Source organism: Bombina bombina, chromosome 6 (assembly GCF_027579735.1).
Source record: "Bombina bombina isolate aBomBom1 chromosome 6, aBomBom1.pri, whole genome shotgun sequence".
Lineage (NCBI taxonomy): Eukaryota > Metazoa > Chordata > Amphibia > Anura > Bombinatoridae > Bombina > Bombina bombina.
Genome location: NC_069504.1, coordinates 201,355,816 through 201,427,904, shown reverse-complemented (window position 1 = coordinate 201,427,904; position 72,089 = coordinate 201,355,816).

Genomic DNA, 72,089 nt, shown 5'->3' with positions numbered 1-72,089 from the left:
CTCAATATTTCAAATGAGGTTTTCTAGTTTTTATTTTTCTTTCATTTTTCATTAACTGTTTTAAAATGTTCTTTTGCTCATAAGCTAGAATATGCTGTTTTGTATTGGTATTTATTTTTTATTTTGTTTTAACACATTAGTTTATTAATGGATTGATATTAGTTTCAGGAAATATTTTTTATTTTTTTTTAAATCCAGGCCAGTATTCATAATAAATGATAACTGAGACACAAACGTCAACAAGTTTCTTGCAAGTATTTGGAATTCATTCATGGGTTTTTAGAACATCTCAAGTAGCTTTCACATGCACAAGGTTTATAGTGGTCTAGGGGAGGTTGGTTAGCTGTTAACTTAGGTTGTTCTTGTGGTCAGTAGCAGTTTTGGTAGAAATAAATTCAATGAAGACCATCTGCCACCCCTACACTGTAGACTTCATGTACGAAGCAGTGAGAGCTGCTCCGGAGCCCTTGCAGGAAAGGTTCACAAAAGCAAACCTGCTTCCCGCAATGTAAGAAGCAGAGGTCATTAGAATGCTGCTTCATACACTCTCAACCACCTCTGAGGTGGCGGAGAGAAGTCACAGAGAGCTCGGTCACTTTTTCAGTGATAGACAGTCCCTTCACTCACGTGATTGGTCGTGCAAATGAAGGGTTGTGCATTACACACTCATTGGAGTGTGTAATTATACATACGGGCTAGATCCACTGCCAACATGCAGTGAAGTTGGGTGGGGTTAAGAAGCTGTCCTCCTGCCTTTTAATACATGGGCCCCTATATGTTGATGACCCTTTTCAATAAGAGTCTCAGTGTAAAACTAGACTGTGTGCTTTTCTTTTATTCAAATGTAGTTCACTGCAGTTCTTGACACTGTATGAAAAGATCTCAATGCATTTTCATTTTTTTTTTTAACAATTATGCAAAATCAGATAACAGCTACATACAATGAACATTCTAATCATTACAACTTCATTTTATACAAAACAAGATTAAAGAAAGATAGATAGATAGATAGATAGATAGATATCACTTCAGTAGCACATTGCCCTGCAACAATATCTCTCAGTAAATCTTACTCTGGTTTTGAACATTTTTAGCTTTAGAATAATTTCTTTATTTGAAATACTTTTAACAATATATTTAATATATATATATATATATATATATATATATATATATATATATATATATATTTTAGGTCATTCATTAAAAAGGATTTTGTAGCTTAGAGCTTTACCTTAGAGGGTCTTTAAAAAATTCTTCATAAGCATTTCCAGCTGATTAACATGTACAATATGTAAGCTAATTACTAGCCTTAGTGTTAATTCACACCCACTCAGCAATTATTGTAATGACCTTCAATGAGCATCAGCTTAAATCAGAAATGAGAACATTCAATCACTGAATGGTCACTTTTTGCCAATAATAATATCGTACATTTAAAACTTTGATTTATCAAAGATGCTCCAGGGAAACCTTTTGTATATAAATTATGTTTCTTTCAAAGGGCTTAATGTAAGATTAGGTAAGGTAATTTAATTAAACCATTAAATGAAAGATTTAAAAATGAACCTTTCACTCATAAGAATTAATAGGGTGCAGCAGTGAATGCCAAAATAATTCTCAGTAGGTGGGAACTTGTCTATTGATCTCTTACTATAAATTATTTTAAGCAACATACTGTACCTCCTTTCAAGTTACATGTGAAACATACTATTTTATTAGATTTATGAAGCACACACAAAGCTGAGATTTCAAAATGCTTCCAGAATGAATAATTTGTAAAATGAATAAATAACAAACATTGGGCAAAATTAATTCAATTTGAATTAAGTGGCACTAAGCATATTAAATTCAGTAGGCCTGAGATGTACATGTCTGCCATTTGGGTACCTGATCATGATTTCCAATTCTGAATTCAAGGTTGTGCATCAAGGTGAAATTTCAAAATGGGGCATGATGCTGGCATGAATCTCTTAACGCAAAATGATATTCAAAAGCTTATTGGCTAGTTGTGGTGCTGTGTCCAGGCTCTATCTGCATAGCAGTATACTGACATTCAAGATAAAGAATATGCAGAAGCTTTGTTCATGTAATTACTGTGTGTTAAAATTACTGTGTTATATTGTGCTGAAGAACAACATTTTATAATACATTGATATATAGGTATGTGTCACTGTAGCACAGACAACTATAAAAATTATCCAGTAGCACAGCAGCACACTGTTGCAGTAATAATATGCTCAAAATAACTGAGAAAAACTGACTTGGACCAATTATTTTTGCAGATCAGAGGAACGGCCATAGACACCAGATTTGTCCCTAGTTTTTCCAATTTGTATATGGGCAAATTTGAGGACATTTATATCTATCAATCCCCCTGGTGGGCAAATCTGGTGTTATTTGGCCATTATATAGATGACCTCTTGTTCGTATGGAATGGCACTCCCAGAGTCAAAAAAGGGCTTCTTAGATTATGTTTACAGTAACCATATGGGATTATCTTTTACTTCGAACATTCAGCTACATGAGATTGAATTTATTGATCTAGTACTTTTTTGGAATTCTAATAGCACTGTAGATTAAAAAAAAAAAAAAACTTCAAAATACTAGGTAGTATCAATTTTTTTAGAATTCCAAAGCAACCACTACAAGAGCTGGAAGGTAAATATACCATTTTTTTTATTGCCAGGATTCCTGTCATCCATTACAAAGCATTTTAGCTTTCAGGAAAGATGATCTGCCTATAAATGTAACTTGAGCATATCTGCTGCCCAAGTGTAAAGGCTGGCATCAAATGATGGAATAAAACTAAATAACTAACTCAGGGTTTGTTATAAATATTGAAGGGCCAATCCATGCTTCTATCTGATGTAGTTACCATTAAAGCATGACAATGAAAAGGACCTAGTTAAATGGCATGGCCGTTCCTCTGATCTGCAAAAAGAATTGGTCCAAATATTTGAAATAATTCTGTCCCAAAATATAGGAAATGAGATCTATAATAAGTTCCTTTTGAATTTCGGTAGGTATAAATCATCACTTAAATAATGCCTCACTGCTTCAATTCCAAGATAGTGGGGAATGTTTGAATAAAGGGCACTTACATCGCAGGATAACAATATATTTTGATTCTCTTTGTTATTAATAGGGGACATATTTAATTTACTTAAAAGATCTGTGGTGTCTTGAATATATGATTCTAAACATTTGACATGTTTGTAGGTAGATATCAATATATAAAAAGCAAAACAAATACAAAATAAAGCTGCACTTCTCAGCTCTGGCTAGGCTAGTATACCTATCTAAAATTCATCAACAGTGTTGGTACACGCACATAGATGATTTTTAAATTCCTAAATACAATAGTAGTAAAATAACTCACTAATGTGTTGTAAATAGTTGTCAGTAGGCAAACAGTTAAAAAGCTGCTAGACAATCAGGATAGATCCTAAAGCCCAATTAAATATGTGCAATAGATGGCATACAACAGAAAACAGAGGGGTAAAAATACTTCCCAGCTGCGGTAGAACGTGTGGATGCTGCTCAGATGTAAGACACAGGGCTGTGCTCCTGCTCATTAGTAGAACTGTAGAACGAAAATGAACACAGAGCGCATACCACTCTAAGTGTAACACCGTTTAATACATAAAGCACACAGAGGCTAAAAATAACATGTACAATGGGTGTGTTGTCCGTCACCACACTCACAATAGCCGGTGCAACATACTAGGATTTGGTGACTGTGCATATTATCTTTTATAACATTGTACGTGTTATTTTTAGCGCTCTGTGTGCTTTATGTATTAAACAGTGTTACACTTAGAGTGGTATGCTCTCTGTGTTCTTTTTCATTCTACAGATATCAATATATTCAGACACTCTATCTGTAATACAGTTTATCCCCACTATAATCGGTTTCCCCGGTGGTTTGGTTGTGTTTTTATGAATTTTGGGAAGATGATAATAAAATGGTTTAGCGGGATGTAGAGGTGTATGGTAAAGTTTTTCTTTTTTGTCTAGAATGCCTTCTCTTTCGCTGAATTCTATAAGATTTATTAGTATTTTTTTTAAATCCTCAGTTGGATATTTTGAAAGTTTTTTATAATAATTTAATTAATATATTATACGATTTGCTTCTGTGATGTAATCATGATAGTCTTGCACAACGATCCCTTCCCCTTTGTCTGCCTGTCTAATGAAAATATCCTTGTTATTGGCAAGTTGATCTAAAGCTTTTTTTCTCATTAGGCTGGATGTTATTTTTACCAAAGATTTTTTGGAGAATTTTACTGAAATCTTCCATGACAAATTGTTGGAACAATTCTACACTAGATGCAGTTTCTTTTGATGGATTGAAAGTGGAGGGCGGGTTTAAAGAGATGTGTATATAATTCTCAAAAAGCGTATTTACAAGATCATCTGGATCACTTTATATCATTGTTTTGGGATTTCTAGATGCCATTTGGTCCAACAATATTGGGTCACCTTTAATTTTCTTCCCTTTTAAATTCTTAGAGGCTAAATATCTCTGTAGGGACAGTTTTCTGGTGAATCTATTAAGATCCACGAATAGTTCGAAAATGTTATGAGAGTTTGATGGACAGAATAAAAGTCTCCTTCCTAAGATTCTGACCTCATCATTAATACATGTATGGATTGATCAGTTATATATCCCTTCCTTTAATTGTGATAATGTTGCTTTTTGGAAGGATTTCCCCCTCCCTTTTTTTCCTGCATGTTCTTTTTTGGATGTGCGGTTGTGGATGTCTTTCAGTGGTAGTTGAAGTTCTGGGTTCTTGGAAGTGGTTATTTTCATGTGATCTATTGGGGCCCCCTTGATGGGATATGTTTTCTTGTGGTCTATTATGTTAAGGAGAATTCTGTATTACAGAATTATGATTTTCTTGTGCCGAAACTTTATATCTATTGGCTACAGGAATATTATGTCCACTGTTGGTATTTCCTGGTGTGTTTCTGTTGTTTGATATGTATGTATTGTTTTCTAAGGCCTAGATTTAGAGTTGGGCGGTAGCTGTCAAAACCAGCGTTAGAGGCTCCTAACGCTGGTTTTTACTGCCCTCTGGTATTTGGAGCCAGTCATTAAAGGGTCTAACGCTCACTTTTCAGCCGCGACTTTTCCATACCGCAGATCCCCTTACGTCAATTGCGTATCCTATCTTTTCAATGGGATCTTTCTAACGCCGGTATTTAGAGTCGTGGCTGAAGTGAGCGTTATAAATCTAACGACAAAACTCCAGCCGCAGAAAAAAGTCAGTAGTTAAGAGCTTTCTGGGCTAACGCCGGTTTATAAAGATCTTGACTACTGTGCTCTAAAGTACACTAACACCCATAAACTACCTATGTACCCCTAAACCGAGGTCCCCCCACATCGCCGCAACTCTATTAAAATGTTTTAACCCCTAATCTGCCGCTCCGTACATCGCCGCCAGCTACGTTATCCCTATGTACCCCTAATCTGCTGCCCCTAACATTGCTGACCCCTATATTATATTTATTAACCCCTAATCTGCCCCTTTCAACCTCGCCTCCACTTGCCTACACTTATTAACCCCTAATCTGCCGAGCGGACCGCACTGCTACTATAATAAAGTTATTAACCCCTAATCAGCCTCACTCCCGCCTCAATAACCCTATAATAAATAGTATTAACCCCTTATCTGCCCTCCCTAACATCGCCGACACCTAACTTCAAGTATTAACCCCTAATCTGCCGATCGGAGCTCACCGCTACTCTAATAAATTGTTTAACCCCTAAAGCTAATTCTAACCCTAACACCCCCCTAAGTTAAATATAATTTTATTCTAACGAAATAAATTAACACTTATTAAATAAATTATTCCTATTTAAAGCTAAATACTTACCTGTAAAATAAACCCTAATATAGCTACAATATAAATAATAATTATATTGTAGCTATTTTAGGATTAATATTTATTTTACAGGCAGCTTTGTATTTATTTTAACCAGGTACAATAGCTATTAAATAGTTAATAACTATTTAATAGCTAAAATAGTTAAAATAATTACAAAATTACCTGTAAAATAAATCCTAACCTAAGTTACAATTAAACCTAACACTACACTATCAATAAATTAATTAAATATACTACCTACAATTAACTACAATGAAATAAACTAACTAAAGTACAAAAAATAAAAAAGAACTAAGTTACAAAAAATAAAAAAATATTTACCAACATTAGAAAAATATTATAACAATTTTAAACTAATTACACCTACTCTAAGCCCCTAATAAAATAACAAAGCCATCCTTCTTCACCGACGGACTAACGACGAATGAAGGTTCCTTTAAGGGACGTCATCCAAGATGGCGTTCCTCGAATTCCGATTGGCTTATAGGATTCTATCAGCCAATCAGAATTAAGGTAGGAAAATTCTGATTGGCCGATGTAATCAGCCAATCAGATTCAAGTTCAATCCAATTGGCTGATCCAATCAGCCATTCAGATTGAGCTCACATTCTATTGGCTGTTCTGATCAGCCAATAGAATGCAATCTCAATCTGATTGGCTGATTGGATCAATTGGATTCCAATTGGAATTCGAGGGAAGCCATCTTGGATGACGTCCCTTAAAGGAACCTTCATTCGTCATTAGTCCGTCGGTGAAGAAGGATGGCTCCGCGTCGGCTGGAAGATGATGGCTCCGGAAGAAAGAAGATTGAAGATGCTGCTTCATAGAAGACTTCATCCCGATGATAGACTTCTTCAGCCGGCGCTTGGATCCAGACTTCAGCCCGATGATGGATTTATTCAGCCGCCGCTTGGATCCAGACTTCAGCCCGAGGATGGACGTCACTCTTCAGCCCCCCGCTTGGGCTTGGATCAACACTTCGGACCCTCTTCTGGACCGATCGGTGAACCCGGTGAGGTGAAGACAAGGTAGGGAGATCTTCAGGGGCTTAGTGTTAGGTTTATTTAAGGGGGGTTTGGGTTAGATTAGGGGTATGTGGGTGGTGGGTTGTATGTTACGGGGGTATTGTATGTGTTTTTTTTACAGGCAAAAGAGCTGAATTATTTGGGGCATGCCCCGCAAAGGGCCCTTTTCAGGGCTGGTAAGGTAAAAGAGCTTTGAACTTTTTTAATTTAGAATAGGGTAGGGCATTTTTTTATTTTGAGGGGCTTTGTTATTTTATTAGGGGGCTTAGAGTAGGTGTAATTAGTTTAAAATTGTTGTAATATTTTTCTAATGTTGGTAAATATTTTTTTATTTTTTGTAACAGTTCTTTTTTACTTTTTGTACTTTAGTTAGTTTATTTCATTGTAGTTAATTGTAGGTAGTTTATTTAATTAATTTATTGATAGTGTAGTGTTAGGTTTAATTGTAACTTAGGTTAGGATTTATTTTACAGGTAATTTTGTAATTATTTTAACTATTTTAGCTATTAAATAGTTATTAACTATTTAATAGCTATTGTACCTGGTTAAAATAATTACAAAGTTGCCTGTAAAATAAATATTAATCCTAAAATAGCTACAATATAATTATAATTTATATTGTAGCTATATCAGGGTTTATTTTACAGGTAAGTATTTAGTTTTAAATAGGAATAATTTATTTAATAAGAGTTAATTTATTTCGTTAGAATAAAATTATATTTAATTTAGGGGGGTGTTAGTGTTAGGGTTAGACTTAGCTTTAGGGGTTAATCCATTTATTACAGTAGCGGCGAGATTCGGTCGGCTGATTAGGGGTTATTAATTGAAGTTAGGTGTCGGCGATGTTAGGGAGGGCAGATTAGGGGTTAATACTATTTATTATAGGGTTATTGAGGTGGGAGTGAGGCAGATTAGGGGTTAAAAAGTGTAGGCAGGTGGAGGCGACGTTGTGGGGGGCAGATTAGGGGTTAATAAATATAATATAGGGGTCGGCGGTGTTAGGGGCAGCAGATTAGGGGTACACAGGGATAATGTAGGTAGCGGCGGTTTACGGAGTGGCAGATTAGGGGTTAAAAAAAATATGCAGGTGTCAGCAATAGCGGGGGCGGCAGAATAGGGGTTAATAAGTGTAAGGTTAGGGGTGTTTAGACTCGGGGTACATGTTAGAGTGTTACGTGAAGATGTAGGAAGTGTTTCCCCATACAAAACAATGGAGCTGCGTTAGGAGCTGAACGCTGCTTTTTTGCAGGTGTTAGGTTTTTTTTCAGCTCAAATGGCCCCATTGTTTTCTATGCCGGAATCGTGCATGAGCATTTTTTTGAAGCTGGCCGCGTCCGTAAGCACCGCTGGTATTGAGAGTTGCAGTGGCATTAACTTATGCTCTATGCTCCCTTTTTGGAGCCTAACGCACTTAAAACCCAGCCATTCTGTGAACTCTAAATACCAGCGGTATTTAAAAGGTGCGGCCAGAAAAAAGCATGCGTAGCTAACGCATCCCTTTGGCCGCAAAACTCTAAATCTAGGCCTTAGTGATTTGTAAAACTTCTATGCTGTGAAAAGGGGGGATGTCTATTGTTTCTATGGTAGTTGCCATTGTAGTAGTAGTTGTGAATACTGGAATTTCCATGTGTAGAAGGTTTGGTTATTGCTTATTATTAGTAACACCATTTATTCACCACTATACTGTTACCGTATCCCATACATACATTTTTATTTAGATTCTTCACCATACCCGCACTACTCCTACATACAGTTTATCTATGTGTTTAATTCCAGTTCTAATGTTCCACCAAAACTTAGATCCATTAATCCATTTAATATATAGGTTTCACCATACACATTATCACTATGCCATATAACCCATGGCAACAAAAAAATACAGGTTTTTTATTGCTTATTATTAGTAACACCATTTATTCACAAATATACTAGTACCATAACCCATATATACATTTTTATTTAGAATCTTCACCATACCCGTACTACTCCTACATGATATGGCCTAGATTTAGAGTTTGGCGGTAGCCGTCAAAACCAGCGTTAGAGGCTCCTAACGCTGTTTTTTACCGCCCGCTGTTATTTGGAGTCAGTCATTAAAGGGTCTAACTCTCACTTTGCAGCCGCGTCTTTTCCATACCCCAGATCCCCTTACGTCATTTGCGTATCCTATCTTTTCAATGGGATCTTTCTAACGCCGGTATTTAGAGTTGTGGCTGAAGTGAGCGTTAGAAATCTAACGACAAAACTCCAGCGGCAGAAAAAAAACAGGAGTTAAGAGCTTTCTGGGCTAACGCCGGTTCATAAAGCTCTTAACTACTGTGCTCTAAAGTACACTAACACCCATAAACTACCTATGTACCCCTAAACCGAGGCCCCCCCAAATCATCGCCACTCTATTAAAAAATTTTAACCCCTAATCTGCCGACCGCACACCGCCGCCACCTACGTTATCCCTATGTACCCCTAATCTGCTGCCCCTAACACCGCCGACCCCTACATTATATTTATTAACCCCTAATCTGCTGCCCCCAACGTCGCCTCCACCTACCTACACTTATTAACCCCTAATCTGCCGACCGGACCACACCGCTACTATGATAAATGTATTAACCTCTAATCCGCCTTACTCCCGCCTCAATAACCCTATAATAAATAGTATTAGCCCCTAATCTTCCCTACCTAACATCGCCGCCACCTAACTTCAAGCATTAACCCCTAATCTGCCGACCGTACCTCACCGCTACTCTAATAATTTTTTTAACCCCTAAAGCTAATTCTAACCTTAACCCTAACACCCCCCTAAGTTAAATATAATTTAAATCTAACTAAATAAATTAACTCTTATTAAATAAATTATTCCTATTTAAAGCTAAATACTTACCTGTACAATAAACCCTAATATATCTACAATATAAATTATAATTATATTGTAGCTATTTTAGGATTAATATTTATTTTACAGGCAACTTTGTATTTATTTTAACCAGGTACAATAGCTATTAAATAGTTAATAACTATTTAATAGTTACCTAGTTAAAATAATTACAAAATTACCTGTAAAATAAATCCTAACCTAAGTTACAATTAAACCTAACACTACACTATCAATAAATAAATTAAATAAAATACCTACAATTATCTACAATTAAACCTAACACTACACTATCAATAAATTAATTAAATACAATACCTACAAATAAATACAATAAACTAACTAAAGTACAAAAAATAAAAAAGAACTAAGTTACAAAAAATAAAAAAATATTTACAAACATTAGAAAAATATTACAACAATTTTAAACTAATTACACCTACTCTAAGCCCCCTAATAAAATAACAAAGACCAACAAAATAAAAAAATGCCCTACCCTATTCTAAAATTAAAATAGAAAAGCTCTTTTACCTTACCAGCCCTTAAAAGGGCCCTTTGCGGGGCATGCCCCAAAGAATTCAGCTCTTTTGCCTGTAAAAAGAAAACATATAATACCCCCCCAACATTAAAACCCACCACCCACATACACCTAATCTAACCCAAACCCCCCTTAAATAAACCTAACACTAAGCCCCTGAAGCTCTCCCTACCTTGTCTTCACCACGTCGGGTTCACCGATCGATCCAGAAGAGCCTCCGATGTCTTGATCCAAGCCCAAGCGGGGGGCTGAAGATGTCCATGATCCAACTGAAGTCTTCATCCAAGCGGGAGCTGAAGAGGTCCATGATCGGGCTGAAGTCTTCTATCAAGCGGCATCTTAAATCTTCTTTCTTATAGATCCATGGTCATCCCACCGACGCGGAACATCCATCTTCACGACGACTTCCCGACGAATGACGGTTCCTTTAAGGGACGTCATCCAAGATGGCGTCCCTCGAATTCCGATTGGCTGATAGGATTCTATCAGCCAATCGGAATTAAGGTAGGAAAATTCTGATTGGCTGATGGAATCAGCCAATCAGATTCAAGTTCAATCCGATTGGCTGTTCCGATCAGCCAATAGAATGCGAGCTGAATCTGATTGGCTGATCGGATCAGCCAATCGGATTGAACTTGAATCTGATTGGCTGATTCCATCAGCCAATCAGAATTTTCCTACCTTAATTCCGATTGGCTGATAGAATCCTATCAGCCAATCGGAATTCGAGGGACGCCATCTTGGTGTCCCTCGAATTCATATGCATAAGAGGTTCCAGTGAACAGAGGCACTCACCGTTAAGGTGAACAAAAGTGTTTTTATTCTATCACATCAGAATAAACGTTTTCGGGAAATAATACCCGTCATCAGACTCCTGTGAAAACAAACAGTGTAAATTTGTTATTACCTGGCCAGGGCCTAAATAGACCATGAGCTGCCCGGGACGCAAACAGCCCCTCTGCTGCCGCACCGGAAGTGACGAGTGAGCGTCTGACGTCACACGTTGGAAGCCGTAGCGCCCGGACCACTCCTGGCAGGAAACAAAAAAAAGTTACTACAAGAAGTGCATATAACATTGATTACTCAAATTAACATGGTGTATTAGTGAAAAAGTGACTTAATCCAGTGGGATAATTTTATGTAATTGGGAAATATGTGTATACTCAATAGTGTAAATTACTATAAGAAATAATGTGGAAATTAAAAGTTAAAGGTTAAAGGTTAAAAAGTCTGTAGGAGGGCTATTGGGTGACAGGTTATCTCCTCGTTATCAGCCAATGTCCCTTATATGTAGGGCTAAAATATTATATAAATGAATAATGCTCTATAATGGGAGCAACCGTATAAGTGCCCCATATGTGTTGGCAGTTTACTAAATCTGGGTGTCATCATGGTACTGGTAGTTATTACTTCACAGTAGTGAAGAGCAGTGTAGTGATAATATATACTGTCTGGTTAGTACAGTTTACAGATAACTACGCCAATCTAGATGGGTATTTAAACCCCCTGGAGTCATGGTACCCAATTCAAAAGTCCATTTTGCTTCCAACTGTAGCAGTCTTCTGCCCCTATCACCCCCACTGGGAGAGGGGGTTACATGGTCAATAAGGGTATATTTTAAGTCCTTAACTGTATGACCTGTCTGCGCAAAATGTCGGGCAACTGGTTGCTCAGATGTCCCCTTTTCTATAGCCGTCCTTATTGATGACCTGTGATTGGCCATTCTGGTACGCAGGTCATCTTCTGTTTTCCCCACGTAAAATATACCACATACACAATGTAGGAGATAAACCACATGTGTAGTGGTACATGTCATCCGATGTTTGTGTTGATATTTTTTCTTTTTATAGGGGTGTGTGAAATAGGTTCCTGTAATGAGAGCACTGCAGGTAGTACATCCCAGACACCTGAAACAGCCTGTTTTTTTATTTTTATTCAGCCAGGTTCTTTTTTCATAGTTATGTGTCGGGTCAGTATGTACAAGATAGTCCTTGAGTGACTTAGCTCTTTTGTAACCAATCCTAGGTAGTGCTAGGTTTTTGAATGGAAGAGTATTGTCCGTACTCAAGATATCCCAATTCTTGTGCAAGCTAGTTGTCAAATTGTGTTTATCTTGTGTATAAGTTGTTATAAAAGTCATTCTAGGTTGCACCTTTTCTTTTGTGGTGTCTACATCTTGTTTTCTGAGTTCTTGTTCCGTTTTTCTGAGTTGGCTCTCTGGATATCCTCGTTGGGTGAAGCGCTCCTTCATTTCTCCCAGTTGTATGTCCACGTTATTTTGTTGCGTGTTGTTTCTAATGACTCTCATAAGTTGGGATTTGGGTAGAGCCTTTTTTAGCGCTGGGGGTGACAGCTGGTATAGTGCTATAAGGAATTCCTGTCGGTATCCTTTTTATACAATGTGGACTGTATATGATTATCCTCCTTATACAAATGTAGGTCCAAGAAATCAATGGTTTTGTTGCTATAATTCATTTTGAACTTGATATCTGGAGATACTTGGTCCAACTGTTTAAACCATGTAAGTAGTTCTTCTTCGGTACCACGCCAGATTAGAATGAGATCGTCTATGTACCGTTTAAACAGCTGTATTCTAGGGTCTAGAAAATGGTCTGTATCTTCAGTTTCGAATATCTCCATAAACAAGTTTGCATAGGATGGGGCCACATTGGACCCCATCGCTGTGCCTGTTAGTTGTAAGTAAAGTTGATTTTCAAATTTAAAATAATTCGTTGTCAAACAAAACTCAAGTAATGTCAGCAGTATTTCTGCTGGGGGTCCCACATATGGATAACGTTGGAGCTGTTTGGTAATTGCTCTCATTCCTAGATGGTGAGGAATAGCCGTATACAGACTGGTAACGTCAAGCGTTACCAGTATGTCTGTGTCCAATACTGGTCCCATATTTCCAATGATGTTAAGGAGCATATTGGAATCCAATAAGAAGGTATCCATATTTCTCACAAGTGGCTGAAGAAAAGAATCTACGAATTTTGCTCGTGGTTGATGTAGGGACTGGATAGCTGACACAATTGGTCGTCCAGGTGGTTGGTTTAAACTCTTGTGGATCTTGGGAACTGTATAGAATACTGGTATTCGTGGATATTGTGTCTTCAGGAATCCCAGTTCTTGTTTTGTAATATAGCCTGCTACAGTTGGAAGCAAAATGGACTTTTGAATTGGGTACCATGACTCCAGGGGGTTTAAATACCCATCTAGATTGGCGTAGTTATCTGTAAACTGTACTAACCAGACAGTATATATTATCACTACACTGCTCTTCACTACTGTGAAGTAATAACTACCAGTACCATGATGACACCCAGATTTAGTAAACTGCCAACACATATGGGGCACTTATACGATTGCTCCCATTATAGAGCATTATTCATTTATATAATGTTTTAGCCCTACATATAAGGGACATTGTCTGATAACGAGGAGATAACCTGTCACCCAATAGCCCTCCTACAGACTTTTTAACCTTTAACCTTTAACTTTTAATTTCCACATTATTTCTTATAGTAATTTACACTATTGAGTATACACATATTTCCCAATTACATAAAATTATCCCACTGGATTAAGTCACTTTTTCACTTATACACCATGTTAATTTGAGTAATCGATGTTATATGCACTTCTTGTAATAACTTTTTTTGTTTCCTGCCAGGAGTGGTCCGGGCGCTACGGCTTCCAACGTGTGACGTCAGACGCTCACGCGTCACTTCCGGTTTTCCGGTGCGGCAGCGGAGGGGCTGGTGGCTTCCCGGGCAGCTCATGGTCTATTTAGGCCCTGGCCAGGTAATAACAAATTTACACTGTTTGTTTTCACAGGAGTCTGATGACGGGCATTATTGCCCGAAAACGTTTATTCTGATGTGATGGAATAAAAACACTTTTGTTCACCTTAACGGCGAGTGCCTCTGTTCACTGGAACCTCTTATGCATACTTTAAACTTGGGAGCATCCCGACGCTGCAATTTAATAGCGAGTGCTGGTACTATTGGATTTATATATATATATATATATATATATATATATACACAGTATAAATATATATATATATATATATATATATATATATATATATATATACACAGTATATGTATATATATATATATATATATATATATACACATTCTAGAGGAATAGTGTCATATGACACATCATTTCAAATGTCCAATGCGATGTGATGAGCTCATTTGAACAAATCAGAGTTAAGATTTACTCCATACCAGCAGTTTTCACATAAATTAGACATTTGATAAAAGTGTACTTTTTTGCCAGCAATTTAAACATTTGCTAAAAAGAACTCTTGAGTACTTTTTCACTATTTTATTATACACTTAAGATAAGTTTAGAAGTTTTGTACATTTGATACATACAAATAATCAGCTAGATTACAAGTTTTGTGTTGCAGCTTGTAACGCTGAAAATATGGTACTTTCAGCGTTAAAACCGCACCGCAGCCATTACAAGTCTTGTCGGTATAGGTATACCGCACACCTTTTAGTTTGTACCGCAACGTCAGTCCTGCACACGTAAAAATGACGTATTTTCATGGAATTCCCATAGCGCTGCTATTACAAATTTTGCGGGGAGGCTAAAAAGTGAGCGTTACAGCCTAAAACCACAAGATCCGTAAAGCCATCTAAAGTGAGAAGTTATGAGTTTTACGTTACAAAGCTGTTACATAAAACTCATAACTAAACTGCTACAAAGTACACTTACACCCATAAACTACCTATTAACCCCTAAACTGAGGCCCTCCCACATCGCAAACACTATAATAAATTTATTAACCCCTAATCTGCCGCTCTCAACATCACCGCCATTAAAAAAATGTATTAACCCCTATTCCGCCACTCCCCAGCATCGTCACCACTATACTAAAGTTATTAACCCCTAAACCACTGCCCTCCCGCATGAAAAACACTATTTAACTTTTATTAACCCCTAATCTGCCGTCCGCCCATACCTCCACTATAATAAACCTATTAACCCTTAAACCTCAAGCCCCCCACAGCGAACTATACTAAAATAAACTATTAACCACTTAACCGAAAGCCCCCCACAACAAAATTAATTAATTTAAACTAGTAACCCCTAAACCTAACAACCACCTAACTTTATATAAAAATTAAAATTTCCCTAGCTTAAATTAAATAAAAATGTACCTGTCAAATGAAAAAAATTATTTTAAACTAACTATTAAACTATTATAACTATTAAACTAAAATAAAACTAACTACCAATTAAATAAAACTAAACTAGCAATAAAAAAACACTACTCTAAAAATTACAAAACGTTTCTACCTACAAAAAATAAAAACTAACTAAATTACAAAAAAACACACTAAATTACGAAAAATAAAAAACAAATTATCAAAAATAAAAAAGAAGTACACCTAATCTAATATCCCTATCAAAATAAAAAAGCCCACCCAAAATAAAAAACTCTAGCCTGCAATAAACTACCAATGGCCCTTAAAAGGGCCTTTTGTGGGGCATTGCTCCAAAGATATCAGCCCTTTTACCTGTTTAAAAACTACAAACACCCCCCCAACAGTATAACTCACCACCCCCACAACCAACCCTCCCAAATAAAAACCCTAACTCTAAAATAACCTAAGCTAACCATTGCCCTGAAAATGTCATTTGTATGGGCATTGCCCTTAAAAGGGCATTTAGCTCTTTTACTGCCCAGACCATAAACTAAAAAAAAAACACCCAAAAAAACCTTAAAAAAACCCCAAGATGATCCACTTACAGATGTTGAAGTCCCGCTTGAAGGATCGAACAAGCCGACAAAGTCCTCATCCATGCGGCATGAAATCTTCATCCAGGCGGCCTCTTCTATCTTCATCCAGCCGGTGAAGACCTCATCCATGTGGCAAGAAGTCTTCATCCAGGTGGCCTCTTCGATCTTCATCCAGCCGGCGTGGAGCGGGTTCATCCTGAAGACATCTGGTGCAGAACATCCTCATCATACGGTCAAACTGGACTTTCAATGCAAGTGACATCATCCAAGATGGCGTCCCTTGCATTACTATTGGCTGAAAGATTTGAATCAGCCAATAGGAATTAGGGCTGCTAAAATCCTATTGGCTATTCAAATCAGCCTATAGGATTTAAGCAGCTCTTATTCTATAGTCTAATTCGAATTAGCCAATAAAATGAGAGCTGCTTAAATCCTATTGGCTGATTTGAATAGCCAATAGGATTTAGCAGCCAAAATTCCTATTGGCTGATTCAAATATTTCAGCCAACAGGAATACAAGGGACGCCATCTTGAATCGCGTCCCTTGCATTGAAGATTCAGTTTATGGCGGCGACCGTAAGAAGAGGAGCTCCGCATCGGATGTCTTCAGGATGGACCTGCTCCGCGCCAGCTGGATGAAGATCGAAGAGGCCGCCTGGATGAAGACTTCTTGCCACATGGATGAGGACTTCGCTGGCTGAATGGATCCTTCAAGCGGGACTTCAACAACTGTAAGTGGATTATCTTGGGGTTAGTGTTAGGATTTTTCAAGGGTTTTTTAGGTGGGTTTTTTTTTTTTTTTAGTTTAGGGTCTGGGCAGTAAAAGAGCTAAATGCCCATTTAAGGGCAATGCCCATACAAATGCCCTTTTCAGGGCAATGGGTAGCTTATATTGTGTAATGTATATTTTTAGGGGGTGTTTTTTTAAAAAAAAAACTAAAATAGCTATTTATCTCAGGGCAATGCCCTACAAAAGGCCCTTTCCTTTTAAGGGCCCTTGATAGTTTGGGGGGTGGGGTTTGTATAGTGTTAGGGGGTGTTTGTATTATTTTTAAAGTAAAAGAGCTGGTTATCTCAGTGCAATGCCCTACAAAAGGCCCTTTTAAGCCCCCCCCCCCCAAAAAAAAAAAAAGCCCTTTTAAGGGCCCTTGGTAGTTTATTCTAGAGTAGGGTTTTTTTTATTTTAGGTTTTTTTTTTAAGGGTATTACAATGGGATTAATGTTTTTTTTATTTTTGGTAATGTTAGGTTATAGTGTAAGGCAGGTTAGGTTTTATTTCACAGGTAAGTTTGTATTTTTTTTAAACTAGGTAGTTAGTAAATAGTTAATAACTATTTACTAACTAGTCTACCTAGTTAAAATAAATGCAAACTTACCTGTGAAATAAAAATAAAACCTAAGCTAGCTACAATGTAGCTATTAGTTATATTGTAGCTAGCTTAGGTTTTATTTCACAGGTAAGTATGTATTTAGTTTTAAATAGGAATTATTTAGTTAATATTTGTAAAGTTTATTTAGATCTAATTTAATTATGTTAAAGTTAAGGGGGGTTAGGTTTAGGGTTAGGTTTTGGGGTTAATATAGTTTAATTTAGCTTGTTGTGATGTGGGGGGCTGGCAGTTTAAGGATTAATAGGTTTATTTAGTTAATATTTGTAAATTTAATTTAGCTATATTTGTATTATGTTAAAGTTAAGGGGTGTTAGGGTTAGGGTTACGGTAGGGTTAGGTTTAGGGGTTAATATAGTTTAATTTAGCTTGTTGCAATGTGGGGGGCTGGCGGATTAGGGGTTAATAGGTTTTCATGTGTTAAATCTTATCTACTTGACCTTCTGGAAGGGAGTTGATCACAACTGTGCACTGTGCAGTGAGCTGGAGCACTGAGAGTCTCCAGAATGTGCCTATCAGCGCAACAGAGTGCTGCTGCATATTGTGAGTTCCCTGTATGCATATTACACTGCACTGTTTATTTGAAAACGTATATGCACATGAAGTGCTCTCTGCTTTGTTTGTCTAGGATTTTGATTACTTTGCTGTGAAGTAAGAGAGGCGCTGCATCTTGATTGTGCATCACAAAAGGATCCTTAAAGAAGGAAAAAAAGAAGGAAATGACTTTCCTAGTATAACAAGTATATATTACCTAACTCCTTTCTCTCCTATTTGTATACAGGACTTTTTTTTATCACACTCTTACATATTTGGTATTAGAGTGTTTGATTTTTATTAGCACTTTTTTGCATTTTGTATTAGAAATAATGTGTTAATGATATCTGTATAATATCAATTGCATTTGCTTGCTACATATATCCGTTGATCTTAGATACATATGATATAATTCAGATACATACCATATTTGTATGGTATTATCCTACAATTACATTAAACTATATTAAACTATTAAATAATCTACCCTAACTATTATACTAAAATTACATTAAACTACAAATTAAATTAACTATATTATATATTTAAAAACCTAACCCTTCTCAAATTATTTAAATCTACTATTAAAAATTACTAAATTACCAAAAAATAACAACTAAGTTAAAATAAATAAAAAACACTAAGCTACACAAAATAAAAAAACACTGTTATACAAAATAAAAAAATAATTATCAAATATTTAAACTAATTACACCTAATCTAATAGCCCTATGAAAATAAAAAAGCCCCCCCAAAATAAAAAACCCTAGCCTACAATAATCTACCCTTAAAAGGGATTTTTGCGGGGCATCAGCTCTTTTACCTGTAAATTAAAATACAAACACCCCCCAACAGTAAAATCCACCACCCACACAACCAACCCCCCAAATAAAAACCTATCTAAAAAACCTAAGCTCCCCATTGCCCTGAAAAGGACATTTGTATGGGCAATTACCCTTAAAAGGACATCTAGCTTTTTTCCACCCAAAGTCCCTAACCTAAAATTAACCCCCCAATAAACCCTTAAAAAAACCTAACACTTACCCCCGAAGATCCACTTACAGTTATTGAAGACCCGACATCCATCTTCAATGAAGCGGCAGAAGTACTCAGCGAAGCCGGAAGAAGTCTTCATCCAAGCGGGCCAAATTCTTCATCCAAGCCGGCAGAAGTCTTCATCCAGACGGCATCTTCTATCTTCATCCATCCGGCGCGGAGAGGCTCCATCTTCAAGTCATCCGGCGTGAAGCATCCTCTTCTTACGACGTCTTCTGAAGAATGAATTTTCTCTTTAAATGACATCATCCAAGATGGTGTCCATTACATTTTTTTTTTTTTTTTTTTTAAATGATTTTTATTGAGGTTAAATATAAAATATCAAGCGTGATGAATTACAGCATTCATATACATATGCAGAAAAAACCTAGCAAACAAGTTGCTACAAAATAAGCAAATCTGTTACATCACAATTATGCAGGAAATACTATAAATAAACCTCACATTTTCTATTTTTGTTGCATAAAGAGGAAAACTTTGAACCTTACATTTTCAAAATATAATAAAGAGATAATCATTGCACATAAATACAGTAGCCTTTAAAAGAAAAAAAACACACAAATTATTACAAAGATATACTTATTACTAAAGGCCCTTAGGTTACATGAGATCCCTCTCTCACCTGACCTTCCTTCTCACCTGTATACTAACATAATAAAGGTCTAATAGAAAGTGAGAAGATAAACAAAAAAAAAAAAAAAAAAACAGAGCCTATTTATCTCTCTCTCGATCCCCACCCCGCCCACTACCCCACCCTCGTCCATTACATTCTGATTAGCTGATAGAATTCTATCAGCCAATCAGAATTAAGGGGGAAAAATCCTATTGGCTGTTGCAATCAGCCAATAGGATTGAGCTTTCATCCTATTTGCTGATCCAATCAGCCAATAGGATTATAGCTAAATTGATTGGATCAGCCAATAGGATTTTTTTCCACCTTAATTCCGATTGGCTGATAGAAATCTATCAGCCAATCGGAATGTAAGGGACGCCATCTTGGATGACGTCATTTAAAGAGAAACTTCATTCTTTAGAAGACGTCGTAAGAAGAGGATGCTCCACGCCGGATGTCTTGAAGATGGAGCCGCTGCATGCCGGATGGATGAAGATAGAAGATGCCATCTGGATGAAGACTTCTGCCGGCTTGGATGAAGACTTCCGCCGGCTTCGCTGAGGACTTCTGCTGCTTCGTTGAGGATGGATGTTGGCTTTTCAAAAATTGTAAATGGATCTTCGGGGATAAGTGTTAGGTTTTTTTTAAGGGTTTATTGGGGGGTTTAATTTTAGGTTAGGGACTTTGGGCGGAACAAAAGCTAAATGCCCTTTTAAGGGCAATGTCCATACAAATTCCCTTTTCAGGGCAATGGGGAGCTTAGGTTTGTTAGGTTTTTATTTGGGGGGTTGGCTGTGTGGGTGGTGGGTTTTACTGTTGGGGGGGGTGTTTGTATTTTTAGTTACAGGTAAAAGAGCTGATTTCTTTGGGGCAATGCCCTGCAAAGGCCCTTTTAAGGGCCATTGGTAGTTTTATTGTAGGCTAGGGTTATTTTTTGGTAACTTAGTAATTTTTAATAGTAGATTTAAATAATTTGAGTAGGGTTAGGTTTTTAAATATATATAATATAGTTAATTTTATTTGTAGTTTAATGTCATTTTAGTATAATAGGGTAGGTTAATTAATTGTTTAATATAGTTTAATGTAATTTTAGTATAATAGTTAGGGTAGATTAATTAATAGTTTAATATAGTTTAATGTACTTGTAGGATAATAGTTAGGGTATATATACAAAAGTTGTGTGCACTCCACTATTGTTGCAAATTCTTAAAGAAACAGGTGCTTGCAGTCATAATCAATTTAACCTTAAACTTGAAAAAGAGAAGTCATAACTAATAATAAAGTTATGAAAAAGAATGACAAGGCAGCACTCAGATATCTTTATAACAAGTGGTTTATTGTTGCTCCTCCCAACATGTCAAAAGACATGAAAAAACCCCTAAACAATTGTGTGATTAAGAAGGAGTTACATACATTACCAGGCCTGGTGAACAGAACATTTCCTACAACAAAAGGTTAAATAACCAATTACAGGGAAGCGTAGTTATGTAGCAAAAACGCTTCTATAATAACATTTTGTTAAGGATATACAAGGCAACAGACCGACATTAGTCACAAAGTAGCAAATGTCCAGAACCAACAGAGCACTTAGTGTGAATCACACGCTCTTAATTGCAAAAGGAATGATGCCAAAATAAAGTCCCAGCGTTACTGAATTTGAGCCAAACAGCATAACAAGAAAAGAGCAGCCTCACCACCAAACGGGGTAGAAGTTCCTAATACACCTGTGTCGTTTCTTCTGTATGCAAGCTTCACAGAAAGCGAGATAATTTCTCAGAAAAGCAACTGTGTATGATCCTCTTTTCCATTCAGAGATGGTCGCCTCCTTACAGACTTGAGACCCGGAACTCCCCAATCACGGCTGCTGACTTCAATGCTGGTAACTGCAAATTGCAAATGCTCCTCAGTATTGCGGTAGTTCAAGATCGCTGCCAGGTAAGTATACTCCAATTCAAAAGTTGCCGCTTCTCAGACATCAGTCATGACGCGTTTCGCCCCTCCCCTTAGTGGGCTGACTTCAGGGCTTCATCAGATGATTGTGTACGGCACTTGTACTCCATTTATAGCATGGATGCTCATTTAAATATTTAATTTGTGACAATTTAAAATGTAACACAGCAAACATATACAGAATAAAAAACACACAGCTTGATTGCACATGCAGTATAAAAACCGCTTCACTTTGTGCAGAGATAGTCATGGGGCAGTTTCACACTGGAAATGCCAAATGGCATATATCAAACACAAAATAGCGAAAAACATTATGACACATTGTTATTTTTAGGACAGAAACAATATATATCTATGTTAACTAGAAAGACATTAATTTACAGAACATAGTGAACCAATCACTCATCCCTAAATAAAGTGGTCTTATAGGAAGCATGAGAAATCTATTTTTTTCATTAAGGCCATTAGGTGCCAGTGTATCTAGACAAAAAATCCATCAGGATTCACTCCTTAATAACATATTATCCACATCTCCTCCACGGCGATGTTGTTTTATATGTTGTATGCCTGTCACTTTCATAATAGTGAAATCTGAATTATGGTATTGCTCAAAGTGTCTGGCTACCGGACTATCCTATTCCTTATTTTTAATGTCATTCCTATGCTCCCTCACTCTATCTTTCAAGTCACGTTTAGTTTTTCCGATGTAATATAGGGGACATGAGCAGGGCAAGAGATAGATCACTCTTGTGGTGTTGCAGGTAATCCATTGTTTGATATTGTATTGTTTACCTGTTGAGGTTTCAAATTTGCTGGTTTTCTGTATAAACCTGCAATACACACAATGCCCACATGGGCTGCAACCCTGCCATCTGCCTCTTGCACTAAGCCATGTAGTTGTGGGTTTCTTCATATACTCACTTCTAACTAGCTTGTCTTTAAGACTGCTAGCTCTACGTGCTGTGAGGAGAGGGTAATCTCCTACATATTCTCTTAGTTCATCATCAATAATTAACATATGCCAATATTTTTTCATTATGTGTCTCAATTTACCCCAATGTGAGTTGAACTTTGTTATTAAACGTACCTTATCTGTATTCCCTTTAGCTACATGTTGTTTATATAATAGATCCGTCCTGGTACTATTTCTAGCTCGTGTCCATGCCTTTTTGATCTGTCTTTTTGAGTAACCTCTCTCAAGGAACCTACATGACATTTCTTTTGCTTGTTCCTCAAAATCCTCAGAATTAGAGCAATTTCTTCTCAACCGAAGAAACTGACCTATTGGTATCCCAGTTTTTAAACTTTGTGGGTGGTGACTACTGGCTAGTAGAAGACTGTTGGTGGCTGTTGATTTACGATGTATCTTAGTAATTAGGCGTCTACCTTCCTTTTTGATAGATAGATCTAAAAATGTGGCTTCTGCTTTACTCATTTCATGTGTAAGGAAGATGTTATACCCATTGTCAGTGTTCAATATACCAAGAACATTTTCGAACAATTCCTTGCTGCCAGAGAAGAAAGATATCATCCACATAACGAAGCCAGAGTACCACATGTGTCTCCACCAGGGATTCAAAGCAAGAGAAAATTTCTCGTGCCTCCCATAGGCCAAGATGTAAACAGGCATAGGTGGGGGCACATGTGGCACCCATGGCAGTCCCCTGAAGCTGTCTGTAATATCTTCCATCAAACTGGAAGATATTATTATTCAAAATTAATTGTAGTAAGGAAATGACAAAATCTGTATGTGTCTGAAAATCCTGCCTCCTTTGTTCAAGAAAATATCTAATTGCTCTAATCCCTACATTGTGCGGGATAGATGAGTATAACGACTCCACATCAAGGGTAATGAGCCAGGTATCATCATCAACATCTATGCCATCCAACTTCCGAAGGACATCTGAGGTATCTTGGACATAGGAGGGCAATGAACTTAGAAAGGGCCTCATAAAGAAGTCAATATACCTACTTGCCCCTTCCATTGGCCCTCCTATGCCCGAGATAATAGGCCGTCCTGGTGGTTTACTCATGCATTTATGTAGTTTGGGGATACAGTAAAAGGTTGGCACAATTGGGAACTTTTTATACATAAATGCATGTTCCTTCTTAGTTATAAGCCCTTCTCTCAAAGCATCATTGAGAGTGAATAAAAGTTCATTACACGATGTGTCAAATGTCAATCTATCTGTTTGTTCATACTGTGTTGTGTTTGATAATTGCCTATGGACTTCTGCTACATAGTCATGTTCATTCATGACCACTAGGTTTCCACCCTTGTCTGAGGATTTAAAAATGAGTCCCTTACTATTGAGTAACTCTGAAAGTGATTTTCTTTCACTCACACTCAAATTATCCTTAACCATACCACATGTCTGTAAATCTCCAATCTCTCTTTCTACGCATCATTTTGAATCACTGGAGCGGATGAGAGTGGGGGCATATATTTAGACGGTGGTTTGAAATTGGATTTCTTAGGGTGTTGGATACTTGCAGTATCTTCATTTTGATCCTCAAGTAATGACAATAAGTCATCCATAGCTGATTTATATCTTGTGTCCATCAGCACACCCAGATCATCTTTTCTCTTAAGAACTTTTTTTAGGACCAGTTTTCTTGCAAACATATTAAGGTCTTTTATAAATTTGAATTTATCGAGGTGTGCTGATGAACAGAAGGACAAACCTCTGCTTAGCAGTGACATTTGGGAGAGGGATAGGGGAAAGGAAGATAGGTTAACAACCCTAAGGGTATCAGTACTCTCAATGGGTTGTGAACCGAGGATGGAATTTATACTCTCTGATTCCTTGTTAACATCCGTGTTCCTCTGTTGTTGTTGGACACAAGCTAGAAATAGCAACACCACAGGAGTGATCTATCTCTTGCACTGCTCATGTCCCCTATATTACATCGGAAAAACTAAACGTGACTTGAAAGATAGAGTGAGGGAGCATAGGGATGACATTAAAAATAAGGAACAGGATAGTCCAGTAGCCAGACACTTTGAGCAATACCATAATTCAGATTTCACTATTATGAAAGTGACAGGCATACAACATATAAAACAACATCGCCGTGGAGGAGATGTGGATAATATGTTATTAAGGAGTGAATCCCGCTGGATTTATTGTCTAGATACACTGGCACCTAATGGCCTTAATGAAAAAATAGATTTCTCATGCTTCCTTTAAGACCACTTTATTTAGGGATGAGTGATTGGTTCACTATGTTCTGTAAATTAATGCCTTTCTAGTTAACATAGAGATATATTGTTTCTGTCCTAAAAATAACAATGTGTCATAATGTTTTTCGCTATTTTGTGTTTGATATATGCCATTTGGCATTTCCAGTGTGAAACTGCCCCATGACTATCTCTGCACAAAGTGAAGCGGTTTTTATACTGCATGTGCAATCAAGCTGTGTGTTTTTTATTCTGTATATAAGTTTGCTGTGTTGCATTTTAAATTGTCACAAATTAAATTTTAAATGAGCATCCATGCTATAAATGGAGTACAAGTGCCGTACACAATCATCTGACGAAGCCCTGAAGTCAGCCCACTAAGGAGAGGGGCGAAACGCATCATGACTGATGTCTGAGAAGCGGCAACTTTTGAATTGGAGTATACTTACCTGGCAGCGGTCTTGAACTACCGCAATACTGAGGAGCATTTGCAATTTGCAGTTACCAGCATTGAAGTCAGCAGCCGTGATTGGGGAGTTCCGGGTCTCAAGTCTGTAAGGAGGCGACCATCTCTGAATGGAAAAGAGGATCATACACAGTTGCTTTTCTGAGAAATTATCTCGCTTTCTGTGAAGCTTGAATACAGAAGAAACGACACAGGTGTATTAGGAACTTCTACCGCGTATGGTGGTGAGGCTGCTCTTTTCTTGTTATGCTGTTTGGCTCAAATTCAGTAACGCTGGGACTTTATTTTGGCATCATTCCTTTTGCAATTAAGAGCGTGTGATTCACACTAAGTGCTCTGTTGGTTCTGGACATTTGCTACTTTGTGTCTAATGTCGGTCTGTTGCCTTGTATATCCTTAACAAAATGTTATTATAGAAGCGTTTTTGCTACATAACTACGCTTCCCTGTAATTGGTTATTTAACCTTTTGTTGTAGGAAATTTTCTGTTCACCAGGCCTGGTAATGTATGTAACTCCTTCTTAATCACACAATTGTTTAGGGTTTTTTTCATGTCTTTTGACATGTTGGGAGGAGCAACAATAAACCACTTGTTATAAAGATATCTGAGTGCTGCCTTGTCATTCTTTTTCATAACTTTATTATTACAGGGAGTGCAGAATTATTAGGCAAATGAGTATTTTGACCACATCATCCTCTTTATGCATGTTGTCTTACTCCAAGCTGTATAGGCTCAAAAGCCTACTACCAATTAAGCATATTAGGTGATGTGCATCTCTGTAATGAGAAGGGGTGTGGTCTAATGACATCAACACCCTATATCAGGTGTGCATAATTATTAGGCAACTTCCTTTCCTTTGGCAAAATGGGTCAAAAGAAGGACTTGACTGGCTCAGAAAAGTAAAAAATAGTGAGATATCTTGCAGAGGGATGCAGCACTCTTAAAATTGCAAAGCTTCTGAAGCGTGATCATCGAACAATCAAGCGTTTCATTTGAAATAGTCAACAGGGTCGCAAGAAGCGTGTGGAAAAACCAAGGCGCAAAATAACTGCCCATGAACTGAGAAAAGTCAAGCGTGCAGCTGCCAAGATGCCACTTGCCACCAGTTTGGCCATATTTCAGAGCTGCAACATCACTGGAGTGCCCAAAAGCACAAGGTGTGCAATACTCAGAGACATGGCCAAGGTAAGAAAGGCTGAAAGACGACCACCACTGAACAAGACACACAAGCTGAAACGTCAAGACTGGGCCAAGAAATATCTCAAGACTGATTTTTCTAAGGTTTTATGGACTGATGAAATGAGAGTGAGTCTTGATGGGCCAGATGGATGGGCCCGTGGCTGGATTGTTAAAGGGCAGAGAGCTCCAGTCCGACTCAGACGCCAGCAAGGTGGAGGTGGAGTACTGGTTTGGGCTGGTATCATCAAAGATGAGCTTGTGGGGCCTTTTCGGGTTAAGGATGGAGTCAAGCTCAACTCCCAGTCCTACTGCCAGTTTCTGGAAGACACCTTCTTCAAGCAGTGGTACAGGAAGAAGTCTGCATCCTTCAAGAAAAACATGATTTTCATGCAGGACAATGCTCCATCACACGCGTCCAAGTACTCCACAGCGTGGCTGGCAAGAAAGGGTATAAAAGAAGAAAATCTAATGACATGGCCTCCTTGTTCACCTGATCTGAACCCCATTGAGAACCTGTGGTCCATCATCAAATGTGAGATTTACAAGGAGGGAAAACAGTACACCTCTCTGAACAGTGTCTGGGAGGCTGTGGTTGCTGCTGCACGCAATGTTGATGGTGAACAGATCAAAACACTGACAGAATCCATGGATGGCAGGCTTTTGAGTGTCCTTGCAAAGAAAGGTGGCTATATTGGTCACTGATTTGTTTTTGTTTTGTTTTTGAATGTCAGAAATGTATATTTGTGAATGTTAAGATGTTATATTGGTTTCACTGGTAAAAATAAATAATTGAAATGGGTATATATTTGTTTTTTGTTAAGTTGCCTAATAATTATGCACAGTAATAGTCACCTGCACACACAGATATCCCCCTAAAATAGCTATAACTAAAAACAAACTAAAAACTACTTCCAAAACTATTCAGCTTTGATATTAATGAGGTTTTTTTGGGTTCATTGAGAACATGGTTGTTGTTCAATAATAAAATGAATCCTCAAAAATACAACTTGCCTAATAATTCTGCACTCCCTGTAGTTATGACTTCTCTTTTTCAAGTTTAAAGATAATAGTTAGGGTAGATTAATTAATAGTTTAATATAGTTTAATGTACTTGTAGGATAATAGTTAGGTTAGGTTAATTAATAGTTTAAAAATAGATTATTTTAATTTTACAGGTAAGTTTAAATTTATTATAAGATAGGGATGTTGTAATTTTAATTTAAAGTTAGTGACTTGTTAGGTTTAAGGTTTATTAGCTTAATTTAGTTTATGGCAATGGGGGGGGGGCTGGTTGTTTAGGGGTTAATATGTTTAGTAAGTGGTAGTGATGTGGGAGGCCAGGGGTTTAGGGGTTAATACATGTATTTAGTTGCGGAGGGGTCCAGGAGCGGCGGAATAGGGGTTAATAACATTATGTAGGTGGTGGCAAGGTACGAGAGCGGCAGAATAGGGGTTAATAATATTATGTAGGTGGTGGCGGGATCTGGGAGCAGTGGGATAGAGGTTAATAACATTATGTAGGTGGTGGCGGGGTCCGGGAGCGGCGGGATAGGGGTTAATAACATTATGTAGGTGGTGGCGGGGTCCGGGAGTGGCAGGAAAGGGGTTAATAACATTATGTAGGTGGTGGCTGGGTCCAGGAGCGGCAGGATAAGGCTTAATAACATTATGTAGGTGGCGGCGGGGTCCGGGAGCGGCGGAATAGTGGTTAATATATTTTATTTAGTGTCGGCGATGTTGGGGCGGCAGATTAGGGGTGTTAAGACTCGGGGTATATGTCAGGGTGTTAGGTGTAAACTTTACTGATTTTCTACCATAGAAATCAATGGGATATCTGGCAGCATCAAACATAAGCTTTCACTGCTTTCAGACTCCCATTGATTCCTATGGCATCTGCGGCCTCCAGGGTGGCGGATTGAAAAGCAGATACGCTGGGCCGGAATAGTGGCGAGCGTACCTGTTAGAAGTTTGATCAATGGCAAAAGGTGTCAGATAGTGCTGAATTTGTATTCCCAACATCTGTAATGACGTAAGCATCGATCTGTGTCGGACTGAGACCGGCAGATAGTATGTTACGTCACAAATTTCAACTTTTGCAGGTCTGTAGGCTTTGATAAATGAGGAGAATCAAGCTCGCCACAATTACGCTGCGGAATTCCAGCGTATTTGCTGTTGACAGCTTGATAAATAAGCCTCATAGTGTCACTTTTTATGATATAGCGTTGCCTAGAGAGACTTAGGTGTCTATTTATGAAGCAGCAGATGCTGCTTCCAATCCACTCCGCTTCAGTTCCACCTGAAGTGGAAGTTAAGGAGAAGCGGTCCTAAGACTGCCGCTCCTTAACAAGAACTGCTGGTGCAATGTTCAATGCCGACAGCGTATGGTGTCGGCATTTATCGTTGTGCGGCAGACATGATTCGCTATAGCGGATCATGTCTGTCCGCACCATGATAAAATTACCCCCTTAGTGCTCTCATTGGCTTTTTTTTCCTCTAGTTTTTGTGGTAAATGACAAATTAGATTTAATACTGGTAAATAAAGGCTTCTACATTTTCAAAGTAAAAATATGAAAGCTTCCTGTTATGGCTTCCAGTTATTTAAATAGGACTAGATAAGCAATATACAGGAGGAAAAGATTTTGGAGTAAAAGCTAAACATAAGAGTAAAATGCAGCTTCCAAGGCTAATAAGATACTAGGATGTGTTGAAAGAGGCATAGATGCAAGGGAAGAAAGCATAGTAATTACGCTTTATAAATACCTGGTAAGACATCACCTTGAGTATAGAGTGCAGTCTGTTTACTCTGGAAAAAAAACACTTGAGAGATGATATGATTACTTTATACAAATATATCCAAGGTTCCTATAAACAGTTTTTGTAAGCTCTGATTGTTTCAAAGCAATTGTTTGTGACAAGAGGTCATGCTTTAAGGCTAGAGGAAAGGAAATTTAGCCAGCAATACAGATTTTATTTCTCTGTAAGAGCAATCAAATTGTAGAATGTATTGCCTAAGTTGGAAATGAACGTAAATACATTAGATACATTTAAAAATAGTTTGAACTTGATGGACTTCTGTCTTCTTTCAATGTCATCTACTATATTATTATGTTACTAGGTTACTAAGTGAAGTATACCATGTGAGGGGCAGCATGGCATTACTATGCATAGCATCCAATTTTAGGAATTATGGTATTTTTGTTTTTTTTCTCTGCAGGAATTGTATTACCACATATTGGTCTGTATGCTGCTTTAGCCTGGAAAGCAGACAGTAGCTTCATCAGTTTCATAATTTACATACTACTACTAGCTCAGAATTCAAAATATATAATATTATATATGTGCAGTACATCTAAAAAATTTGTTTGGGGATAGATAATATCTATACTGCTTTCTTGTGCACTAAATTTAAATGAAATGTAACATTTCTTCTGTAAAATAATGCATAAGATTATTTGTAATGAACCTTTGCTAAACCAAAACAGATTGTTTTTTCCATGACAGCTGTGCATACTAAATGGTCAGTGGCACGACTCAATTAGGAAGGTACTTATATTCTTAAAATTGAGCTGATATCTGTCTGACATGTTTCATTAAGAAATATGACCCTGCAAAATAATAATCCAGGAATTTACAAGAACAAACAGAAATGATGAAAGCTTGAGCTTCCATAGCACATTGTTATTATTCAGTTTTCAGTCTTAAATCAATTCATTCCAGCCTTCCATTTGAGTAACTTTGAAACTATTTCACTAATCTAATTAGAATGCAGACAATGTAAGTGCTATAGTTAGTTATACTTGACCTCTCTTATGTTAACAGAGACACACTATTAATTATTTGCAGTTTAAACTGTCCATTTAACCTGTCTTAGTCTCTGTCTTTAAACTATTGGGAGACCCCATAACTTCACATGACTTCTTCTGTGACCTGTGTACTAATGTTTTTGCAATTTTCTTTCTGCCAAGTGTTAAATCCTAACTAATCCACTAAGCTTTTTGTTAAGCAAGTCAAAAATAAACTTTTCTTTCATTGAGGGCAGATATAGAAACTAATTGTAATTGTAGTTGTAGTAAAATAAAAAATACTATGCAATAAAATAAGTAACAATAACTTTTTTTTTTAATTATATTGGTCAAGTTGTGTGTATGTTTTGATCATCAAAAATGTAACCACCATAAACCTAGAAAAGTTAGATAGAATAATGCCACATATCAGCACTCTTATAATTAAATTAAAATGTGATAGATATATATAAATATATATATATATATATACAGGTAGCCCTCAGTTTACGCCGGGGTTAGGTTCCAGAAGGAATGGTTGTAAATCAAAACCGTTGTAAATTGAAACCCAGTTTATAATGTAAGTCAAAGGGAAGTGAGGGAGTTAGGTTCGAGGCCCCTCTCAAAATTGACATAAGTAACACCTAATACATTATTTTTAAAGCTTTGAAATGAAGACTTTAAATGCTAAACAGCATTATAAACCTAATAATATAGATTGTATCATCATCAAACTAAGTTCAATAAACAAAAACATTTGCTAAACCGCACCTAATAAAATTATCACACAAACACAGACTGTATCATCATCAAACTAAGTTTAATGAAGAAAAACATTTTTTTACTTACATTTTTCTGCAGCTAAGGGAAGAGGCTGCTAGATCTTGTTCCTTTAAAAACTGCTCCATTGCTCAGGTCTGATTATACACTGATTAATTTCAGCCTGCATGTGTTTAATCACACAACAGATTGTATCACCATCAAACTAAGTGCAATGAACAAAAATGTTTTTTACTTGCCTTTTTCTGCAAACATTTCTCTGCATTGAGTCTGCATCTAAGGGAAGTGGCTGCTAGATCTTGTTCCTTTGAAAGCTGATCCATTGATCACGTCTGGCTTGCTTTTCTTTGCATGTGTTTGCTGCAACACAAGCGGACAGCTCCACCTACTGGCTATTTTAATGAATGCATGTGCTAATGCTTTCAATAGCAGTCAATGCTTTTCAATAGCAGTCACATGACTGAAAAAACGCTTTCAATAGCAGTCAATGCTTTTCAATAGCAGTCACATGACTGAAAAAATTCTGAAATGGCGCAAATTGAACCGTCATAAACCGAGGGCCACCTGTATATATATATATATATATATATATATATATATATATTTACTTAGATGACTGGCTTTTACATTTTGGTCATTTGTAGTGATGTCGCGAACAGTTTGCTGGAGAACAGTTCCCGGCGATCTTAGCTTGTTCGCATTCGCCACGGCGGGCGAACATATGCGATGTTCGATCCGCCCCCTATTCGTCATCATTGAGGAAACTTTGACCCTGTATCTCACAGTCTGCAGACACATTTGAGCCAATCAGCAGCAGACACTCCCTTCCAGACCCTCCCAGCTCCTGGGCAGCAGCCATTTTAGATTCATTACGATCCTGCATTCTTAGTGAGAGGAGGTTTAGTGCTGCTGCTTGTGATTTTATAGGGAAATTGATAGCTAGGCTAGTGTATTCAGTGTCTACTACAGTCCTGAAGGACTCATCTAATCTCTGCTGTAAGAACAGCACCCCAAAAAGCCCTTTTTAGGGCTAGAACTTCAGCCCAAAAAGCCCTTTTTAGGGCTAAAACTTCAGTCGTTTTTTTTTTTTTGCATTTGCCTGCCTGCCATACTGTGTGTGAGGCTCACCGCTTATACTGTGCCTACTTGCTCACTGCCACCACTGATATCTGGTGTAATATTAGTGTAAATTTGAAAAAAAAAACTTTTACATCATTTTGCTAGTGTAATCTAATTTCATTTTCCATCAGGCCTGTGTGTCAGGCCCACAGCATATACTGTAATTAATTGCTCTATGCCACCACTGATATCTGGTGTAACATTAGTGTAAATTAAAAAAAAAAAAACTTTTACATCAGTTTGCTAGTGTAATCTAATTTCATTTTCCATCAGTCCTGTGTGCCAGGTCCACAGCATATACTGTGATTAAAAGCTCTGTGCCACCACTCATATCTGGTGTAACATTAGGGTAAATTTAAAAAAAAAAACTTTTACATCAGTTTGCTAGTGTAATCTAATTTCATTTTCCATTAGACCTGTGTGTCAGGCCCACAGCATATACTTTGATTAATTGCTCTGTGCCACCACTCATATCTGGTGTAACATTAGGGTAAAATTAAAAAAAAAAGATTTTTAAATCAGTTTGCTAGTGTAATCTAATTTCATTTTCCATCAGTCCTGTGTGCCAGGCCCACAGCATATACTGTGATTAATTGCTCTGTGCCACCACTCATATCTGGTGTAACATAAGGGTAAATTTAAAAAAAAAAACTTTTACATCAGTTTGCTACTATAATCTAATTTCATTTTCCTTCAGGCCTGTGTGTCAGGCCCACAGCATATACTGTGACTAATTGCTCTGTGCCACCACTCCTATCTGGTTGAACATTATTGTAAATTAAAAAAAAAAACTTTTACATGAGTTTGCTATTGTAATCTAATTTCATTTTCCATTAGGCCTGTGTGTCAGCCCCACTGCATATACTGTGATTAATTGCTCTGTGCCACCAGTAATATCTGGTGTAACATTAGTGTAAATTAAAAAAAAAAAACTTTTACATCAGTTTGCTAGTGTAATCTAATTTCATTTTCCATTAGGCCTGTGTGTCAGGCCCACAGCATATACTGTGATTAATTGCTCTGTGCCACCACTGATATCTGGTGTAACATTAGTATAAATTAAAAAAAAAAAAACTTTTACATCAGTTTGCTAGTGAATCTAATTTCATTTTCCATCAGTCCTGTGTGCCAGGCCCACAGCATATACTGTGATTAATTGCTCTGTGCCACCACTCATATCTGGTGTAACATTAGGGTAAATTAAAAAAAAAAAAAAACACTTTTACATCAGTTTGCTAGTGTAATCTAATTTCATTTTCCATTAGGCCTGTGTGTCAGGCCCACAGCATATACTATGATTAATTGCTCTGTGCCACCACTGATATCTGGTGTAACATTAGTATAAATTAAAAAAAAAAAACCTTTTACATCAGTTTGCTAGTGTAATCTAATTTCATTTTCCATCAGTCCTGTGTGCCAGGCCCACAGCATATACTGTGATTAATTGCTCTGTGCCACCACTCATATCTGGTGTAACTTTAGTGTAAATTTAAAAAAAAAAACTTTTACATCAGTTTGCTAGTGTAATCTAATTTCATTTTCCATCAGTCCTGTGTGCCAGGCCCACAGCATATACTGTGATTACTTGCTCTGTGCCACCACTCATATCTGGTGTAACATTAGGGTAAATTTTTTAAAAAAACTTTTACATCAGTTTGCTAGTGTAATTTAATTTCATTTTCCATTAGACCTGTGTGTCAGGCCCACAGCATATACTGTGATTAATTGCTCTGTGCCACCACTGATATCTGGTGTAACATAAGTGTAAATTTAAAAAAAAAAACTTTTACATCAGTTTACTAGTGTAATCTAATTTCATTTTCCATCAGTCCTGTGTGCCAGGCCCACAGCATATACTGTGATTAATTGCTCTGTGTCACCACTCATATCTGGTGTAACATTAGGGTAAATTTAAAAAAAAAAACTTTTACATCAGTTTGCTAGTGTAATCTAATTTAATTTTCCATTAGGCCTGTGTGTCAGGTCCACAGCATATACTGTGATTAATTGATCTGTGCCACCACTCATATCTGGTGTAACATTAGGGTAAATTTAAAAAAAACGTTTACATCAGTTTGCTACTGTAATCTAATTTCATTTTCCATCAGGCCTGTGTGCCAGGCCCACAGCATGTACTGTGATTAATTGCTCTGTGCCACCACTCCTATTTGGTGTAACATTATTGTGAATTTAAAAAAAAAAAAAATTACATCAGTTTGCTATTGTAATCTAATTTCATTTTCCATTAGGCCTGTGTGTCAGGCCCACAGCATGTACTGTGATTAATTGCTCTGTGCCACCAATGATATCTGGTGTAAAATTAGTGTAAATTTTTTAAAAAAACTTTTACATCAGTTTGCTAGTTTAATCTAATTTCATTTTCCATCAGTCCTGTGTGCCAGGCTCACAGCATATACTGTGATTAATTGCTCTGTGCCACCACTCATATCTGGTGTAACATTAGGGTAAATTAAAAAAAAAAACTTTTACATCAGTTTGCTACTGTAATCTAATTTCATTTTCCATCAGGCCTGTGTGTCAGGCCCACAGCATATACTGTGATTAATTGCTCTGTGCCACCACTCCTATCTGGTGTAACATTAGTGTAAATTTTTTTAAAAAAACTTTTACATCAGTTTGCTAGTGTAATCTAATTTCATTTTCCATTAGGCCTGTGTGTCAGGCCCACAGCATATACTGTGATTAATTGCTCTGTGCCACCACTGATATCTGGTGTAACATAAGTGTAATTTTTTTAAAAAAAACTTTTACATCAGTTTACTAGTGTAATCTAATTTAATTTTCCATCAGTCCTGTGTGCCAGGCCCACAGCATATACTATGATTAATTACTCTGTGCCACCACTCATATCTGGTGTAACATTAGGGTAAATTTAAAAAACAACAACTTTTACTTTAGTTTGCTACTGTAATCTAATTTCATTTTCCATCAGGCCTGTGTGTCAGGCCCACAGCATATACTGTGATTAATTGCTCTGTGCCATCACTCCTATCTGGTGTAACATTAGTATAAAGGAAAAACATTTTTTTACATCAGTCTGCTAGTGTTATTTAATTTTAGTTGCCAGGCCAGCCTGCAAATAGTGCCAGCCTGTGTGTCAGGCTATCAGCATATATTGTGCCTACTTCCATCCTCAGTGCCACCACTCATATCTGGTGTAACATTAGGGTAAATTTTTTAAAAAAAACTTTTACATCAGTTTTCTAGTGTAATCTAATTTCATTTTCCATTAGGCCTGTGTGTCAGGCCCACAGCATATTCTGTGATTAATTGCTCTGTGCCACCACTGATATCTGGTATAACATTAGTGTAAATTTAAAAAAAAAAACTTTTACATCAGTTTGCTAGTGTAATCTAATTTCATTTTCCATCAGTCCTGTGTGCCAGGCCCACAGCATATACTGTGATTAATTGCTCTGTGCCACCACTCATATCTGGTGTAACATTAAGGTAAATTTAAAAAAAACTTTTACATCAGTTTGCTACTGTAATCTAATTTCATTTTCCATCAGGCCTGTGTGTCAGGCCCACAGCATATACTGTGATTAATTGCTCTGTGCCACCACTCCTTTTTGGTGTAACATTATTGTAAATTTAAAAAAAAAAAAATTTTACATCAGTTTGCTATTGTAATCTAATTTCATTTTCCATTAGGTCTGTGTGTCGGCCCACAGCATATACTGTGATTAATTGCTCTGTGCCACCACTGATATCTGGTGTAACATTAGTGTAAATTTAAAAAAAAAAACTTTTACATCTGTTTGCTAGTGTAATCTAATTTCATTTTCCATCAGTCCTGTGTGCCAGGCTCACAGCATATACTGTGATTAATTGCTCTGTGCCACCACTCATATCTGGTGTAACATTAGGGCAAAATAAAAAAAAAAAACTTTTACATCAGTTTGCTACTGTAATCTAATTTCATTTTCCATCAGGCCTGTGTGTCAGGCCCACAGCATATACTGTGATTAGTTGCTCTGTGCCACCATTCCTATCTGGTGTAACATTAGTGTAAATTTAAAAAAAAAAAAACTTTTACATCAGTTTGCTATTGTAATCTAATTTCATTTTCCATTAGGCCTGTTTGTCAGGCCCACAGCATATACTGTGATTAATTGCTCTGTGCCACCACTGATATCTGGTGTAACATTAGTGTAAATAAAAAAAAAAACTTTTACATCAGTTTGCTAGTGTAATCTAATTTCATTTTTCATCAGTCCTGTGTGCCAGGCACACAGCATATACTGTGATTAATTACTCTGTGCCACCACTCATATCTGGTGTAACATTAGGGTAAATTTAAAAAACAACAACTTTTACTTTAGTTTGCTACTGTAATCTAATTTCATTTTCCATCAGGCCTGTGTGTCAGGCCCACAGCATATACTGTGATTAATTGCTCTGTGCCATCACTCCTATCTGGTGTAACATTAGTATAAAGGAAAAACATTTTTTTACATCAGTCTGCTAGTGTTATTTAATTTTAGTTGCCAGGCCAGCCTGCCAATAGTGCCAGCCTGTGTGTCAGGCTATCAGCATATATTGTGCCTACTTCCATCCTCAGTGCCACCACTCCTATCTGTTGTAACATTAGTGTAAATTTAAAAAAAAAAACATTTTACTTCAGTCTGCTAGTGTTATTTAATTGCAGTTGCCTGCCTGCCAGCGTGTGTGCCAGGCCCACTTTCCAAATAGTGCCACCAATCATATTTGTTAGAACAGTAGTGTAAATATTTAAAAAAAAAACGTTTTTGACTGTGAAACATCAGTCTGTTAATGTAATGTAATTGAAGTTGCCTGCCTGCCAGCGTGTGTGCCAGGCCCACTTGCCAAGTTAGTGGCATCACTCATATTTGTTGTAACAGTAGTGTAAATATTTAAAATAAAAACTTTTTTGACTGTGAAACATCAGTCTGCTAGTGCAATCAAATTGCAGTTGCCTGCCTGCCAGCCAACATGTGTGCCAGGCCCACTTGCCAACTAGTGCCACCAATCATATGTGTTATAACAGTATTGTAAATATTTTAAAAAAAACTTTTTTGACTGTGAAACATCATTCAGATAGTATAATCTAATTGCAGTTGCCGGCCTGCCAGCGTGTGTGCCAAGCCCACTTGCCAACTAGTGCCACCAATCATATTTGTTATAACAGTAGTGTAAATATTTTTTTTTTAAAAAAAATTGGACTGTGAAACATCAGTCTGCTAGTGTAATCTAATTGTAGTTGCCTGCCTGCCAGCGTGTGTGCCAGGCCCACTTGCCAAGCCAAGTACTGCCACCAATCATTTTTGTTGTAACAGTAGTGTAAATATTAAAAAAAAAAAATTTTGGACTGTTAAACATCAGTCTGCTATTGTAATCTTATTGCATTTGCCTGTCTGTCAGCGTGTGTGCCAGGCTCACTTGCCAAGTTAGTGGCACCACTCATATTTGTTGTAACAGTAGTTTAAATATTTAAAAAATAAACATTTTTTACTGTGAAACATCAGTCTGCTTTTTTGTGTCAGGCTCACAGCGTATACTGTGCCCCTTTGCCAAGTGCCACCACTCATATCTTGTTTAATAGTAGTTTAAGTGTACATTTACAAAAAATAAACTTTTTGGATAGTGAAACATCAGTCTACTTTTTTGTGTCAGGCTCACACCGTATACTGTGCCCACTTGCCCAGTGCCACCACTCATATCTTGTTTAATAGTAGTTTAAGTGTACATTTACAAAAAATAAACTTTTCGGATTGTGAAACATCAGTCTGCTTTTTTTTTGTCAGGCTCACACTGTATACTGTGCCCACTTGCCCAGTGGCACCACTCATATTTTGTTTAATAGTAGTGTAAGTCTACATTTAAAAAAAAAATGACAGGCAGAGGCAGGCCATCCCGCAGGTGCCGTTGTGGTCATGTTGCTGTGATTCCCTTTGACCCTACAATAATGCACAGTGTTCAGAGGCCACGTGCCATGAACGAAAAAGGTTCTGAGGAGGACCTAGTTGAATGGCTAAGACAGGACACCCAATCTTCTACAGCTTCCGCTCCTAACCTTGACGCACCATCCACCTCCAGCTTAGCTGCAGGCACCTCTCAAGTGACCAGTGCCACTCGCCCGCCTGCCGCCACCACCAACACTAGCACCACAGCTGCTTCACTTCATCTATCAGAGGAGTTATTGACACATCAGTTGGAAGAAATGAGTGATGCACAACCATCATTGACAGAGGATGTAGGTAACAGTGATATGTCTCAGTCAGGCAGCATTACAGACATGGATGTACGGTGTGATGATGATGGTGATGTTGTACCCACTGCTGCTTCCTTTGTTGATTTGGATCTCACGTGGGTGCCCGCTAGAAGAGAAGAAGAAGAGGGGGAACGTTCAGATGGGGAGACAGAGAGGAGGAGGAGGAGATGAGTTGGAAGCAGGGGGAGGTCATCACAAGGAGATAGTGGCACAGTCAGACAGCATGCATCGGCCCCCGGGGTCAGCCAGACAGCACGCCAATCAACGCATGCTGTTGCCACCACCAGAGTGCCGTCATCACAGAGCTCAGCAGTGTGGCATTTTTTTGTGTGTCTGCCTCTGACAACAGCGATGCCATTTGCAACCTGTGCCAAAAGAAATTGAGTCGTGGGAAGTCCAACAACCACCTAGGTACAACTGCTTTGAGAAGGCACATGGTCTCACATCACAAACGCCGATGGGATGAACACATGAGTAGAAGCAGCACACAAACTCAAAACCGCCATCCTTCTCCTGCTCCAGCATCTTCAACCACTGCTGTCCTCCTTGCCCCCTCTCAACCATCCGCCACTCAGTCTCTCTTACATAGCAGTTCCTGGTCATCTGCCCACAGTCAGGTGTCTGTCAAGGACATGTTTGAGTGTAAGAAGCCAATTTCCCAAAGTCACCCCCTTGCCCAGCGTCTGACAGCTGGCTTGTCTGAACTCTTAGCCTGCCAGCTTTTACCATACAAGCTTGTGGAGTCTGAGGCGTTCAAAAAATTTATATCTATTGGGACACCGCAGTGGAAGGTACCTGGCAGAAATTTCTTTTCACAAAAGGCAATCCCCAACCTGTACTCGAAGTAATGGCATGTCTGGCACACAGCGTTGGGGCAAGGGTCCATCTGACCACTGATAGCTGGTCTGCAAAGCATGGTCAGGGCAGGTATATCACCGACACTGCGCATTGGGTAAACCTGCTGACATCTGACAAGCATGGAATGTGTGGCTCTGCAGAGGAGTTGGTGACACTGCCACGACTTGCAGGCAGGCCTGCTGCTACCTCCTCTACTCCTCCTACTCCATCCTCTTCCATAACCTCTTCCGCGGCTGAGTCCTCTTCTGCTGCTGCGTCTTGCTCCACATCAACGGCACCCCCCCAGCTCCCCAGGTACTATTCAACATCCCGGATATGGCAGTGTCATGCCGTCTTGAGGTTGACTTGCCTGAAAGCAGAGTGTCACATCGGCCCAGCACTCCTGTCCGCCCTGAATGCACAGGTGGATCAGTGGCTAACTCTGCACCAACTGGAGATAGGCAAAGTTGTTTCTGAGAATGAAAGTAATTTGGTGGCGGCATTGAAATTGGGCAAGTTGACACATGTGCCGTGCATGGCACACGTGTGTAATCTGATTGTAAAAGGCTTTGTGTATAAGTACCCAGGCTTACAGGATGTCCTGAAGCAGGCCAGGAAGGTGTGTGGCCATTGCAGGCGTTCCTACACGGCCATGGGGCACTTGTCAGATATCCAGCGGCGAAACAACCTGCCAGTGAGGCGCTTGATTTGCGACAGCCCGACACGTTGGAATTCAACACTCCTAATGTTCGACCGCCTGCTACAACAAGAAAAAGCTGTTAATGAGTATTTGTATGACCGGGAAGCCAGGACAGCCTCTGGGGAGCTGGGGATTTTTTTCCCACATTACTGGATGCTCATGCGCAATGCCTGTAGGCTTATGCGTCCTTTTGAGAAGGTGACAAACCTAGTCAGTCACACCGAAGGCACCATCAGCAACATCATACCATTTGTTTTCTTCCTGGAGCGTGCCCTGTGAAGAGTGCTGGATCAGGCCATAGATGAGCGTGAAGAGGAAGAGTTGTGGTCTCCATCACCACCAGAAACAGTCTTATCAGCATCACTTGCTGGACCAGCGGCATGCTGTCGTGCCTGTTGAGGGACCCTCATATAAAAAAGCTGAAGGAGAACGACCTGTATTGGGTGTCCACGCTACTAGACCCCCGGTATAAGCATAAAGTGACTGAATTGTTACCAAATTCCCACTAGTTGGAAAGGATGGAGCAGTTCAAAAATAAATTAAAAAGTATGCTTTACACAGCGTATAAGGGTGATGTCACAGCACAACGGGAATCTAACAGGGGAAGAGATGAAAGTAATCCTCCCACGACCACGCCGGCAAGGACAGGACACTTTCCAGACGTGTTGTTGATGGAGGACATGCGGACCTTTTTAATTCCTATGCATCGCCACAGCCCTTCGGGATCCAGCCTCAGAGAAAGACTCAACCGACAGGTAGCAGACAACCTCGCATTAACTGCGGATCTCGACACTCTGAGGAGCGATGGGCCCCTTGACTACTGGGTGTGCAGGCTTGACCTTTGGCCTGAGCTATCCCAATTTGCAATCGAACTTCTGGCCTTCCCCGCTTCAAGTGTCCTGTCAGAAAGGACCTTCAATGCAGCAGGAGGTATTGTCACTGACAAGAGAAGTCGCCTAGGTCAAAAAAGTCTTGATTATCTCACCTTTATTAAAATGAATGGGGGATGGATCCCGAAGGGACTGACATTGTACGATACATTAGAGTATAAAAGGCCTGATGAGATGAGCTGCCTTGGGCTACAAATGGTACACACGCTGCTGTATTTTATCTTCGAATGCCGGATGACTTGCGTGACTTATCCGCCAACAACTAGGGTTCAAGCCACAATGTTTTAGGGCACTTTCTAACTGTCAAACAAACATCAATTTTTCTGGACACTGCTACAGCAGCGGCTGCAACAATACCTAATTTTTCAGGCATTTGTACATGACTAATTTTTCTGGCCTCTGGTGCTGCACTGTGGCTACAAAACCCAAACCAAAAAAAAGGCACATAACAGTGATTAAACTGTTAAGAATAGTACTACTTAACACACCACTCATATCTGGTGGCACAGTAGATTGCACGCGCAGTGCCCCAAATTTGAAGTAGGAGGACCGACCAAGCATCTTTTTCCATCTCCTGGTTCCTAAAAATTATCTCCCGGTTCCTAAAAACGATGCCATACCTGTACTCGATTGTGCAAAAGGAAGTCATGGCATATGGGGTCTTTCATGCTGTCGTGCCTGTTGAGGGTTGGGGACCCTCGTATAAAAAGGCTGAAGGAGAACAACCTGTACTGGGTGTCCAAGCATCTTTTTCCATCTCCCGGTTCCTAAAAATTATCTCCGGGTTCCTAAAATTGATGCCATACCTGTACTCGATTGTTCAAAAGGAAGTCATGGCATATGGGGTATTTCATGCTGTCATGCCTGTTGAGGGTCGTGGACCCTCGTATAAAAAGGCTGAAGGAGAACGACCTGTACTGGGTGTCCAAGCATCTTTTTCCATCTCCCGGTTCCTAAAAATAATCTCTGGGTTCCTAAAATCGATGCCATACCTGTACTCGATTGTGCAAAAGTAAGTCATGGCAGATGGGGTCTTTCATGCTGTCGGGCCTGTTTGGGGTCGGAGACCCTCATATAAAAAAGCTGAAGGAGAACGACCTGTACTGGGTGTCCAAACATCTTTTTCCATCTCCCGGATGTAGCGGTACTCCACTAGGGGGTCTCCCTTCCTCTGTCCAAACCCAGGGGTGGCCACTGGATAGTGGGACCAGAGATATAGTTGCTGAGACCGGTGTCAAGCCAGCAGCTGTATCTCCCCCAGCTGGGCTGGTCTCAGTGGACTCCCAGTCAGGTAGAATCCTCTCTGCCCTTCAGCTCTTTCTTGGCAGGTATCGTCCCCTCTGCCTGTCTGCTTCTAGGCAGGAATAAATCCCCCTGCCAGGCTGCTTCTTGGCAGGAATAGATCCCTCTGTCTCCAAATAGTGGGACCAGGGCTATCGTGGCTGAGACCGGGGTCAAGCCAGCGGCTGTATCTCCCCCAGCTGGGCTGGTCTCAGTGGGCTCCCAGGCAGGTAGCGTCCCCTTTGCCTGTCTGCTTCTAGGCAGGAATAGATCCCTCTGCCTCACTGTACACTTCCAGCAGGTAGCATGCCCTCTGGTTTCTTATAGGCAGGAATAGATCCCTCTGCCTTGCTGCTCATTTCAGGCAGGCCAGCTCTTTGCATACAGGTCCACAGACTCTGTAAAAGATCTCTCTTGCAGGGAGAGGTGCAGCCAGAATGCAGGGTTAGAACCTCTGCAACTGGTATACCTGAAAGAATCAGACAGGACTACCTGTTCCAGAAGGAACTACTACTATTTTACTCAGGACTAGCTTTTACAAACACACCAGTAAGCTTATGGTGACACACACTCCTTAAAATCGTATCTATCAAATGTGTATTGCATCTATTGATCTATGTAATTCATATCTATCAAATGTATATTGCATCTTTTGATCTATGTAATTCGTACCCGGCCACAATTTCTTTGCTCAAAAGCCAATCCCGGACCCCAACCTGTACTCGATTGTGCAAAAGGAAGTAACCTTACCATGGGTCCCAAACCGCACGTCTTTGTAATTCTCTGTCTGGGAAATTATATATCTAGCAAATTATTTATTTATCTATCAAATCTATCTAACTATCAATCGTATCTATCAAATGTATATTGCATCTATTGATCTATGCAATTCGTATCTATCAAATGTATATTACATCTATTGATCTATGTAATTCGTATCTATCAAATGTATATTGCATCTTTTGATCTATGTAATTCATATCTATCAAATGTATTTTGCATCTATTGATCTATGTAATTCGTAACTATCAAATGTATATTGCATCTTTTGATCTATGTAATACGTATCTATCAAATGTATATTGCATCTATTGATCTATGCAATTCGTATCTATCAAATGTATATTGCATCTATTGATCTATGGAATTCGTATCTATCAAATGTATATTGCATCTATTGATCTATGTAATTCATATCTATCAAATGTATATTGCATCTATTGATCTATGTAATTCATATCTATCAAATGTATATTGCATCTTTTGATCTATGTAATTTGTATCTATCAAATGCATATTGCATCTTTTGATCTATGCAATTAGTATCTATGAAATGTATATTGCATCTATTGTTCTATGCAATTCGTATCTATGACATGTATATTGCATCTATTGATCTATGGAATTTGTATCTATCAAATATATATTGCATCTATTGATCTATGTAATTCGTATCTATCAAATGTATATTGCATTTTTTGATCCATGTAATTTGTATCTATCAAATGTATATTGCATCTTTTGATCTATGTAATTCATATCTATCAAATGTATATTGCATCTTTTGATCTATGTTATTCATATCTATCAAATGTATATTGCATCTATTGATCTATGTAATTCGTATCTATAAAATGTATATTGCATCTTTTGATCCATGTAATTCATATCTATCAAATGTATATTGCATAATTCGATATATGTAATTTGTATCTATCAAATGTATATTGCATCTTTTGATCTATGTAATTCGTATCTATCAAATGTAAATTGCATCTTTCTTTCATGTAATTAGCAAGAGTCCATGAGCTAGTGACGTATGGGATATACATTCCTACCAGGAGGGGCAAAGTTTCCCAAACCTCAAAATGCCTATAAATACACCCCTCACCACACCCACAAATCAGTTTTACAAACTTTGCCTCCTATGGAGGTGGTGAAGTAAGTTTGTGCTAGATTCTACGTTGATATGCGCTCCGCAGCAGGTTGGAGCCCGGTTTTCCTCTCAGCGTGCAGTGAATGTCAGAGGGATGTGAGGAGAGTATTGCCTATTTGAATTCAATGATCTCCTTCTACGGGATCTATTTCATAGGTTCTCTGTTATCGGTCGTAGAGATTCATCTCTTACCTCCCTTTTCAGATCGACGATATACTCTTATTTATATACCATTACCTCTGCTGATTTTCGTTTCAGTACTGGTTTGGCTTTCTACAACATGTAGATTAGTGTCCTGGGGTAAGTAAATCTTATTTTCTGTGACACTCTAAGCTATGGTTGGGCGCTTTTTTATAAAGTTCTAAATATATGTATTCAAACATTTATTTGCCTTGACTCAGGATGTTCAACATTCCTTATTTCAGACAGTCAGTTTCATATTTGGGATAATGCATATGAATAAATCTATTTTTTTCTTACCTTAAAAATTTGACTTTTTTCCTGTGGGCTGAAAATGCTTCATTTTATTGCGTCATTCTTGGCGCAGACTTTTTTGGCGCAAATTTTTTTTTTCTGTTTCCGGCGTCATACGTGTCGCCGGAAGTTGCGTCATTTTTGACGTTCTTTTGCGCCAAAAGTGTCGGCGTTCCGGATGTGGCGTCATTTTTGGCGCCAAAAGCATTTAGGCGCCAAATAATGTGGGCATCTTTTTTGGCGCTAAAAAAATATATGGGCGTCACTATTGTCTCCACATTATTTAAGTCTCATTTTTTATTGCTTCTGGTTGCTAGAAGCTTGTTCACTGGCATTTTTTTCCCATTCCTGAAACTGTCATTTAAGGAATTTGATCAATTTTGCTTTATATGTTGTTTTTTCTATTACATATTGCAAGATGTCCCACGTTGAAACTGAGTCAGAAGATACTTCTGGAAAATCGCTGCCTGGGGCTGGAACTACCAAAGCTAAGTGTATCTACTGTAAACTTATGGTATCTGTTCCTCCAGCTGTTGTTTGTACTGTTTGTCATGACAAACTTGTTAATGCAGATAATATTTCCTTTAGTACTGTTACATTACCTGTTGCTGTTCTGTCAACATCTAATACTCAGAGTGTTCCTGTTAACATAAGAGATTTTGTTTCTAAATCCATTAAGAAGGCTATGTCTGTTTATTCCTCCTTCTAGTAAACGTAAAAAAGTCTTTTAAAACTTCTCATTTTTCAGATGAATTTTTAAATGAACATCATCATTCTGATTCTGATAATGGTTCTTCTGGTTCAGAGGATTCTGTCTCAGAGGTTGATGCTGATAAATCTTCATATTTATTTAAAATGAAATTTATTCGTTCTTTACTTAAAGAAGTCCTAATTGCATTAGAAATTGAGGATTCTGGTCCTCTTGATACTAAATCTAAACGTTTAGATAAGGTTTTTAAATCTCCTGTAGTTATTCCAGAAGTTTTTCCTGTCCCTAGTGCTATTTCTGAAGTAATTTCCAGGGAATGGAATAATTTGGGTAATTCATTTACTCCTTCTAAACGTTTTAAGCAATTATATCCTGTGCCATCTGGCAGATTAGAGTTTTTGGGACAAAATCCCTAAAGTTGATGGGGCTGTCTCTACTCTTGTTAAGCGTACTACTATTCCTACGGCAGATGGTACTTCCTTAAGGATCCTTTAAATAGGAAAATTGAATCCTTTCTAAGAAAAGCTTACTTGTGTTCAGGTAATCTTCTTAGACCTGCTATATCTTTAGCGGATGTTGCTGCAGCTTCATCTTTTGGTTAGAAGCTTTAGCGCAACAAGAAACAGATCATAATTCTCATAGCATTTTTATTCTTCAACATGCTAATAATTTTATTTGTAATGCCATCTTTGATATCATTAGAGTTGATGTCAGGTATATGTCTCTAGCTATTTTTAGCTAGAAGAGCTTTATGGCTTAAGTCTTGGAATGCTGTTATGTCTTCTAAGTCTACTCTGCTTTCCCTTTCTTTCCAGGGTAATAATCGTTTTCGTTCCTTTTGTCACAACAAGGAACAAAAACCTGATCCTTCATCCTCAGGAGCGGTATCAGTTTGGAAACCATCTCCGGTCTGGAATAAATCCAAGTCTTTTAGAAAGTCAAAGCCAGCTCCTAAGTCCACATGAAGGTGCGGCCCTCATTCCAGCTCAGCTGGTAGGGGGCAGATTACGTTTTTTCTAAGAAATTTGGATCAATTCCATTCACAATCTTTGGATTCAGAACATTGTTTCAGAAGGGTACAGAATTGGCTTCAAGATAAGGCCTCCTGCAAAGAGATTTTTTCTTTCCCGTGTCCCAGTAAACCTAGCGAAGGCTCAAGCATTTCTGAAATGTGTTTCAGATCTAGAGTTGACTGGAGTAATTTTGCCAGTTCCAGTTCTGGAACAGGGACTGGGGTTTTATTCAAATCTCTTCATTGTACCAAAGAAGGAAAATTCCTTCAGACCAGTTCTGGATCTAAAAATATTGAATCGTTATGTAAGGATACCAACATTCAAAATGGTAACTGTAAGGACTATCCTGCCTTTTGTTCAACAAGGGCATTATATGTCTACTATAGATTTACAGGATGCATATCTGCATATTCCGATTCATCCAGATCACTATCAGTTTCTGAGATTCTCTTTCCTAGACAAGCATTACCAGTTTGTGGCTCTGCCGTTTGGCCTAGCTACAGCTCCAAGAATTTTTACGAAGGTTCTCGGTGCCCTTCTGTCTGTAATCAGAGAACAGGGTATTGTGGTATTCCTTATTTGGATGATATCTTGGTACTTGCTCAGTCTTCACATTTAGCAGAATCTCATTTGAATCGACTTGTGTTGTTTCTTCAACATCATGGTTGGAGGATCAATTTACCAAAAAGTTCATTGATTCCTCAGACTTAGGTAACCTTTTTAGGTTTTCAGATAGATTCAGTATCCATGTCTCTATCTTTGATAGACATGAGACGTCTAAAGTTGATATCAGCTTGTCGAAACCTTCAGTCACAATCTTTCCCTTCGGTAGTCTTATGCATGGAAATTCTAGGTCTTATGACTGCGGCATCGGACGCGATCCCCTTTGCTCGTTTTCACATGCGGCCTCTTCAGCTCTGTATGCTGAACCTGTGGTGCAGGGATTACACAAAGATATCTCAATTAATATCTTTAAAACCGATTGTACGACACTCTCTGACGTGGTGGACAGATCACCATCGTCTAGTTCAGGGGGCTTCTTTTGTTCTTCCAACCTGGACTGTAATTTCAACAGATGCAAGTCCTACAGGTTGGGGAGCTGTGTGGGGGTCTCTGACAGCACAAGGGGTTTGGGAATCTCAGGAGGTGAGATTACCGATCAATATTTGGAACTCCGTGCAATTTTCAGAGCTCTTCAGTCTTGGCCTCTTCTAAAGAGAGAATCATTCATTTGTTTTCAGACAGACAATGTCACAACTGTGGCATACATCAATCATCAAGGAGGGACTCACAGTCCTCTGGCTATGACAGAAGTATCTCAAATTCTGGTATGGGCGGAATCCAGCTCCTGTCTAGTTTTCTGCGGTTCATATCCCAGGTATAGACAATTGGGAAGCGGATTATCTCAGTCGCCACACGTTTCATCCGGGCGAATGGTCTCTTCTCCCAGAGGTATTTCTTCATTGTTCAAATATATAGATATAGATCTGATGGCTTCTCATCTAAACAAGTAACTTCCCAGGTATCTGTCCAGATCCAGGGATCCTCAAGCGGAAGCAGTGGATGCGTTGTCACTTCTTTGGAAGTATCATCCTGCCTATTTCTTTCCGCCTCTAGTTCTTCTTCCAAGAGTAATCTCCAAGATTCTGAAGGAATGCTCATTTGTTCTGCTGGTGGCTCCAGCATGGCCTCTCAGGTTTTTGGTATGCGGATCCTGTCCGGATGGCCTCTTGCCAACCGTGGACTCTTCCGTTAAGACCAGACCTTCTGTCACAAGGTCCTTTTTTTCCATCAGGATCTCAAATCCTTAAATTTAAAGGTATGGAGATTGAACTCTTGATTCTTAGTCAAAGAGGTTTCTCTGGCTCGTAAATCCGTATCTAGGGAGATATATTATAGAGTCTGGAAGACTTATATTTCTTGGTGTCTTTCTCATCTTTTTTCCTGGCATTCTTTTAGAATTCCGAGACTTTTACAGTTTCTTCAGGATGGTTTGGATAAAGGTTTGTCTGCAAGTTCCTTGAAAAGACAAATCTCTGCTCTTTCTGTTCTTTTCACAGAAAGATTGTTAATCTTCCTGATATTCATTGTTTTGTACAAGCTTTGGTTCGTATAAAACCTGTCATTAAGTCAATTTCTCCTCCTTGGAGTTTGAATTTGGTTCTGGGGGCTCTTCAAGCTCCTCCGTTTGAACCTATGCATTCTTTGGACATTAAATGACTTTCTTGAAAAGTTTTTGTTCCTTTTGGCCATCTCTTCTGCCAGAAGAGTTTCTGAATTATCTGCTCTTTCTTGTGAGTCTCCTTTTCTGATTTTTCATCAGGATAAGGCGGTGTTGCGAACTTCTTTTAAATTTTTACCTAAGGTTGTGAATTCTAACAACATTAGTAGAGAAATTGTGGTTCCTTCATTATGTCCTAATCCTAAGAATTCTAAGGAGAAATCATTGCTTTCTTTGGATGTAGTTAGAGCTTTGAAATATTATGTTGAAGCTACTAAGAATTTCCGAAAGACTTCTAGTCTATTTGTTATATTTTCCGGTTCTAGGAAAGGTCAGAAGGCTTCTACCATTTCTTTGGCATCTTGGTTGAAATCTTTAATTCATCATGCTTATGTCGAGTCAGGTAAAACTCCGCCTAAAAGGATTACAGCTCATTCTACTAGGTCAGTTTCTACTTCCTGGGCGTTTAGGAATGAAGCTTCGGTTGTTCAGATTTGCAAAGCAGCAACTTGGTCTTCTTTGCATACTTTTACTAAATTCTACTATTTTGATGTGTTTTTCTTCTTCTGAAGCAGTTTTTGGTAGAAAAGTACTTCAGGCAGCTGTTTCAGTTTGATTCTTCTGCTTATAATTTCAGTTTTTTTCATTATAAGTTTTAAACTTTGTTTGGGTGTGGATTATTTTCAGCGGAATTGGCTGTCTTTATTTTATCCCTCCCTCTCTAGTGACTCTTGCGTGGAAGATCCACATCTTGGGTAGTCATTATCCCATACGTCACTAGCTCATGGACTCTTGCTAATTACATGAAAGAAAACATAATTTATGTAAGAACTTACCTGATAAATTCATTTCTTTCATATTAGCAAGAGTCCATGAGGCCCACCCTTTTTTGTGGTGGTTATGATTTTTTTGTATAAAGCACAATTATTCCAATTCCTTATATTTATGCTTCGCACTTTTTTCTTATCACCCCACTTCTTGGCTATTCATTAAACTCATTTGTGGGTGTGGTGAGGGGTGTATTTATAGGCATTTTGAGGTTTGGGAAACTTTGCCCCTCCTGGTAGGAATGTATATCCCATATACGTCACTAGCTCATGGACTCTTGCTAATATGAAAGAAATGAATTTATCAGGTAAGTTCTTACATAAATTATGTTTTTGATCTATGTAATTCGTATCTATCAAATGTATATTGCATCTTTTGATCTATGTAATTCGTATCTATCAAATGTATATTGCATCTTTTGATCTATGCAATCTATGTATCTATTTTATATATCAATCTTGTGGCCAGACTGTTTTGTGACAGCCACTTGTGTTTCGGCCAAATTTGAAGTAGGAGGAAAGACCAAGCATCTTCTTCCATCTCCCTGTTCCGAAAATCAAGGCCATATAGACCTCCCCCGATAGGGGGAGTAACAGGTATTAAACTGCTAAGAATAGTATTACTTAACACACCACGGGTCCCAGACCGCATGTCTTATTGTTATACTCTGTCAGGGAAATTATATATCTATCAAATCTATCTATCTATCGAATCTATCTATCAATCGTATCTATAAAATATATATTGCATCTATTGATCTATGTAATTCGTATCTATCAAATGTATATTGCATCTTTTGATCTATGTAAATCGTATCTATCAAAACTATATTGCTTCTTTTGATCTATGTAATTCGTGTCTATCAAATGTATATTGCATCTATTGATCTATGTAATTCGTATCTATCAAATGTATATTGCATCTATTGATCTATGTAATTCGTATCAATCAAATGTATATTGCATATTTTGATCCATGTAATTCGTATCTATCAAATGTATATTGTATCTTTTGATCTATGTAATTCGTATCTATCAAATGTATATTGCATCTTTTGATCTATGTTATTTGTATCTATCAAATGTATATTGCATCTTTTGATCTATGTAATTTGTATCTATCAAATGTATATTGCATCTATTGATCTATGTAATTCGTATCTATCAAATATATATTGCATCTTTTGATCCATGTAATTCGTATGTATCAAATGTATATTGCATCTTTTGATCTATGTAGTTCGTATCTATCAAATGTATATTGCATCTTTTGATCTATGTAATTTGTATCTATCAAATGTATATTGCATCTATTCATCTATGTAATCTATGTATCTATCTATCTATCAAATATATCGATCTCATGGCCGGACTGTTTTGTTACAGCCACTTGTGTTTCGGCCAAATTTGAAGTAGGAGGACAGACCAAGCATCTTCTTCCATCTCCCTGTTCCAAAATCAAGGCCATATAGACCTCCCCCGATAGGGGGAGTAACAGATATTAAACTGCTCAAAATAGTACTACTTAACACACCACGGATCCCAGAAAGCATGTCTTAATGTTATACTCTGTCAGGGAAATTATATATCTATCAAATCTATCTATTTATCTATCGAATCTATCTAACTATCAATCGTCTCTATCAAATATATATTGCATCTATTGATCTATGTAATTTGTGTCTATCAAATGCATATTGCATCTTTTGATCTATGTAAATCGTATCTATCAAATTTATATTGCATCTTTTGATCTATGTAATTCGTTTCTATCAAATGTATATTGCGTCTATAGATCTATGTAATTCGTATCTATCAAATGTATATTGGATCTATTGATCTATGTAATTCATATCTATCAAATGGATATTGCATCTTTTGATCCATGTAATTCGTATCTATCAAATGTATATTGCATCTTTTGATCTATGTTATTCGTATCTATCAAATGTATATTGCATCTTTTGATCTGTTATTCGTATCTATCAAATGTATATTGCATCTTTTGATCTATGTAATTCGTATCTATCAAATGTATATTGCATCTATTGATCTATGTAATTCGTATCTATCAAATGTATATTGCATCTTTTGATCCATGTAATTCGTATCTATCAAATGTATATTACATCTTTTGATCTATGTAATTCATATCTATCAAATGTATATTGCATCTTTTGATTTATGTAATTCGTATCTATCAAATGTATATTGCATCTTTTGATCTATGTAATTGGTATCTATCAAATGTATATTGCATCTATTGATCTATGTAATCTATGTATCTATCTATCAAATATATCAATCTCGTGGCTGGACTGATTTGTGACAGCCACTTGTGTTTCGGCCAAATTTGAAGTAGGAGGACAGACCAAGCATCTTCTTCCATCTCCCTGTTCCGAAAATCAAGGCCATATAGACCTCCCCTTATAGGGGAAGTAACAGGTATTAAAATGCTAGAAATAGTACTACTTAACACACCATGGGTCCCAGACCGCATGTCTTATTGTTATACTCAGGGAAATTATATATCTATCAAATCTATCTATTTATCTATCGAATCTATCTAACTATCAATCGTATCTATCAAATATATATTGCATCTATTGATCTATGTAATTTGTATCTATCAAATGTATATTGCATCTATTGATCTATGTAATTCGTATCTATCAAATGTATATTGCATCTATTGATGTATGTAATTTGTATCTATCAAATGTATATTGCATCTTTTGATCTATGTAATTCGTATCTATCAAATGTATATTGCATCTTTTGATCTATGTAATTCATATCTATCAAATGTATATTGCATCTTTTGATCTATGTTATTCAAATCTATCAAATGTATATTGCATCTTTTGAACTATGTAATTCGTATCTATCAAATGTATATTGCATCTATTGATCTATGTAATTCGTATCTATCAAATGGATATTGCATCTTTTGATCCATGTAATTCATATCTATTAAATGTATATTGCATCTTTTGATCTATGTAATTCGTATCTATCAAATGTATATTGCATCTTTTGATCTATGTTATTCATATCTATCAAATTTATATTGCATCTTTTGATCTATGTAATTCGTATCTATCAAATGTATATTGCATCTTTTGATCTATGTAATTCGTATCTATCAAATATATATTGCATCTATTAATCTATGTAATTTGTATCTATCAAATGTATATTGCATCTATTGATCTATGTAATTCGTATCTATCAAATGTATATTGCATCTATTGATGTATGTAATTCGTATCTATCAAATGTATATTGCATCTATTGATGTATGTAATTCGTATATATCAAATGTATATTGCATCTATTGATCTATGTAATTCGTATCTATCAAATGGATATTGCATCTTTTGATCCATGTAATTCGTATCTTTCAAATGTGTATTGCATCTTTTGATCTATGTTATTCGTATCTATCAAATGTATATTGCATCTTTTGAACTATGTAATTCGTATCTATCAAATGTATATTGCATCTATTGATCTATGTAATTCGTATCTATCAAATGGATATTGCATCTTTTGATCCATGTAATTTGTATCTATTAAATGTATATTGCATCTTTTGATCTATGTAATTCGTATCTATCAAATGTATATTGCATCTTTTGATCTATGTTATTCATATCTATCAAATTTATATTACATCTTTTGATCTATGTAATTCGTATCTATCAAATGTATATTGCATCTTTTGATCTATGTAATTTGTATCTATCAAATGTAAATTGCATCTTTTGATCTATGTAATTCGTATCTATCAAATGTAAATTGCATCTTTTGATCTATGTAATTCGTATCTATCAAATGTATATTGCATCTTTTGATCTATGTTATTCGTATCTATCAAATGTATATTGCATCTTTTGATCTATGTAATTCATATCTATCAAATGCATATTGCATCTTTTGATCTATGTAATTCATATATATCAAATGTATATTGCATCTTTTGATCTATATAATTTGTATCTATCAAATGTATATTGCATCTTTTGATCTATGCAATTTGTATCTATCAAATGTATATTGCATCTATCGATCTATGTAATTCGTATTTATCAAATGTATATTGCATCTTTTGATCTATGTAATTCATATCTATCAAATGTATATTGCATCTATTGATCTATGTAATTCGTATCTATCAAATGTATATTGCATCTTTTGATCTATGTAATTCGTATCTATCAAATGTATATTGCATCTATTGATCTATGTAATTCGTATCTATGAAATGTATATTGCATCTATTGATCTATGTAATTTGTATCTATCATATGTATATTGCATCTATTGATCTATGTAATCTATGTATCTATCTATCAAATCTATCGATCTCATGGCCGGACTGTTTTGTGACATCCACTTGTGTTTCTGCCAAATTTGAAGTCGGAGAACAGACCAAGCATCTTCTTCCATCTCCCTGTTCTGAAATTCAAGGCCATATAGACCTCCCCCGATAGGGGGAGCAACAGGTATTAAACTGCTAAGAATAGTACTACTTAACACACCACGGGTCCCAGACCGCATTTCTTATTGTTATACTCTGTCAGGGAAATTATATATCTATCAAACCTATCTATTTATCTATCGAATCTATCTATCAATCGTATCTATAAAATATATATTGCATCTATTGATCTATGTAAGGGCATACAAATAATATATAAAAGCAAAAAGTATGTAAATACAATTGCTTCTCCATTTTAGTCTTCAGTAGAAACCTGTAAACCAATATTTAAATGATACAACATTTAAAAGGACATTAAAAGGGCATGTTATATTTGAACAGAACATAGGATTGAACTGGCTCTTCTATATAAATACAATTTTAATCACAGCAAAGTGGTTATATATGTAGTTAAAGCCCCATTCAGAATCAGGAAGTCTGTCATGTTCAGAAACGGCAACAGATGATTGGCTAGGTCGTGAAACCTACTGATTGTGGACCGGCTGTGCCCTGCACAGGAACTGCATATAGAAGTGGGACTTTACCTATGCATTTAACCCTATCGTGAGAGATCAATAATAACATTTAAAAATATGGGCTGGTTCATTGTTTCTCCCACAGTGATTATCATTGTTAGTACATCTGAAAATGTTATGTCTGTTAAAAAGAAAGGTTCTTTTCACAAAATTAGGTTATTTTTCTCAGATGCAACTGTCACTATATATTTATACTGCAGAAATAGGTCTCTGCTAAGCCAAGGTAGGGGAGATGCAAGTACAAAATATAGACATTGATAAACATAAAAAATAACAAATAAAACGTTTTCCAGCTAACACTGAAAGTTTAACAACTGTTTAAAATGACCAGTAAAGTCAAAATTACACCTCTATGATTCTGACAGACCATGCAATATTAAACAACCTTTCAATTTACCTTTAATAATAATCTATAATGTGCCTTATTTTCTTGGTATCCTTTGTTGAAGAGTAAACCTAGGCTCATGAGCAGCAATGCACTACTGGGAAGCTAGCTGGTGATTGGTGTTGGCGCATATAGGTTTTGTTCTAACAGCAAAAGTCAATCTATTTGAAACTCTTATTGCCGTTAATAGATTGATTATGGACTTAACTTTAAGCTATGTGGGCTAATTTTGTCTTAGTTTTCCCCCAATCTCTATATAAGTTGGTGGGAGCTATCAAGTTTTTTCAACAATAAACTCCTTCAGAATAAAATTAACGCATACAAAATATATATATATATATATATATATATATATATATATATATATATATATATACACATATGTGTTGGTGTGTATATTTATTTTTTATACCCAAACTGGAGGCAAGGGAAATTTTTAACATATCTTAATTCTAATTATAAGGGTCTTAAAGGGATAGTCTAGTCAAAACCAAACCTGCACGGTTCACATAGAGCACGCAACTCCAAGCAACCCTCCAATCTACTTCCCTTATCAAACCTTCTTCGTTCTCTTGGCATCTCCACTTGAATGTAAGCCTAGGAGACGGCTCATCCCTGGTTCAGAACCTGGGCAGCGCCTGCCTAACGGTGCCTACATTTAGACACCAATCAGAAAGCACCACCCAGGTGCCGAACCAAAAACGGTCCAGCTCCCATACGCACATTCCTGCTTTTTCAAACAAAGATACCAAAAGAACAAAGAAAAATCGACAACAGGAGCAAACTAAAAAGTTGCTCAAAATTGCGTGCCCCATCCGAACCACGAAAGTTCAATCTCGACTTGACTGTCCCCTTAAGTTTTACCAATGAGTGCTCTATTCGCCGATGATGTCACACTTTTTCTGTCTAACCCTTTGGGTTCTTTACCTGCGCTATTCAACACCATAAATGATTTTGCCAAATATAGCTACTATATCATTAACCTTCTCTAAACAGAGGTTTTGCCTATCCATATTCCTGCATTTGAAATTAGAAATTCTGCAAACATCCTACTCTTTCCAATGGTCTACTGACACTATTAGACATTTGGGACTACAGCTGGGACCAGATCTCAAACTGGTTGTTAATAAAAATTACAACAAAGCACTCTCAAAGATTTTAAACTCATTGGACCTAGAATGCTACTCTGCAAACTTCAATCTCTTTTTCAGAGATACTTATGGGGGCCCTCCAGACTTTGGATAGTGTAAAAAATACTAGAAAAATGGTTTGGCCAGGGCGGGGTTGCCATGCCTAATGTACAAAGCTAATATGAGGCTGCTCGCCTGAAGCACATCTTTGTATGGGCAGACAAAGGCGAGCCACAGAGATGGAAATATGTTTAACTATTAAGTCTACCCGTGTGGTTAAGTTTGAAAGATCTTCCTTGGATCCCAACCTATCGCCTAGATGAGATTGGGATTCATAATGCAATTATTCAAGCAAAATTAAAGCTCTGGCGATCCCTTAGATACCTGTTGAAAATTGTGCATCATCCTTCCCCACTCCATTCTATTCCTGGCCTACTAGCTACCTTGCCAGACATGCACATCCTCCATTGGAAAAAGTGGGACCTACACCACATATCTCAACTTTTCTCTTCAGGTACCATACTCCCACCACATATAATTGAATCTATCATACTGGATCCGCCATCTTGGGTTCTGTTTGAATACTCTAGACTATATAACTTCCTGCTTTCTTTGGGTTTCCCCTAATCTGACTGTCACCCTCTGACAACTTGGGAGAAATTATGGAAATTAAAGACAAAGATCCCCAAAACTCTATCTTACCACTACAATATGATCCAAACTTCTACCAATTCTGACAGAATCTGGCAACTCAAAGCCTGAGAATATGAAACTGCCACAATCATTACTGGCAAAGACTTGGATCTGCTATAACATTGACAAATAAACCTTCACTGCGCAAACACCATTGATCACACATTAAATTATTCCTTAGATGATATTACACCCCCGCTAGGCTGACTCAGATGTTCCCGACACTACCCCCCCTGTGCTGGTGTAATTGCGGTGAAAGAAATACTAACCTTCACGTCTGGTGGAGTTGCCGGTATTGAGTCCCTGTTGGAGCAAAGTATTCTGCATTTGTGATGAGATTGGACTGTCCCTACTACAGAGACTGGAGATAGCCCTCTTTCATATTTCCCCCACCAAAAAAATCCACTCCACAGTATAAACTGGTCATCTTCATCTTTGCTGCTTTGAAACTCACTATAGCAAGAGCATGGAAGAAATCTCTGCCCCCTGACATCTTAGACATCACTGAGACAATTCAATTTTTCTCTGGCATGGAAAAAAGCTTCTACTCTATCTTGGACAAAGAGGACCTGTATTGGGCTATCTGGGAACCCTGGTTTCATAATCGACAAAAATCAGAGAAATTTGCGCTACATAAATAGCATCCTCCTATTCAGTAGGATTATTTATACACCAGTACGTCTCCCTTCATCCAATCTACCTGACATGATTACACCCCCCCTTTCCCCCAGATCTGTGTTGCCTTCCCTTCACTTCCTGTGCCCTTTGCCCCACCTGGATGCATTGAGTGGGGCTGCTCTGTAAGCAAACTAACCTTGTTAAATATGTTTAGTAATATATCATTTTTATATATGGCAAAGCGTGCATTATTAACAAATTACCATAGACTTCATAGAACATGTTAGATATTATATCCTTATACTTTGAATTGCAGACCTAAAAAGACATTGAAAAGGACATTAATCTACCCAATGTGTTTCCCCGTTATGTATTATATAGATGTGAAAATATTTGTCTGTCAAATCTTTTCACAAACTGTTGTACCCTTATTTTATAGTTTCAATAAAACCTATTTGAGAAGAAAAAAAAACTTACCTGTGAAATAAAAAAAAGTTTAAACTATAAATTAACCTAACATAACTATTCTAATAAAAATTAAAAAACTACCAGTTAATAGATATAAATTACAAATTTAAAAATACCTAACACTACGAAAAAATTTAAAAATCTAAAATTACAAAAATAATAAACACTAAATTACAAAAAATAAACTACACTAAACTTACAAAAAATAATAAATTAAATTATCAAAAATAAAAACAATTACACCTAATCTATTAGCCCTATAAAAATAACCACCCAAATAAACCCCCCCTAGCCTACCATAATTTACTAATAGCCTTTTAAAAGGGACATTTGTAGGGCATTGCCCTAAGGTAAACAGCTATTTTACCAGTAAAAAAAATACAAAGTCCCCCAACAGTAAAACCTACCACCCAACCATCCCTAAAGGGGCATTTGAATGGGCATTGCCCTTAAAATGGCATTCCGCTCTTTTTTTCATCACCCTTAAAAGGGCATTCAGCTCTTTTAAAAAAGCCCAAAGCCCTAATCTAGAAAAAAAAAAAAAAAACACCCAAAAAAATGAAAAAAAAAAAAAAAACCTAACACTAACCCGAGAATATCTACTCATGGTTCCTGAAGTCCGGACATCCATCTGCATCCAGGTGGCAAGAAGTCTTCATCCAATCAGTGATATCCTCATCCATCCCTGAGGACTCTTCTATCTTCATCCTGGTGGTGGGGTTCAGAGCCATCCTGGACCAGCGATTACATCCTTCACAGATTGTCCTCTTCATACGGTCACTGCCTTACAGTGAAGTTGAATGCAAGGTAGCTAATACTAACCTCAGAATATCAACTCACAGTTCCTGAAGTTCAGACATCCATCTCCATCAAGACAGAGAGAAGTCTTCATCCAGGCGGCAATATCTTCATCCATCCCCGGGGCATCTTCTATCTTCATCCTGGTGACGTGGAGCAGAGCCATGACGTACCTTGCATTCCTATTGGCTGATTTGATTCTACAAATTCAAATCAACCAATAGGATGAGAGCTACTGAAATCCTATTTCAGTAGCTCTCATCCTATTGGTTGGTTTGAACAGCAAATAGGATTTCAGAAACTCTCATCCTATTGACTGATTTGAATTTAAACAATCAAATCAACCAATAGGAATGCAAGGTGCGCCATTTTGAAATGGTTACCTTGCATTCAACTTCAGTGTATGGAGGTGACCATATGATGAGGACGCTCCGCTAAGGATGTCTTCAGCTTCCAGGATTGGCTGATTTCAAATTCAAATCAGCCAATAGCATGAGAGCTACTGAAATCCTATTGGCTGTTCAAATCAGTAAATAGTATTTCAGTAGCTTTCATCCTATTGGCTGATTTGAATTTGAAGAATCAAATCAGCCAATAGGAATACAAGGGACACCATATTTAAATGCGTACCTTTAATTCACTCTTTAGTGTACGGTTGTGATTGTACAAAGAGGATCCTCCACACTCCATGGCTACGCGATCGCCGGTCCTAGGAAGTCAATATCCTGAACCCTTAATAAGGAACTGTCAGAATTATGGTCTTCCCTAAAATGTCTAGCAATGGGGGTCTTTGACTCAATATCCAATACCTCTAATGTGTTCTAAGAATATGTATTTGAGTGATCTTTTAGCCCTGTGTACTGTTTATCACAACCTGTACAAGTTAGAAGGTAAATGACGTGTAGTATTGCATTTAATGAAGAAATGAATATCAAATTCCTTATCTAATGTTTGGGATTTAAATTTATATCCTTGAATTATGTAACTACATGTCTTACATCTAGAGGTACAACATTTATAGCATCCCTTCCTCTGCTTTAACCATGTAGTTTGTTTAATTTTAGGGGACATTGATGGTGACAAGATGTTTCTTAAAGTCTTAGCTGTTTTCAATATAAATTTACAACCATCTTTTGTAATATCGCTCAAAACAGGATCATTTTACAGAATGGGTAGGGTTTCAGGGAATTGACTTCATTCCTAGACATCCTAAAGGTGGCAACAGAGAAGTAAAATTAGATGAAAGAAAAGTCTTTTGGATTTTACACCTTAAAACTAGAATGCCTTTTGGTTTGGATTTACAAATGGATGTCAATCTATTTGTTAAAAATTTAATTTGTATTTAAATACTAAAGTTTATATATTTTTTAGGAGCATTTATAATCTATTGTTCATTTATGTACTAGATTAGAATATGAGCATATATTTTTCGTGATTTTTGCACTTACATGTACATGTATATATGTCTAAGGTTCAATCCTATTTTGTTGGGGTGTTAGGCGATCATTTTCTCATAGAGATACTGCACATTGATTGGCTTTTTGAAGCAATAAAAAGCATTAACCAGCCCCTGACAAAATATCAGTGACAAGTGCCCTAGAGGCATCATACTCATCTGATGCTGTGGGGGTTTTGGGTCCCCTTTACCTCATAAGATTGATTTTATCCTGGCTACCAATATTGCCTTCTGTTTTTAAACTCTTTCGAATAAAGAAGTTTACTTTTATCACAGAGTGAATCTTTGTGTCTCCCTTAAATAAAAGGGAAGCAGAAAGCATTTTCCACAAAAAAAGGAAAGAGCAAAACAGTGGGTCATAATCTTAAAATAGAGGATAGCCGATCCAGAAGAAATGTGAGGAAGCAGTTTTTTTTTTACAGAAAGGGTGGTGGGTTCATGGAATAATCTTCCAATAAAGGTGGTAAAAACATGGATTGTAAATTAAAAAGGCTTGGGACACACATAAGGCTATCCTAAGGAATAAGTAACATGTAATCACTTGTCATTCTCCCACTAGGCATAAACAAAGCTGTATGAAGGACAATTCAAAGACATAATTTGCACTTGATGATCCCTCTGAGTCATCCTCTTCCCCAAATTAGTTACATTACATATAAATAACTTGTCCCTTTGATCTAGGTTCATTCCCTCTTGCACACTGATTATATACACTTCTGTACTATTGCACCAAATGGACAAAATACTACTACAAACTGTATATGCCCCATTGAATTGAAACAACTTTTATATACAATGTTCCTATCTCATCCAGTAATTCAGTATTAACATTCAGGAAGATACATCTGGTATACTATATCGTACTTGGCTTTATAGACATATCTTTGTGAGATGATCCCAATACTACATATATTTTACAGTACACCACTTATGATTTCCTTTGGGATTGTTTTTTCTTCAATAATCACTGTTAGTGTGCTCCGCATTTTGATCTTCACCATTAAATTCTATTTTTTCCAAGCAAATTCATCACCATTTCTTGCCATCCATGTATATGTGACCTCAAATGCAATTTCTTTTTTACAGGCACACATTCTACAAATCAATATAACTTCCATGTACATTAAAGGTTCTAGCTTACTGTAACTCTTAAATAAAATACATTTATGCTAATCAATCAATTTATCCACACCTGCTGCTAAAGGGGGTTCTGCAAGCTATTAATTCAAAAGGTGTACTTAGTTTTTCACACATGGCTTCTCCATTTTAGCTTTATTTTTGTTAAATAAATTAGGACACAGTGTAGTATGTCATATGTTGGTGTTGCATTTACCTAATTTTAAGACCTACTAACGACCAGATGATTGTTATTATGTCCTGATACATAAAACCAAAGAATTCAAAGAGGGTATACATTCTATTTTGCATGACTGTATATATCACATGACCGTACATATTTAGCACCAATAATAGTTAGTTATAAATAACTCATGAGCCTTCCCAATTCGATTTGAAAAGAGAACAGCCAATAAAAAATTAGCCAAAAAAAGAGGCCATTAATTAACCCCAAATAAATCATGCAATCATGCACATTAAATGGCAGCATTTAACCATGTAAACATATATTTTGCTAGAAAGAAAAACTAAATTAAATTAAAGCTTTTTATTTTGTCTCTAACAGAGAGTTTTTGTCTGTCTATAGGGGCCACAAAGAAGCTGACTGCTTACTAGCTGATAATCAAGATTTCCTCTGTTTTATTGGTGGACTATGTCACACCTCATGAGCATAAAAGAAAACGTTTTTTTTTAAGTACAGAAACATTTTACAAAACTCAAAAAATCTGTAATATATTTTAAGATGTCGTCTTTTAGATGAGATAAAAAAATATTTTTTGCCCTTCTAACTTGGGAAGTTATTCTTTGCATATTGTAGTTTTCATTTTAATGTATTGTATTTTAGCTACCATTTTGTATTAAATGTGATAATGATGAAGACCATGAGGACTATATTCATACAAAAATGTACATGCAAAAGTAGATTATAATAATTTCATTTTACTTTAGTAAAATAAAAATAATCGTTTTTTAACAAATGTCTATTTTTTTTACACTACCCAGATATAAAATAAATGAAAGCACAAGGATTTCTGTTGAGTAGCAGTATTCATTCAGATACAGCTAGCTTATTTTCAAAGATAATACCAAACAAATCTAACATTATTTACTGTACTAGCACCTGCTGTTAGCTCAGCAGCTGGTTCCTTTTGTAAGTACTTAAATTCACTAACCTATGAATTATCTAAGATTGATACATGTCTGTTGCAGCTGCATTTTGATTTCTTACTTAAATGATAGAATACATCAGGTTAGTTTATTTGAATGAAATTTTTTTCTGCATTCTATCTTTTTCAGTCATTTTAAGTACACATCAGAGTAGCAGTACAGTAACGTGCGTCATATAACAGGTTAGGTGAGTCAAGAGACTCTTATCACTAACATTCTGTTTCTACATCATTTTAATTTCCTTCATTGTCAACACAAAAATCTTTGGAGTACAAGCAGTCTGCTTTGAATAGGTTCTAAAGAGCTGAATGGCTAAATTCTGTGCACTTTAAGTTACAGCACTGAAATATTTAAATGTTTCCCTGAAGATGCTTAAACTATTAGATGCTAGTCTAAAAGTAAGAGAAAACTACCACACTGCATTTAAATTTTGCTCTGATGACCATTCAATGTGCTATAAATGAGTGTGATCATGTTAAAACACCATACTAAGATGCCTGCATCATTGCTATCAGTAAATTAGGTTCAACATAAATAATGTGGTATGTAGTGATTAGAATTTTAAAATCCTTGAAATAGCCCCTTTGCTTACTGTTCCTTGGCTGACCAAGGTAAGGAACATGTACATAATAAAATTAGAGTTTAAATATGTCCCTTATTCCTATAATAGCTCATACAGCAAGCATTGTTCTTTGAAAATGTAAAGTAAATAAAAAATGTGTATATTTCTACACAGTTTCAATTTATAGAGTCAGTGATGTCAATGCCATTTGTACTGAATATTAACAAATAGAAACAAGCTGTATATATTAGTATGTTAAAGTTAAAGAATACAAAGTTTATATTCAGGGTTAGTTTAATACATTTTCCTGCCTAGGTCCAATAAAGAAATGACCCTCAAACTCTCTGTCCACTACAATCTTAAGCCAACTATACACTCACTGCATTGCATCATCAAGTAAAACAAATACATAGGTATAAACACCAGAATATGCTCAATGATATTAAGGCCTTTAAAAACATACTGAAATAGAAATATACCTGATGATATACCAAAGGCAGGTAGTGATCTTGCACACTTAGAGGCCGTCAACTGTGCTGCATTCGCTGGCACCAATAATCTCACCTAACATCGCGGCCGCGGACCTGAATACGCTTTTCTTATTTATTGAAAAAGCTGTCAAAAAGCCACACACCAAGTACGGGGCGATGAGCAGTGGACTGTTGTTAACTAACAGTCATCGATCTAGCTGCTATTCGGCTTTTTCCCAACTTTATTTATACCCTGTCACTAAACACCGCCACTATACTAAAATGTTTAACCCCTATCCCGCCGCTCCCCAACCCCACTGCAACTTTAATAAATGTATTAACCCCAACCCCACCATACCTAAATAAAGTTATTAACCCCTAATCCGCTGCTCCTAGAGCCCTCTGCAACTAAATAAATGTATTAACTCCTAAACCCCTGGCATCCCTTACATTACGATTGGATGATAGAATTCTATCAGCCCATAGGAATTAAGGTGGAAAAAATCCTATTTGCTGTTGCAGTCAGCCAATAGGATTGAGCTTTCATCCTATTGGCTGATCCAATTACCTGCATTCCCAGGTAAGGAACATGTACATAATAAAATTATAGTTTAAATATATCCCTTATTCCTATAATAGCTCATACAGCAAGCATTGTTATTTGAAAATGTAAAGTAAATAAAATATGTGTATATTTCTACACAATTTCAATTTATAGAGTCAGCGAAGTTGGCAGAAGTCTTCATCCAAGCGTGCCAAAGTCTTCATCCAAGCCAGCAAAAGTCTTCATCCAGAAGGCATCTTCTATCTTCATCCATCCGGCGCGAAGCGGCTCCATCTTCAAGACATCCAGCGTGGAGCATCCTCTTCTTCCAACGTCTTCTGAACACTGAAGTTTCCCTTTAAATGATGTCATCCAAGATGGCATCCCTTACATTACGATTGGCTGATAGAATTCTATCAGCCAATAGGAATTAGGGTGGAAAAAATCCTATTTGCTGTTGCAGTCAGCCAATAGGATTGAGCTTTCATCCTATTGGCTGATCCAATCAGCCAATAGGATTGAGCTTGCATTCTATTGGCTGATTGGATCAGCCAATAGGATGAAAGCTCAATCCTATTGGCTGATTGCAACAGCCAATAGGATTTTTTCCACCTTAATTTGGATTGGCTGATAGAATTCTATCAGCCAATCGAAATGTAAGGGATACCATCTTGGATGATGTAATTTAATGGGAAATTTCATTGTTCAGAAGACGTCGGAAGAAGAGGATGCTATACGCCGGATGTCTTGAAGATGGAGCCGCTCCGCGCTGGATGAATGAAGATAGAAGATGCCGTCTGGATGAAGACTTCTGCCGGCTTGGATGAAGACTTTGGCCCGCTTGGATGAAGACTTCTGCTGGCTTTGCTGAGGACTTCTGCCGCTTCATTGAGGATGGATGTCGGGTCTTCAAAAATTGTCAGTGGATCTTCGGGGGTTAGTGTTAGGTTTTTTTTAAGGGTTTATTGGGTGGGTTTTACTTTTAGATTAGGGGTTTGGGCTGAAAAAGAGCTAAATGCCCTTTTAAGGGCAATCCCCATCCAAATGCCCTTTTCAGGGCAATGGGGAGCTTAGGTTTTTTAGATAGGTTTTTATTTGGGGGGTTTGTTGTGTGGGTGGTGGGTTTTACTGTTGGGGGGTGTTTGTATTTTTTTTTAAAGGTAAAAGAGCTGATTTCTTTGGGGCAATGCCCCGCAAAAGGCCCTTTTAAGGGCCATTGGTAGTTTATTGTAGGCTAGGGTTTTTTTTTTAGGGGGGGGCTTTTTTATTTTAATAGGGTTATTAGATTAGGTGTTACTAGTTTAAATATTTTCTAATTCATTTTTTTTATTTTGTGTAATTTTGTGTTTTTTATTTTGTGTAATGTAGTTGTTATTTTTTTTGTAACTTAGAATTTGTAATAGTAGATTTAAATAATTTGAGTAGGGTTAGGTGTTTAAATATGTAATATAGTTAATTTAATTGTTAGTTTGATGTAGTTTTAGTATAATAGTTAGGGTAGGTTAATTAATAGTTTAATATATTTTAATGTAATTTTAGTATACTAGTTAGAGTAGGTTAATTAATAGTTTAATATAGTTTAATATAGTTTAATGTAATTTTAGTATAATAGTTCAGGTAGATTAATTAATAGTTTAATATAGTTTAATTTAATTCTAAAGGTAAAGTTAAATGTATTATAAGATAGGGATGAGGTAATTATAATGTAAAGTTAGCGGGTTGTTAGGTTTAGGGGTTAATAGGTTAATTTAGTTTATGGCGATGTGGGGGACTGGTGGTTTAAGGGTTATTAGGTTTAGTAAGTGGTAGTGATGTGGGAGGCCATGGGTTTATGGGTTAATACATTTATTTAGTTGCGGTGAGCTCCGGGAGCAGCGGCATAGGGGTTAATAACTTTATTTAGTTGCGGCGATGTCGGGGAGTGGCGGGATAGGGGTTAATAACATTATGTAGGTGGCGGCGGGGTCTGGGAGCAGCAGAATAGGGGTTAATAATTTTATTTAAGTTGCGGCAATGTCGGGGGCAGCTTATTAGGGGTGTTTAGACTCGGGGCTTATGTTAGGATGTTAGGCGTAAACATAACTTTTATTCTGCCATAGAAATCAATGGGATATCTGGCAGCAGCAAACATAAGCTTTCGCTACTTTCAGACTCCAATTGATTCCTATCGCATCCGCGGCCTCCAGGGTGGCAGATTTAAAACCAGGTACGCTGGGCCGGAATAGTGGCGAGAGCAACTGTTAGAAAGTTGTTAACTAGCAAAAGTTGTCAGATAGTGCCGAATTTGTATTCAGAACATCTGTAATGACGTAAGCATCTATCTGTGTCAGATTGAGACATGCGGATCGTATGTTACGTCACAAATTTTAACTTTTGCCGGTCTGTAGGCTTTGAAAAATAGGGCGAATCAGGCGCTCCACAATTACGCTGCGGAATTCCAGCGTATTTGCGGTTGACGGCTTGATAAATAGGCCTCTTAGTGAAAACTGTAAACTTGTATTGAGAAGTCACACTGGAGGTGGCACATGCAATGATTACTTGTGGGTGTGTTGCCAACACAGCTGGGAGCTAGTTTCCGAGTTGCACATAATGCTCACAATTGGGGTGCATGCCACCCAGAGGCCACAACCGCTTTGGAGTCTCTCACAATCCAATAGAAAAATGTATAAAATACTTTATCTACAAACATCCTCATACTTTAATGTTGTTATTCTGTTGAAAATCATTAAGTTTTTTCAAAAGGATTGTGATTGATCCCCTATGTTAGGAGGGCACATAAATTATTATAAGGACAAAAATATCACATTTTGAATGTTCAGAAATACATTTCACAATAAATAGCATAGATTCAATAAATCCAGCTACTGAAACTCGTATATTGCTGAAAAAACTCATCAAAACATCACTAAGAGATTTACAACTGTCCTTCCTAACAGCCATGAGTAAACACTTTCTCAATATCCATCCACTCTAATGTATGCAAAAACATAATAAAAAAACAGTGGTAACTGTTAATAAGAAATAAAATGTAACATAATTAACTTTAAAACAGTGAGACTAGTATGCTTCAGAAAGTAAATACAGTCTATGGGGCCAAATTATCAAGCTCCGAATGGAGCTTGATGCCCCTGTTTCCGCGCGACCCTATAGGCTCGCCGGTAACAGCAGTTATGAAGTAGCGGTCTAAAGACCGCTGCTCCATAACTTGTCCGCCTGCTCTGAGGCTGCGGACAACAACCTGCCCGATCCTATACGATCGGCTGATTGACACCCCCTGCTAGCAGCCGATTGACTGCAAATCTGCAGGGGGCGGCATTGCACAAGCAGTTCCGGTGAACTGCTTGTGTAATGATAAATTCCGACATCATATGTTGTCGGCATTCATCGATGTCTGTCGGACATGATCTGCTGAGCAGATCATGTCTGACAGACCGATGATAAATCTGCCCTATTGACTTCCATTTACCAATCGTCGGACGGACATGATTTGTTAACGCAAACACGTCCACTAGACTTGGCATTGCTTGTACAATGCCACCCTCTGCTTCCTAGTTACCAATTGACAGAGAGGTCAAAAAGCAGCAGTCTTAAGACTGCTGCTACTTAAAGGGACACTAAAGCCTAAAAAAATGTTTCATTATTCAGATAGAGAATACAAATTTAAACAACATTACACTTTACTTTTATTATTTATTTTGATTAATTTTTTAGATATTCTTAGTTGAAGAAAAAGCAATGCACATGGGTGAGCCAAGCACATGAACCTTTTGAATTCCAAATGCTTGAACAAGATTTAGGTAAACAAAAAATAACTGACTACATCTACAGAATGCCCTAGAATGCCTATGGTGAATATTTTAGTATTACAAACATTTACATAATATATTTTGCAAGCCTGTTTCCCTATGTTTGTGGTTGTAATTATTGCTTTTCTGGGTTGCTAGCAGTACTTCTTTGCAAATTATTATGTGTTGGAGCACAAAAAAGGGATAGGAAAGTCAAACTTAAGCTTGCAAGAATCAGATAGAGCATGCAATTTTAAGCCACTTTTAAAATCACTTCTATTTTCAAATGTGCTTTTTTTACTTGATATCCATTATTGAAAATTAATAAGCACACATCCTACACTAATGGATGCTAGCTGGTGATTGGTGCATGCATACATTTGTCTCTTGTGATTGGCTAACTAGATGTGATCAGCTGGCTAACAGTAGTGCAATGCTGTTCCTTCAGAAAAGGATAACAAGATAATGAAGCAAATTTGATAATAGAAGTAAAGTGAAAAAGTTGTGAAGAATGTTCTATCCCAATCATGAATTAAATTGTTGGGGTTTTCTGTCCCTTTAGCACAACTAAATATAAATATATATATATATTAATCGCAGAAATATCCACTAACAAAATACTGGAAAGGATAGGTGAAGCTAGCTTTAAACAAAGTTCAAATCTATCTTGCCTTTAACAAATTTCCTCAGAAATGTCATAAGCTTTTGTGGATCCAGCCCATTAAGTACCCTTATTGCAATTTGCTTTTATTTGCAGAAGCACTTGCGTACAAGTGATGGTAAATCCTAGCATTTCGAAAACACTAGGATTTACCATCACTAAAAATAACGGCCGCCTTCATTCAACAGTTTAAAATTAAAAAAGGATGAAAAGGTGCCTTTATTTTGCTGCGGCTTTACTGCTTAGCTAAGCGGCTCTGACGGCCCATGGCACTGTTCATTTTTTCGATGAGGTGACGTTTCCACCTCCTAGCCAATATCTGTGTGGGCCGATCGTCATTATGATGTAAGCACACACATCTATTGGCTGAGAGGTGGAAATGACACCTCATTGAAAAAATGAGCAGTGCCATGAACTGGAAAAGCCAAGGGGTTTAGAAGTGAAGTCACGGCAAAATAAAGGAACATTTTCAACCATTTTGTTAAAACTGATGAATGAACGTGGCCTTTATTTTTAGTGATGGTAAATCCTAGCATTTTACTTATGATAACTTTATTTTCCTACTGATATGGCCATAGGCTGCAGATTCTGTACCCACTCATGCTCCATGTGATGGTGACATCACATGTTACGTTGTTTACACCAGCAGTACTTGTAAAAAGGGTGAGAACAGAATGTTTGTACACATAAATAAATCACAAATTTGTCAGGACTTCAGGATCTCAGTGCTAGACATGTCATTTTCTGCAATCTTTCATAATCAGATTGTGCCCATGGAGGTAACAGTAATTTGTTTGCAGGAAATTCCTCCCCTGGTGTACTTGTTCCTTATTAACCACCAAATAAGGCAGATCCTGACCTGGTGAGAGACTGGCATAGAAAATCACAGTTTCACATGGTAGAAAAGGTACAGCTGTATTGATAGATCCTGTTAACAGTAGCTAGGAAAAAGGGGTCACAAATCAGAAATTATGTTTTCTTCATTTTAATGTACAAACATTTAATCATCTTGATCTATGAGAAGTTAAGTATCCTGCAGTTCTACAGTGGTCATAAACTTACCAATCTCTAGGCATTTCACAAACATGTTTAGGATTTTATTAAACCGACATTATTTGCTCAAAATTGTGAAAGGTGTGAAAGCCGTATTTCCTGGCAAAATTCTCAACAAAAGAGAGGGACTAAGAAAGAACAACTTAAAGGGACAGTTAACCCCAGAATATGTGTTGTTTTAAAAGATAGATAATCCCTTTATAACCCATTCCCCAGTTTTGCATAACCAACACAGTTAAAATTATACACGTTTAACCTCTGTAATTACCTTGTATCTAAGCCTCAGCAGACTGCCCCCTTATTTCAGTTCTTTTGACAGACTTGCATTTTAGCCAATCAGAGCTGTCTCCATGATAAATTCACGTGCATGAGCTCAATGTTATCTATATGAAACACATGAACTAATGCCCTCTAGTGGTTAAAAACTATCAAAATGCATTTAGATTAGAGGCAGCCTTCAAGGTCTAAGAAATTAGCATATGAACCTCCTAGGTTTAGCTTTCAACTAAGAATACCAAGAGAACAAAGCAAAATGGGTGATAAAAGTAAATTGGAAAGTTGTTTAAAATTACATGCCCTATTTGAAACATGAAAGTTTTTTTTGGACTTGACTGTCCCTTTAAACATTAAGCTTGCTTAGTTAAGATTCCAAAGTGATTTCCTAGTACCAGTGTAATTCTTATGAAAGAGACTTTGGGGGGCAAATAAAACAATAACCGTATTTTAGCAATCATATGTTTAGGGCCATTATCAGCATTTTATCATTTACTTAAAAAGACACATAACCATGTGCAGCAAATACTGTAGTAGACTGAATATCTATATATCCAAAAGAAATATCAAATTCAATAAAACAAATCCTTTCCCAACTAAAAGGCAGCTTATGAATTTCAAGGGAAAGGAGCAAAATGTGCAGGAATGATCCTGGAGCTTTACTCCAATCGCCTGCAAACACAATAGTGTGACTAATATTAAGAAACAAAATTATGATACCAGATGACATAATTAGCTTGTTCTGCAGGTCCTGAAAACCATGATTTAAACAACAGTAGGTTTACTACACATAGTAAAACTTCTATAAATAATAGTTTCTGTTCAATGCATAAAACTGTTTTAAAATGGCATAAAAACCGTAGGCAATAAAAGAAACTTAAAGGAACTATTAGTTCAGCTTGTGGCCTCAATCAAGCTAAAACGTCTAAAAAAAATCTGTCTCCCTAAGGGAAAAAGGAAAAATTAGCCAACAAACAGAAGTAGCGCTGTTGTGCAGCAATAAATAAATATATATGTGTATGCTTATATAAATATATATGTATGTGTTTATATGTGTATATACATACTAACACTTATATGTATATAAGCATAAACATATATTTTTATAGTGAAAACACAGTCCCCCATTGACATCCATGTAAAGGTACACCTTACATCCCCTCACTTTAACCTCTTATAACTGCTTTGTGCGTTTGGAAAAAAAAAAGATGCCCCTCTTTATTTTTGGAGAAATTGGGGCAACTTTTTATTTTTAACCAGAGATCTGACCGCTCGTTAATTGCGCTTAGCGCAAAGTGAAACCGCGAGCTTGCTGTAGCATTAACTAGCCAATTGTAATGGCTGGTTATTTAAAGTGAGCCTGTAAACTGGTAAATTTGCCCATTTACTGGTGAACGTTAAGATAGTGCTCCACCCGTAATCTGGCCCTAAGTTAGGAAAACTACCCCTTCCAAATGTCATGAAGGCACGTGAAGTTATTTGTTTTGTTGTGTGGTCTAAAAATCCTCATAAAGCCTTAAAACTTTAAAGGGACACAAAGGGGCTGATTTACTAATGTGCGGGTGGACAACGATAAATTGCCTACAGCATACGCTGTTGGCTTTCATCATTGCACAAACATTTCTAGTGAAATGTTTTCGTGCAATTCCACCCCCGCACATTCACAGCCCATCAGCTGCTAGCAGGGGGTGTCAATTAACCCGATCGTATCCAATCATGCTGATTGCTGTCCGCAGCCTCCGAGGTAGGGGAAAAGTTAAGGAGCAACGGTCTTATGACCGCTGCTTTTTAACTTCCGCTTCAGGCGTACCTGAATAAGAGTGGGTCGGAAGCAGCATCTGCTGCTTCATTAATGGACCCCCTAAGGGCCAGATTACAAGTGGCGTGTTATTTAGCACTTTTGCTCAAGCGATAACACCGCCAGAAGTAAAGATTTTGCACGTGCGGGTCAGTGCACATGATACAAGTTGAAAGTAAAACAATTTGCGCAAGTCGTGCAGCGATGGGCAGCAAATATAAATATATATGTATATGATTATATACATATATAAATATATGTATGTGTTAATATGTGTATATACACATATTAACACATACATATATATGTATATAAGAATAAACATATATATATTTACTTTGAACACACAGTTCCCATAGACCAGAATGTAAAGGATCTGTGCCCCACTTCCACCAACTTTAGACCCACAAACTGCCTATTGTAGTTGTTCTGTATTTTTAAATAAAAGCTACATTTTTTTTTAAATAAAAAACTACAATGCCTTCTATTTTGAGGGCATACGCTGTTGGCATTTAACATTGCACAAGCAGTTCTAGTGAACTGCTTGTGCAATGTGCTCCCTGCACCTGGGGGTGTCAATCAACCCGATTAAATAGGATCGGGTGGATTGATGTCCGCAGCCTCTTAAGACCGCTGCTTCATAACTGCTGTTTCCGACGAGCCTGAAGGCTCGCACGGAAACAGGGGCATCAGGGGCCATTCGGCCCTTGATAAATTGACCCGAAGGATTAGTCTACTTCTTTCTGGTTTGTGCACATAAGTCTGACAAAAGTACACTAACGTTACATAATATTGAAAAGAAAAATA